Source organism: Solanum lycopersicum, chromosome 8 (genome assembly GCF_036512215.1).
Source record: "Solanum lycopersicum chromosome 8, SLM_r2.1".
NCBI lineage: Eukaryota > Viridiplantae > Streptophyta > Magnoliopsida > Solanales > Solanaceae > Solanum > Solanum lycopersicum.
This window is the reverse complement of record NC_090807.1, coordinates 47878609-47950697: the sequence shown is the minus strand read 5'-3', so window position 1 is coordinate 47950697 and position 72089 is coordinate 47878609. Positions and strand designations below refer to the sequence as shown.

The following is a 72089-nucleotide window of genomic DNA, read 5'->3' as shown; positions in this document are numbered from 1 at the left end:
TAAGTGATTTGTAGCAAATATGCATGCCTCAGAATAATGATAATCATGCACAGGATAATGCACATGTGCTTTGTCCTAAGACACACTTCTTCTCTTGCAAGTTCAGTGGCAACTTTATAATACCATATTGTGTTATTCCATTTTTATCGTAATTTAAATTTAATTGGTTAAAAGTTTATGTTCTCACTACAAAATATGTTATAATTCTATAATTAAATAATAATATATGACTAAAAAATTGAGTATCATTTCAAAATTCGATTCTCTTCATTTTTTATTTATTTATTTGATTTTGATTCACTTTAGTGCTTAAGAAAGTATAGAATACTTTTAAATCTTATGATTAGAAATTAAATATGTGTAGATTAATGTACCAAAATTTCTTTAGATCTTGAATCGTGCTAGGAATTGTCCAAAAACCTATTTCAGCAATATGAAATATTTCTTCAAGATTAAACAGGATCTATTGACCAGGTATACACGAACCAACAAAATATTAATAATACAAAATAAGCAAGTCAGAAGAGGGTATTAAACTTTTTCAAAGAATTCCTCATTCACTAAATTATATATCCTCGGGACTATCAACAACTTTATAGATGTAACAATCAAGACCGTCGTAAATGACACTCATACTGAACTACCCGGTAGAAGAACGATCTATTAATTCAACCTGAAAGATATAACATTTTCACAACCCAATCCTAGGTGAGGCAGATAAGTACCATATGAACACATGTTTTCCAAGTGACCTATGATGAGAAAATAAACTATTATGCAGATTTACTGATGAGAAGTTTCATATACAACACATGTTGACTAGATGAACTGATACATAAGACACGTAAGACTATGAATACAGATGATAGTTTTACAATGTCTATAAAGCCTCTTATGGAATTCATGACCGTACCACTAAGAAAAGACACATAGTAAAGACTCGGCAAATCCCTGAATCTACCTGGAGCTCACCAACAACCTGTAAGTATCATGTACTTCTATTGGGGAGATCTACTAGTTGAGTACTTGCACTATGAAATGAAGCGTTCCCAATAAGGGACGTCAGTACGAAAGAATGTACTGAATCTGTAAGTTACAATACAACCATATGTAAAATGAGAGTTCAAGTGAAACTAAATACCAATACATAAAGATTATAGACCACCTCTGCTTATACTTGTGGAATCCTGTAGGTTACATTCTTTTCTTTACTTTTTTGTACATTATAATATTTATAAGACATATGATACAAATGATCAGCTAATCAGTGGTAGAAGAGGATGACAAATGCTAGACATTTAACCCCTGGGATGTTGTCCTCATAATTCCACTAATTCGGATTAGCCCATGCTAAGCTTTAGCCCTTGAGTTAAAACCCTTCTATACTTATTGGGATCGACGCATGCAAGGATTTTACCCCTGAGCTACCACTCTTCCATAGCAATTGGGATCAGTTATACTAGGATTTTCCCCCTAAGTTGTCACCCTTATATATCAATTGGATCGACCCATAGTAGGTATTCCCCCTGGACTGACACCCATAATTATACAGATTACTCACTTAGATTCTTTAATCTTTAAAATTGTTGTTTTGATGTTCATAACTCTTCTGAAATTATTTTTGATGATCATAACTCTTTTGAGATTTTTCTTTTGATGATCATAACTCTTTTGAGTTTGTTCTTTTGGTAGTCATAATCATTGTTGAGATTTGAAACTAAAGACCATAATAGAAGACATATGAATATAGCATTACGATAATAGCAATGACATGAGAAGAAAATGTTACATGAACATGTATACTTAGGAGATTATATGACTCATTCTGTGTAACATCTCATAAATTGAATTAAATAAGAATAAGATTAAAAAAAATAAAAAATAATCATTTTTAGGGATGAGTAGAGAAATCGGGAAAAATTTTCAGCTTTCAAAAGTGAATTTTGGTCATTTTCAAATAGCCACAACTTCCAGCTCAGGAATAGTTTGTCTGAGTTGTTTATATGGTTGGAAATCCCTTTGGAATATCTTTCCAACTCCACCGAGTTTGCAAAAATCCGATGTCGTGTGAGGGAGATATGTCTTTCGAAAGTTGAGCTGTTGAGCTGAGGAAAATCCAATCCGGATTTTAGTAAGGGTAAAATTATCTTTTCACCCTAGTATTTCCTAATTCATTTTTAGGTTATATTAGGGTTAAAACCAAGTCCCAAATCAGTTTTGGAAAAACTAAGAACGCTTAGGGCTTGGGAGAAAAGAGAAAAGAAGAGGAAGATCAAGAATTGTTCAAGAATGTCAAGATCGTTACGTGGATTTCATCGGCTGTGATTCCTATTGAGGTATGTACGATCTTTTAGTGTTAGGTTCTTTCACCCACACAACAATTTGATTCAATTCAACAAGTTAGAGTAGATTGGATGATGAACATGAATATTTTGATGAACAATTATCAAATTATTGATTGAATGAGTTGTAGTATGTTATAGTTGATTGAATTCATGTTTCTGGGCTATTTTACGAGTCTAAATCATTGGGTATTGGGTATAATAGTGATTCTAAGTGTTTTGGGTAAGATCCATGGAAGTTTGGGAGGTTTAGAGTTGAAAATAGGAGAAGAAAAGTCAGAAAACCCGTCTAACAAGCCTTGGGGCGCCACACCTACCAGATCCTCTCAAGAAAGACTCTGTCTGTCAGGCTCTGGCGTGCCGTGCCAGCCAAAGTGCCAAAGGGCAATTTCTTTCCGTCAGGTTCTGGCGCTCCCGTCTCTCAGAGCGCCAAGACCCCCTGGAGACCTCATTCTTTCCCTATATTTTTGTACTAGTTCCTAAGTAATGTACCTATCGTTCCTTGTTAATTCCAACACTCTAAATTACATATAAACATCATGAGATCATTACAAACATGAGATAATGATCCTTGAATCTATAATCCAATTCAAGGAAAGTTAAGATCATAGTCAAAGAAGTTAAAAGTCAAGTTTAAAAGTAAGAAACAAGTCAAAAGTAAGTTCTTAAAGTTTTCAAATAAGTGTTAAACAATCATTTTAACTGTGGTTTAAAGCTCAAGTTAGAAGTTGATCAAAGAGTAAAGAATTGAGTTCATTTCTCAAAAGTTATAATGGGACTAAGTATTTCCTAAAGGTTTATAAATGTTTCACTTAAGTAAAAAGGGGAAACTAAGAGTTCCAAAAGAGTTTTGAACAAAAAGGGGAACATTGATTCCAAAAAAAGGAGTTTTTAAAGCTAAAGGGTTGAGTAAATTATCTCATACCAAAGGAAGGAAGTTTTATTAAAAGTATGAGCGCCGATGTGGGGATGAGAATTCATGTAACTCAAGTCTCCATGTAAACAATGAATCCAAATCATGGGAATTGACAAATCATACTTTTTAGATGATCACGTAAGTTAATCTAGTAGATTCACTAAGATAATTAAGGTCATATACCGATGGCAAGGTATAGGATGGTCCTCGGCAGTGTGAGGTAAAACATTGTATCATCACTTAGGATCAAGTGATGGTTGTCGGTTAGAGAATCTCCAACAAAATTTCTATTACTTTCATATATAAGTAAAGTTGAGTTTGTTATTTCATTTGTTTAACGAACTAGGTTGTTTTTATCATTTACAAGTTTTTTAAATATATCACATTTGTTTTAAATTTCTTTATATACATACTTTGAGTTATGCATATTCTTGAGGTGAGCAGAGCTAATGTAAGTTCATTTTAATCTCCTCAAGCTTAAGTCGTTGTATAGCATTCAAACTCGCACACTAGTACATTGAATGTACCGATGCCAGTTTGACAAGTAGCCAGGGTCCACACGCAACACTCTGATGATTCTGTTGAGCACTCCACAGTCAATTGGTGAGCCTCTTTGCATTCCAGAGGAAATCACTTTTGTTGTTTTTCTAGCTTAGTTCATTAGGATGTTGTGAGGTCTGTCCCAACATCCATCTTACTCAGTTTAGAGGCTTCGTAGACAGTTAGTAGTTCAGTTTTGGAGTTTAATTTACCTTATATTTCATGTGTTCAAGTATTGAGACTTAGTGTCATTTAGTCCAGATTGTTATATTAATATTTCTTTCAAACACGCTCTATTTCTTGATTTAGTTGAATCAAGTCTTCTGCTAAGTTAAGTAAGTCAGGCCAAGGGTTCTCTTGGGGGACAGCAATGGTCTTTGAGTGCTGGCCACGTCCAGGGTGTAGGCTCCGGGTGTGACATTCTAAATTGAAGCACATATAAAGTGAAGACATTTAACATTCAACCAGGAGATTTAAACTCTATATATGATAGACAAATACTCACTAACTAATATCAAATGTAAGATATACATAAACACGGAACCAAGAGAGAAAGTGGGCAGATTCAACTTAAGGACGGATGCATATACCAAGTAAGTACACATAAAATGTAGAATAGAGAAAGTAGGGATCTTGTGAGGTAACATTATAGTCTAACACAATAAGAGTAATAACCAATAAAGGAAACATTATGAACATGTGAAAAGATGATATATATGATGGAATAGACAATTGAAGCAAGTTGACAAGATATGGGAAGATCGTATATCCAACATATAAACATATGTACCATGTGTAGACACCCAATTTTGACCCTCCTGATAAGAATTAGATAGCAAACTTCTTAATTTAAACAGTTTGAAACAATTGATTTTTATTAAGTAGAAAAGATTTTAAAGTTATTCTAAATTAATCATATCGCTTTTGATATTTTTTAGATATTTTATGTTTTACATAATTATGTATATAACTAGTATATTTTATGATTATTCGAAAATCGTCTTAAAAGGATTTTAGTTTGTGTTTAATACTTTGCTAAATTAGTTTACACTTTTCAATTAATTATTTATTAAGTACGCCAATTATTTTATTTTGTTTAAATTAAGAAGCTTGCTAGTTAATTGTATTAATTTGTTTTATGGGGAAATTTTTACCAACTCAATTGATTGAAGTGTTGGGCCCTCTTCTTAATTTTTTTCCGCAGCCCTGTCTCTCCAATTCAAGTAATCAACTCCTCAACATTTCAGCCAATCATTTCCTAAACATACCCACCTCCTCTCCTAATTTAAGCCCAACCCAAATTCCTAAAAATGACCCGGTCCACCCTCTTTTCTCATCAGTAAGAAGGAGAAAGAAGCCTAGCAAGGTCGTTTTCTCCTTCTTCATGATGGCAGCAGCGTGCTCTGTCATTTCTCGTCGTTTTCCTCTCGCTTCTCCAGCAATTAGTACGACTAGCAGCATGCGGGTCGTCCTTCCTCATCTAGATGTTGCGATCTCAAGCTGTTTATGTCATTGCCTCGAAATTGAATGACTCTCATTAATGAGGCATTAAAATTTGTGAGTAGAGGGAGAGGTTTTCTTGGTACAACAATTGTCCTTCGTCCTGGAGGGGGGGGGATTTTGAATTTAAGATGGTTGGAGAATTGTCAATTCTACCCTTCCCCTTACATTCCGAAAACCCTAAATCTCCCCTATATAAAATCTTTCTTCTTCCTGTCAAGAAGGGATGGAATTTTCTGTGGATTTTGATTATTTAGGAAAAAAACAAAATATATGTATTTTTCCTTTTTGACCGGAGATTTGCAGAAATTCTCAAGGGAACTAAAAATAGAAAATATATAGTCATTACCTAGATACATAGAAATTTAAGAGGAAAATAATGAAGAAATATATTTTAAATACGCTTTGTGAACTGAGGGGTTGAAAATTTTCGTTGTTTGAGCCTATGTTTCTGTCTGGATTTCCATTCTCTTTGGTAAAGGCTTAAGCTTTGTGAGGTGGTGGAATGGCTCATTCGTTTAGCTTTTGTTCGTTACCCGGAAGAAGTTATGTGAATCTGTCCGAGTTCGTGATGGACTCATCCCTTGAATTTCTAGATAGTCGTAAAGGCTCAATTCCTTTTACTGGAGTCAGTCATTCCCTAAAGTCGATGGACAGATACAGAAGTGTAAAAAATTGAAAAAAAGTCGAAGAAGACTAATTAGAAAACCTATTTTTATTTTTTCATTTCGTATTGTATTTATAATTCGGGAATAAGCCCTTGCCGTCTTTTACTTTTTCTGTATTTACTTTGTATTATTATTTGCTTAGTCTAGGACAGGTACGAAAAAAAGCAAATGGGTCAAAAACCCAAAACAGATGGGCCCAAATATCGGTTCAGGCGGACAGAAAACCCGGATTTGGATCCAATTCAATCTCCCCCTATCTCTCTCTGTCCTTTTATTTTTCATCTATGTGGCTTGTTGATATCTGCTAGTTAGTTTTAAGTTAAGGAACATCTGATCCTCGCAAAACACCTTATCATTTTTATGACTTAAAATTGAATTAAGTTTAAGTAGCTTCAAAATTATAATTTTTGCAAGTTAGATATTTCACTTAGATAAAAAGCTAAACTTTCATTTCCCAAACAACTCTAAATGAATGTTTTAGTTAAGTTTTAGCCAATAGAGTTAGTTGTGGGTAACCGCACTAGTGGATATTTTAGGTGCCTAATACCTTCCTAAAATATAAATAGGAATCCCCGAACCCCATTTAGTTTTCAATCGATTTTTCTATTAAGTCTTTTGAAAACAGCATTTTTCTTGATCTTTCACAAAAATTAAGTGGCGACTCTAGAAAAGTAAAAAATTCTTGAAACAAAGTAATTTTTTTATTTAAGATAAAACAGAAATGGCGACTCTGCTAGGGAACGTAGGAGGGTTCTAACCTTAAAACTAACATTATTTGGCTATAATTTCTTAATTGTTTACTTGGGGAAAACGGAAGTTACGTGACTTTCCACGACTTTCTTCAAAAATACAGAAAAATTCATTTGGAAGTATCAAACAAATAGTTGGAATGTGGTCATCCGACGTTGTTTGGTAGCTTCACCCTGATGTTTGTCCGACTCAGGTAACCGTCAACTTGAAAATTTTTCTAGTAAGCCTAATTTAGAGCAAAACCAAAAACAAAATTAAGCATTAACCTAAGACGGCTTAATACTCAAGGTGTATTAAGTCAATTTAGTAGAAAACTGCCAAAATCGTGTCTAAGGTGCCCGACCTACGACACATCATATTATTTGACATATGAATGATGTACGTATTGAAAAACAATTTGGGGTAGGTAAACCTAATTAGCTTCTGTTTTGTAGATATGGACCGTTTCCCAAAGTTCGATATGGTTATAACGGCGCCACCCTAACTCAAAATATGGCATGACAATGTCGACGAGGATGACAAAAGATCCTCAACAAATATGTGGGTGCATTAACATAATTGATCAACATGAACGGTTGGCCAGAACTGGTTAAGTTCATTACGGGATATTGCGACATCCAAAGAATTGTATTTCAATTTGGAATTGCCAAAATTAGCCCGACTTTGTAGGAGATCAGAGACTATATAGACACAGTAGGTACTGGGATAGAAAGGAAAGCAATAAAACAAGAACACATCTTTATTCCAAATAAGCCTTCTGTAGAAAATATTGCTGACTGGTTCAGGTTGGGAAAAGACTTTGCCTAGTGGTGCCAAGAATCCCATCTGGCATTCAGAGATCTTTATATCCGATTTGGACATGCAAGCTTCTATGCCACTTACAACCGAGAGTTCAATATCTCCTACAGAGAATGGAATAAAATTCGTCCTCTAGATTGGAAACGATGGTATTTCCACATGGTCCAAGTCTGAGTAACAATACCTGAGTAATAACACTCGCGCATACTTTGTTCAAAGGGTATAAGAACCAACAAAGTACTACCTCATAGCTCCGGTCATCTTGTCCTATGTGTATCGAGCCCTGGGTAAATGCAAAGAGGGGAATCGATACTTACAAGGATGCAACTTGCTCCTTTAGTGGCGGATCCTCAGCCATTTAGTGAAAGGTGCTGGGACTAAGGAGCTGCATACTCTTGACAACAAAAACACCCTTAAAGATTTGAATGAAATGTTGTACTGGGCAAATATGGACAATCAGAGAATAAGGAAGAGATGGGCTCAGATTTTCTCTGAATTGCGAGAAGAAGATCTCCAATGGATGCTTGACCGTTTTATCTCCAAAGAAGTCGTTGTGGAGAGCCGCAGAAAGATTATGCTTTCTCTACCAGGTATTCAAGGAATTCGTCCTTATGCACCCTTTCGAGTCTTGCGACAGTTCGGGAGGAGACAAACTATACCCAAAGAGACGTATTATGGTGCTTATATATACGATATTGGAGATGATAGAGTGCACGACGCTTCTAAAATGTTCAGAGAATGGAAAAGTACTAAGTGCATGGATAAAGACACCATCGCCCCTGACTAATTCAATGCAGATATGACAAGGGTTACAAAGAATGGCTGAAGAAGGACATACAAAACATATCCTCCCAAACCCCCCGCAGCTTTCGCAACGTAACGGACAGAGAAGCCAAAGAAGTGGCCGAGCTACAAGAGGTAAAGAAAGATTCCCAAGAAGTGTATGCTAAGTTTGTCGATAACCAAGATACTCTTGAGAAGGCGACTAAAGAGGTAGAAAGATTAAGGCGTGGTTATGATGATTTCGATACCTGTGTCAAGGAGAAAAATGAGAGGATGCGATACAAAAGCTTGGAAGACAAAGGATTCCTGGATGAAGGATTCTTTTTGATACTAAGGTATATGTTTCAACAATACAAGACTTAGGGGGACGACGATGGAGCAGGACCTTCAGGCACAACATAGTGGACTTCTCCCCTGCAACCATTTTTGTATGTATTTACCTTTTTTTAGCCCCTGTGTGGTCCTACCTTTATTGCACCTTCAAATGGCCCCTGCGTGGGTTTGTCTTTAATATTTTATCTTTTATTTTCCCCTTTGTGAACATTATTATTCACTAGTGAATTTTTTTTTGGGGGGGGTAATTTTTTATTTGGTTCAAATTCACACATACATCATTCAAATGCGCTAGGCCTACCCTTGGCACAAAAGGTTCCCTCTATATGCATTAGGACGCGATATATGTGCTATTAATTTCTTGTGTGTTATGTTGCTATGAATGAGGATATCAGAAATCCACTCCTTTCCAGAAATTTCCAAATATACAGAAGTCACTCTTACAAAAATGTCCGACAAAAATTTCTAAGCCTTAAGTTTCTCACTCAAAAGACAACCTCCTATACCACAAATCCTAAAACACTATTCTACCGTCTCTAGGAAAGGCAAAAATCACTGTATGGACACGGGTAAGAACATCCAGATGGAATTCAATGAAGAAGAACTACAAAAAAAGATCGAACAGATCACTCGGGAAATTCAAGAGACGAAGGAAGAAGGGCTCAGAGTCTACATGGCCACCGAAATCTACAAAGTTGCAACTGTGACACTGGATGAGGATCTGGCATCACATGTGAAGAGAAAGAAATATTTTTATATAGAGATAGAGGACTTGCAAGAGAAGCTGGACATGCTTCGATTGAAAGTGCAAGAAAAAGAAGCGAGAGAGGCGAGGGTAGAATCAGAAACCGCCACTCTATTAGCCAAAAGCGTGTCACTTGATGAGGAGATAACCGTGGAAATTGAAAAATTCACATCCATGAAAGAAAGGATGGCCGCAATGAGGAAGAAGAACAAAAACTTCCATAGCAACATGATAGATAAACTTCAGGAAATGCGTGAAAAATACCCCGTCTATGAGCAAGGGGCTAATAGTGGTCTCTATAACGCTCACCCTGGAGCGACTGGGGAAGACGAAGATGAGGAAATCGTCTACAAACCTCCATTCCTGGTCCATCTGAAAGGAGGAGATTAATGCTGCAACAAGAAGGAAAATGGCTAACGTGTCGTCATCATTTTATCTTTAAAAAAAACTCTATTGTTTCCTTTCAATTCCCTTGTAATCACAATGAACGAATGAATGAAAATGTTTATCCTGTACTTGAACTATATTGGGCCTTAATTTTCCTTGTGATATACGTAGGCAGCCTTCCTAGGCTCGGCCTTTATCTTTAAAAATTTTCATTCTCCCCCTTCATGTTACGAGAAGATACGAAGTCCAGATCAACGGACATCAAAGAGCAGCTGCAAGAAGATCGTAGCTCAACATGATTTAGCCTTTCTGAGACAGTGTCAAAACTAAAATAAGTGAACTCTTGCTTGCTAAAAAATGTATTCCCGTCCTTACTCATGAGTTGAAGATATCCTCAAACAAAGCGACTTGTGTGTTTATCTGCTCTTTGTGTGATATTATGCATTTTGTATTCTGAATTTGCACTGACAAATCTGCCTTTGAGTTGTTTTCCCTCTCAGGTACTTTGAAACTGATCTGTGTCGATTGAAAGCTGGCAGATTATCACTATTTCACTAGATCGAAGGGTCCCGTAGATTCTTTTGCTAAATGAGCTTCAAACAAAAGAAAGACAGTCATGGGAGATAGTAATGAAGAAATGAGTCTTACCGATGTTGTGGTGGCTGAACCCACCGTAGCGGACCAGAATGAGTTGATTCTGCAACTGATGCAACAGATTGCAGAGATGAGGGTATAAATGCAAAAGATAAAGGATCTGCCTCCACCAAGTTTTGCTGCTAACGCTGCTGATGGGAGACCTCCAATCTACTTCCCTCCTTCAAATACAGATCCGTCCCAGAACCAGCCATCTACACCTGCTCAGAATCCGTCGATTATAGATCTAACTTCCCAAAATCCCCAATTTGTGTCCGCATCCTACCAAACTCCATCTCCTCCTCAAAACAACCACCCCCAAATGCCACCCTATCCTCAAAATACCCATCATCAAAGCACTCCACCACCGCAAAATCAAAACCAAAATATTTTCAATCCTCAAACACCCCACCACCACTTAAATTAGAATACCAATTCACAGACTTATCCACATAATTATCAAACCGCTTAAAATGCCAGAGTCCTTCTATATCTCCATCCTTACCCAAAAGAACCACTTTCCAAATCCCCGTCCTTGACGAGCACGATGTGTATGATTCTGAGCTGGACCATTATGAAGAACAGGAAAAGGAGCGGAGGGCTAAAAAGAGGTAAATGTCGACGTAAAAGAAGAGATCAAGAAGGACATGAAAGAGCTCCAATGCATCCCTGATACCGCTGGGCTTAGTTATGAAGACTTATGTATTCATCCAATGTTGGACCTTCCATAAGGGTTCAAGATCCCGAAGTTTAACACCTTCGGAGGAGTGGGCAACTCTATGACTTATCTGAGAAACTACTGTGACCAGTTGGTGGGAGTTGGAAGGGATGAAGCATTATTGATTCGGCTCTTCAGCTTAAGTTTTAGCGGCAGGCTTTGGAGTAGTTCACCTCGCATGAAACCAGGCAATGGCGCAGCTGGAATGCATTGTCCAAAGATTTTATCGATCGATTCGCTTACAACGTATAAATTGTTCCAGATCGATACTCTTTGGAAAAGATAAAGAAAAAATCAACCGAGAGCTATGGGGAGTTTGCCTATAGATGGAGAAAAGAAGCGGCGAGGGTGAGACTGCCCATGTTTGAAAAAACATTGTAGTAGTGTTCATATGGGTGCAAGAGCCCGAGTATTATGATTGAATCTGTTATTTATAGGAGCAAAGTTTGCCGAAATAGTCAAAGTTTGTGAGACTATCGAAGACGGGTTGAAAACAGGGAATATAGCTTGTGTTGTTGCATCGTCGAATCATCAAGAATGTTGAAGAAGAAAAGAGAAAAAATCACTACAGTTTCGTACGGGAGAAAGAAAAACCCCAGAAGCTCGTCATATTCCCAAGGTCGTTCTCGCCCTTCTCAAAATTCCCACAAAGCTTGCTACATGCAAGCTAGTCATCCCAATAATCCTCCAATTTATCACAATTCTACCTCCACTTAGCCAAACGTCCAAGCTCCACTATACCAAAATTTACCCCCGAATTACCAAAATACATCTCCCATTTACCCAAATCATCCTCCACCCTATCAAATTTCATCTCCCTACCAGGGTGTTGCTCCCAACTATGCTAATATGCAGCGAGATACCGAGCACCCCCTCCTGCGTATCAATTCCAAGCTCCACCATATAAAATTCCCTACCCAAACTACCAATCTCTAATGCCAAACTACCAAACAAACTCATATCCCAGGAATCAAACTCCCCGTCCGAACAATCGAGGTTATCAACAGATGCCTCCCCCACAAGGAGGTTATAATCCCCCTCGACCTTGGTTAGAGAAGAAACCTTCAAGGAATTTCACCGCGCTTGCAGAAAGACGAACAAAGATGTATGAGCGACTAGCTGCGACTGGATATATCCATCCAGTGGGACCCTAGCTCGGTTATATCAATTCAAAATTCTATAGGCCAGATCAGAGGTGTACTTATCATTCCAACAGTGTTGGGCATGATATTGAGGACTGTATCAACCTCAATCACAAGATTCAGGATTTAATCGACCAAGAGGTGGGTTCTCTCAAACTAGCTACACGTAATGGCAATACCAATCATTTGCCAAATCATGGAGGCGGCAACGTCAGTATGATAGAAACAGACGATGATTGGTGTGGGATGAAAGTGATAACTCCAATCATTCATGACGAGTTGGAAAAGGTTGTAACTTCCTTGAGCATCAAAGAGAAGAAATAGTTTGTTAACTTAACACCCGCAAAGGTTGTTGCCTTGGTGCGATCAAAAACTCTTACCAAGCTAAAATTTGTGATTGAGACTGCTGGTACACAAGGTATGACCCAATCCGGAAGATGTTATACTCTTGAGGAGCTTGCTCTCGGAGGTCAAAAGAAGGATCAAGATAAAAGGCCAATAAGCGAGGGTGAGGCAGAGGGATTCTGGAGAAGAATGCAGCCAAAAGATTATTCCATTGTCAACCATTTGGAGAAGACCCCACCTAGATTTCTGTATGGGCCCCGCTGATGAGTTCTCAATCGCACAGGCAAGCTTTGATGAAGTCTCTTGATGATACATATGTCCCCGTCGACACAAGCAATAATAATGTTGCCGCTATGGTTAACCAAGTCATCCGAGGGAACCGGATAAGTTTCAGTGACGATGAGTTACCTTTTGAAGGGAGGTAACACAACAAGGCGTTGTACATCACTATCGTATGCTGCGAGAAAGTCGTAAATCGTGTTTTTGTGGATGATGGATCTTGTCTGAATATTTGCCCGTTGTCAACACTGAGGCAGTTAAGTTTGACATTAGGAAGCTGCAACAAAACCAAGTCAATGTAAGAGCCTTTGATGGGGTTCAGAGAGATACATTGGGAGCAGTGAATATGATCATCCAAATGGATTTGGCAGAATTCAGTGTACAATTTCAAGTCTTGGACATCGTTACCAGCAATAAACTTCTTCTGGGAAGGCCTTTTATTCACATGGTTGGAGTTGTGCCTTCTACACTGCATCAGATGATGAAACTCGTTTGGAAGACGGAGAGCTATTCATTCATGGCGAAGTTAGTCATTCTGGAAGACAAGCACTGATTATAGATGTAGTGTCTCGAGGTACTGATATCTACACAGTGGATCTGGTAAATGCCACCGGTGAAGACTTGGCCCCACAGTCGTCTCATGCCTTCTGTGTATAAGATGATTTCTACTATGATGTTGCAAAGTTGATTTGAACCAGGTTTCGGATTGAGAAGGAATTCCTAAGGAATTGTTGAGCCCAGTCAAGTTCCCGTCAAAGGTGTGAGGTATGGCTTGGGGTACATACCCACAGATGAGGATGAGAAGAAAAAGAAGAAGAAGTATCAAGCATTGGCCAAGCCAATCCCTCATCTAGATCAATCATTTCCATTCTGTTAATATGCCAAGCAGGAGGACCTTGGGGAAGGAATCTGTGTCCTTTTTGAAGAGATTGATGTTATCATTAATCGAGCTGACAGAATTTTGTGATATTGCGCCATGAGAGATGCTGCAGAACTCGACCTCCACACCCATCCTGATCCCCCGAACTCCTTGGTAGAAGGGCATTATTTTATGCATATTTAAATCGGTGGTAGTCCGCAAGAGGACAGAGACCTATCATTTTGCATTTTCTTAACTGTATGAATTTTAATTTTCCATCGTGATGTTTAAAAAGGCAACGTGGCCCTAGGCCATGGCCAAAGTTTGCACCATTCTATCTAATTTGAAATGAAAGCCTCTTTTATTTTAAATTTTTTTAATTTACTCATCTTTTATACCTTGGTTACCTAACTTTGTTTGATAATGGTTTCATTAATGTAAGTTTTAAACCGGCCAATGTCATGTCATGTCACGATCTGAATGAACAAAATGAGTCTGGTGATGACGAGGTTGATGAATACAAAGAGGGAAGTGAGGCGTCGGAATATGTTACTGAAAGTTTCTGTAGTTTGAAAATCAGCATAAACCGATTTTAGAGGAAACTAAAACTGTAAATATAAGAGACCAAGACTGTGTCAAAGAGGTCAAAATCAGCATCTACTTGAATAAAGATCAAAGAAAGGCTAGGACTGAGTACCGATGTTGTATCTCACAAACTGCCGATTAATCCAGGGTTCAGTACGGTGAAGCAAAAGGCTCGAAAGTTCAAGCCTGAGTTGAGTATGAAGATCAAGGAACAAATTACCAAGCAGATTAAGTCTTTTCTGGTAGAAGTGACGCAATACCCGACATGGCTGGCCAATGTTGTTCCGGTTGCCAAAAAAGATGGGAAGATCAGAATTTGTTTCGACTATAGAGATCTCAACAAAGCTAGCCCAAAGGATAATTTTCCATTGTCAAACATTCATATTCTAATGGATAACTGTGCTAAGCATGAAATGTAGTCATTTGTGGATTGTTACGCAGGCTATCATCAGATTCTAATGGATGAAGAAGATGCAGAAAAGACAGTTTTTATTACACCTTAGGGTGTATATCAATACAGAGTGATGTCATTTTGCCTCAAAAATGTTGGTGCTACCTATATGAGGGATATGACGACCATATTTCATAACATGATTCATAAGGAGATTGAGGTGTATGTAGATGACATCATAATCAAGTCCCACTAGAGTTCGGACCATTTGACACATTTTAAAAAGTTCTTTGATCATATGCGTCGGTATAACTTGAAGTTGAATCTCGCTAAATGTGATTTTGGAGTACCAGCTGGCAATTTTTTGGGATTTATAGTTAGTAGAATAGGTATTGAGCTCGATCCTTCCAACATTAAGGCGATTCAAAAGTTACCTCCGTCGAAGATGAGAAAAGAGGTGATGAGTTTCTTAGGGAGGTTGAACTACATCAGTCGATTCATAGCTCAAACTATCGTGGTGTGTGAGCCTATCTTCAAGTTGCTGAAGAAAGACGCTCTGACAAAGTGGAGTTAAGAGTGTCAGACTGCTTTTGATGCTATCAAGGACTATTTGTCCAATCCACCGATATTGGTTCCTCCGCGATAAAGGAGTCCATTGTTGATGTATTTTTCTGTCTGAAATACAACATTCGGATGCGTACTTGGTCAACACGACGAGACACGAAAGAACAAAAGGAATATCTATTACATAAGCAAGAAGTTTACTCCATACGAGTCTTATTATACTCTGTTGGAGAGAACGTGTTGTGTTTTGACTTGGCTTGCCCAGAATTTGAGGCATTATTTATCTTCTTATACTACATACCTCATTTCCAGAATGGACCCATTGAAGTATATTTTCCCAGAGGAGATGTCGACCGAAAAGTTATCTAAATGGAAAATGTTGTTGAGCGAACTTGATATTGTGTATGTGACTCAGAAGGTGATAAAGGCACAAGCCTTGGCTGACCATCTTGCAAAAAATCCCGTTGACGAAGAATATGAGCCGCTCAAGACTTATTTTCACGATGAAGAAGTGTCATTTGTGGGTGAAGATATTTCTGAAGCATATCCAGGTTGAATACTATTCTTTGATGAAGTGGAAAATCATCAAGAGAAAGGTATTGGGGTGGTCTTAGTGTCAGAATCTGGTCAGCACTATCCTACGGCGGCTAAGCTCCAATTTAATTGCACGGACAACATGGCCGAATATGAAGCTTGTATCCTCGGTTTGAAAATGGCCATTGACATGAACGTTTATGAGTTATTGATTATCAGAGATTCAGATTTGTTGATTCATCATGTTAAAGGAGAATGGGCCGTGAAGAACTCGAAGATTATACCTTACGTGCAGTATGTACAGAATTTGTGCAAAAGATTTTGTAAGATCGAATTCATACATACTCCCAGAATACAGAATGAGTTGGCTGATGATATTGCCACCATTGCTTCAATTATCAAACATCCTTATACAGATTACATTGATCCTTTGGATATAGAACTGAAGAAACATCTTGTCCATTGTTAACATGTTCAAGCAGAACCGGATGGTTTGCCATGGTATTCTGATATAAAGAAGTATTTGGAGTCCCAGAATTATCCAGAATATGTTACATCCAACCAAAAGAGGTTGATACGCCTCATGGCGCTTAATTTCTTTCTAAATGGAGAAGTCCATTATAGGAGGACTCTAGATTTGGGTATTCTCATATGTGTTGATGCTTTTGAAGCTGCGAAACTTATTGAACGGATACATGCATGAGTTTGTGGCACACATATGAATAGGCTCACTTTGGCAAGAAAGATCCTTCGAGCCAGTTATTTCTGGATGACTATGGAGAATGATTGTTGCAAGTTTGTGCAGAAATGTCATAAATGTCAAGTGCATGGTGATTTGATCCGAGTGCCACCTCACGAACTTAATGCTATGAGTTCACCTTGGCCATTTGTAGCTTGGGTCATAGATGACATTAGTCCGGTAGAGCCATCCGCTTCAAATGGACACAGATTCATTTTGGTCGCCATTGATTACTTCACCAAGTGAGTGGAAGCAGCTTCTTACAAGTCGATAACTAAGAAAGTTGTAACTGATTTTGTTCGAAATAATCTGATATGCAGGTTTGGAGTACCGAAATCCATCATTACTAATAATGGTGCGAACATTAACAGTCACTTGATGATAGATATACGTGAGCAACTTAAGATTACTCACCGAAACTCAACTGCTTATCACCTCCAAATGAACGAAGCTGTAGAGACCGCCAATAAGAATATCAAGAAGATTCTGAGGAAAATGACAAAATGACTGACACTCACCGAGGTTGGCATGAGACGTTTCCATATGCTTTATTGGGTTATCGAACGATTGTTAGAATGTCGACTGGAGCTACTCCATACTTTCTAGTGTATGGAACAGAAGAAGTCATACCTGCTGAAGTTGAAACACCTTCATTGAGATTCATCCAAGAAGCTGAGTTGAGTAATGTTGAATGGGTGAGCAAGAGAATTGATCAGTTGATATTGATCGATGTGAAGAGAATGGTTGCTGTTTTTCATGGTCAGTTGTATCGACAGAGAATGATTCGTGCTTTTCACAAGAGAGTGAGAGCCAGAATTTTTGAAGTTGGTCAGTTGGTCCTTGAGCGCATTTTTCCTCATCAAGACGAGCATCAAATATAATTTGTGCCAAATTGGCAAGGTCCTTACATAGTTCGCAAAGTATTATCCGTAGGTGCTTTGTTCCTGTCGGATATGGATGACACTGAATGGCCAAAACCAATCAACTCAGATGTTGTCAAAAGATACTACGTGTGAAGTCAGTTTGTATTTCTGTCATTTATTTGCTTGTATTTGTTTTGCTTAAATTTTTATTCCTCTTTGTAATGAACTACTACTTACCTGAATTCTCAAGAATGAGATACGTAGGCGGCCTATGTCGGCCTCGGTCTGTTTCTTTGTAAGTTTCTTATTGTTGTTACCTTTGAGAGGGAACTACGTTTGACCTGATTCCTGCCTCAATAGGATATGTAGGCGCCACAACGATTTTGTTATATCTCCCGTGGGATTTCTATTCCATTTTACAATACAAACTGGGATAGAATTTTGAGAGGGACTAAAAATTCTCAAGAAAAATATTTTTCCTCAGCAAGTAAAGGCTGAAGATACTTCGAGATTTACAATTGGGACAGAATTTTTGAGAAGATCTCAAAAATTCAGCGATCTACTCAGTTACAATGGAAAGATAAGCAAGACAGTTAATTAGGATAGAAATTTTGAGGGTGGCCTCAAAATTTCAGCATGGATCTACAAGTCCGGAGTGACTCTGAAAAATCCTTAGCGAATAATCAGATATACCTCCAAGCATCAGGCTCAAAGAAGTTCGCTAAGCCTGACGTGACATGACATTTGGCGGTGACCTTTTTCAAAATATTACTTCTGAAAATTTATTTTCCTAAAAAGAAATTCCTTTTATGTTTCATTTGTTTTGACATAAAATATTTTATCTTCTCTATCAAGAGTCGGGAGATCGGGAAATCAACCGGAGATAGCGGGTCAAGGAGCAGACAAATGAAGAAATCAACACATATCAGTTCGTTTTTAAAAATACAATTTTTTTGTGGACGTAGGTTTATAGCTTTGCTCTGAAATCAGAAAACTCTTCCGATTGATGAATATGGAGAAGTCAAAGGAGGAAAAAACTATCCCAAAATCAATAGTTTTCCTAGAAGCAAGAATCATTTTATATCGCTTATGTCTGAGACTTGGGAATATGAATTGTTTATTTCAATCAATTTCCAACAACATGAAATTTATAAAGAACGTCCAGCTATATTCGAAGGTGAATCAAGCGAAAATCTCAAGGAAGAATTTACGGTTTCATTAAAGGACGTCATCTGCGTCATAATGTTGGATATGATACTATGAATTACCCGAAGGGGTCAGTTATTTTATTGTTGATCAAGACGATGCACTATCTAGAAGGCATTTTACGATTATCATCATTTGAGATGATATGATTATCCAGAAAGCACCCAGAAGATCACTATCTTTCTCGATTAAAGTACTATCTTCATTTAGTACCGAGGATGACATCGCGAGTCAATATTTATGCATCGCAGAAGATTATGCATCACGAGTCAATATCCATGTATCGCGGAAGATTATGCATCACGAGTCAATATCCATGCATCGCAGAAGATCATACATCGCGAGTCAATATCCATGCATCGCGAAAGATCATGCATCGCAAATCAATATATATGCATCACGGAAACATGCATCGCGAGTCAATATTCATGCATCGAGGAAGATCATGCATCACGAGTCAATATCCATGCATCACGAGTCAATATCCATGCATCACGAGTCAATATTTATGCATCGCGAGTTAATATCCAAGTATCGTGAGAAGATCTCATACCTTGCAGAAATTTATGCATCACGAGAAGATTCCATGCCTCGTTGTTATGCATCGCGAGAAGACTTCATACCTCGTAGAAATTTATGCATCGCGAGAAGATTTCATACGTCACAGAAATTTATGCATCACGACAAGATTCCATGCCTTGTTGAAATTTATGCATATTGAGAGGATTTCATGCGTCGCAGAAAAGTTATGCATCGTGAGAAGATTTCATACCTCGCAGAAATTTACGCTCGTGGAAAGATATTCATGCCCCTCCAGAAGCCATGCAATGCCAGATAGGAAATCGAACATCCCAAGAGAAATATTTATCCATCAGCATCAACTGCATTCTTTTATTTTGATAAAAGTAAACATCTAGAAGGGCATCGAAGACGACGTTAAGAGAAATACTAGCACACCGCATCAACTTTCCTTTATGTTGACATCAAATGAAGTAATACATTGAAGATTATATTGCAAACATAGGACATAAGCTTTATTTTCATTACGTCAAACCAATCGAGTTGACGTCAAATGTCGAGGAGAATAATTAAGTGTCGACATGGTAAAAGACACTGTCTCCCATCTTAATTGCATTTTTATGCTGACGAGTTTTATCTCAATCCTTTTAGGGAGCATCCGAAATAATGAATTCTCCAAAAACAAACCACAGGCGCGAACGACATCAAAAGGGATACAGTACAACGTGGAATTTTTTCTTAGCAGCGATCTGGGAAATAGTCAAAAGAGGAGTGTCAAACTCTTGGGACGCGAGCAGATACGCTCAAACTTACTTCTCAAATGAGAAGTAAAGCGGTCGTGTCAAGTAAATAACCCAACTAGTGAGGTTGGGATCGTTCCTACGAGGAAAATAGTCTAGACTTAACTTCAACCTGCTATTACTATTGTTCGGTTGATGACTTCCTTAGAAAGTAAAAGCATAAAAAGGGGGGTTTGTATTTCCTAATAAGTAAAAATAACTAACAAACTTGACAGAGACACTTAACAGCTTTTAATTTTGGGTTTTAATCAATTAATCAAAGTAACTAGGGTTTACGTGTTCCCCACAGGTTCATAACTTTATAAATCTAACTATAACAACTATTTCCTAGTATCTTGCATGCAAAGTGATAAGTTATGTATTTCTAAATCCTTGGTCCGGTATCTAGAAAATCTCACTCCGCACCTTGGTCCGGCTGCGTGTGTTGCTTTCCTAACCCTTATCTTTACCTCATATTAAGCATCGTATTCGATATTTGACTAAGTTATTACCTCGTACCAATCAATACTAGCCTATTAGATAGTATACACTAAATCTATGTTAATAATTCTTTTCCTATTATCTACCTCCTTGGTCCGGCAAGTAGCATTAAGGCGAGTTCTAACGTTGATCATCCGTTAAAAAGACTTCTAAGCGAAAGAATTATTAATACATGCAAGACACTATTCTAGAATTGTTATTTTAGCTAGGGTTTATCTCATTATTTGCCTATGTTTCCCACAACCCTAGTTATGGAGTTTAGTTCCTCAAAGCCATAAACACAATATTCAAATATGTTAAACAAGAATTCATGTACTTACTTCAATGAGAAAGAATAAAGTCCGAAAATTTGCTTGATTAATCACCAAAAATTACTTGTAAGAATCTCCAAAAATCAAACACTAAAACACAAAGTCTAATGATATGATGTTTAATCTCACAGAGTCTAACCTAAAAACGAGGTTTTTCGAACTATTTGTAAAAACTAAAAACCTAATTAAACAAGGATTCTAATTACTGGAAATCTGCCAAAATGTGGCTGGGTCGACGGACCACGCGATGGACCGTCGTGGTCATGACGGACCGTCGTGAAGTTCGTCGTCCCATACTTGGTGCAATTCTTCTGCTGCTTTCTTCATTCCCCTCGACGGCAAGTGTGACGGACCGTCATAGGCACAACGGTCTGTTGAGGGTCTCGTTTCAAAAACATCAACTCTTTGAATTTGGGTACTGGGATCACTTCTCTGATCTTCACGACGAACCTGCAGGACGGACCGTCATAGCCATGAAGGACTGTCACAAGCTTCGTAATCCCACACTTGGTCAGAATTCCCCATCTTCCTTCAGCAGCTTCTTTACGCTGCCACCTACGGACCGTCACATGCACGACGGACCGTCATAAGCTCCGTAGATGGTCTCTTCTGCATTTTTCGCTCAAAATCTCCGCATTCAGCTTTTTTTTTTCCAACGAGTTCTTGAGTCCATTTACTTTTGTTCTTTCTCTCTTTTGTTCTTTCAACCCCACTTTCCAGAGCATTCCTCAAAACAGCCACCCTCAACTCATGGCTTTGCCATGAGTCAAGGTACACAATACCCAAAGTCGGGTCAGGGCCATAACGAAGGTTGTTTATGCATTAGCCACCCTCAACTTATGCTTTTGGCACTCTCTCGAGGGGAAGGTGGGGGAAGTTCTGAAGTAGCAAACAGGGCCGCCAATACAGTGTCCTCAACAGGCTCGACAAGCTCCGGCACTCTTGCCTCTAGGATAGTGTCGATGTCTGCATGAAAACTGTCGACTGCAGCCTGGAGAGTCGACACATCTACCGGAAGGGCTGGACGGGCTAACACTCTCAACTCAAATGCATCGAGGCGCTGGTGAACCTCAGCAATCTTCCGCTGCATCTTCCTCTCCATACGCGCTTCAGACTCTGTAATAGAATTCTGCATCCACGGCTGGATATGATGCAGAAGGGTGGCCATTTGTGCCTCCAGTTTTTGGACCCTAGCAAGCGGGGCCGGTAACGGTAGAGGGGCTGTGCGAGAGGAGCTCGGGGCTGGGCTACTACCCGGGATAGACTAGACCGGGGTAGTGTAAGTGGACGCCTGTGTAGCGGTGCGGGCCTGGGCCACCGTATCCGCAAGATCATCAGTAAGTGGTAGCAGATCTTGACGGGGCCCTCGACGTGGGGCCAACTTATTGGCCTCGTCTCTGATGAGGCCGACGTCAACGGTGCCTTGCGGGGTCTTCAACTAATCTATGTGCCATATGGTCACACCTGTGGTCCTGCAAAGAGCAAAAATCATACACGGGAAGGGGTAAGTAGTAGTGACCTTGAATTCCCTCTCGTGCATGACTGCCTGGAGAAGCCATGCGAAGTCGACCTCAAATCCGGCAATCATCGCCGCTATCAATACTGCTCGATCCCCAGTGACGATGTTATCAGCAGCTGTGGGAGAAAGGCAGTGACGGACGAGCAGCCACAAGAACTTCGCTACGAACGTGAGGTTGGCCTTCTTGATGGCCCCCTTCGGCTCAGTGACCCAATCTGCACCCTCTCCGTCGACTGATAGGTGCAGGGCCATCAACCTCTTGGTGGTCTCTCTCAGTGCCTGCTCGCGCAAGAACTGGCCATCCTTCACTATCTGCAAACGGTAGTCAAACTCGGCAGTGTGGGGAGTCCGCGTAGCATCTGCACTCTCGCCGTATAGGAATCGGCGAATAGCTGGCAGGGAACCTACTCCAGTGGGGCCTGTTTAGCAGGAGCAGCCCGCCTATCAATCTGTGATCGGAGAGTCGCTACGTAGGATGCGTAGAACTCTCGGACCACTTCCTCACTGTATCGTCCCAACAGATGGGCTGTCCATTCTAAGCGATGCCTGGTGAATAGGTTGTGGATCTCCGGCATCGATGGGAGACTCCCTGTAAGTACCCGCCGCTCCAAGGTGAGTGTCCGAGTCATTACTCCTTTATCAGTCAGGAATTTGGCGTCGGAGTAAACTTGAAACTGGCCTTCGAAGCACCACCGGTTTGGCTGGTCAGAGGCTGGGGTGGAGACCTGGGCTGGTGCGCCGGATGTAGAGTCGGAACTGTCAGCCTCATCAGACAAGGCCGACGCTGCAGCAGTGGCGGGTGCGGGAACCTCAGCAGAGCCTGAAGCTTCCTCGGACCAGGATACTCCTAAGGAGCCAGACGCTCCTTCCTCATTTGTGGCTGACCCAGAGGGTGTGCCGGTCAGTGTGCGCTTCTCATCAGACTGGGAGGCAGTGAGTACACCGGACGCCACCGTCTTGGGTGTGGCTCTGGGGGCACGTGCAGCACGGGAAGGTGCGGAAGTGCCTGGGGGCACATATTCAGGGTCCCACTCATCATCAGACCCGATGATCAAGCGTGCAGACGGGGCAACAGACCTGGATCGCCCGCGTGCGTAGGCTCGGTCTTGCTTGGGTGCCATAGTAGATAGTACTTGCAAAGGATCACTATTAGTACAAGTAATGTCAAACAAGACAGGCAAGCCCATACAACATAAAACATTAAAATAGTGTGTTAGTGATAGTGAAACTGTATCACACGACGGGCTAGATGACAGTTCGTCGTGGATATGACGGACCGTCATGAGGTCCGTCGTGTTGTACTTGGTCTATGTATATGGAAAGAACCCTGAAAGAGGGGTCTCTGACCATCATGACGGTCAAGTAGGATGGACCGTCGTTGGTACGACGGTCCGTTGTAAGAGTCTGTCATAGGACACTTAGAAAATGTTGGGAGACCCTTATCAGAGGGGTCTCTGACCATCATGATGATCGTGCAGGCGGACCGTCGTTGGTATGACGATCCGTCGTAAGAGTCCGTTGTAGGACACTTAGAAAATGTTGGGAGACCCTTATCAGAGAGGTCTCTGACCATCATAACAATCGTGCAGGATGGACCATCATAGGTACAACGGTCCGTCGTAAGAGTCCGTCGTAGGACACTTAGAAAATGTTGGGAGACCCTTATCAGAGAAGTCTCTGACCATCATGACGATCATGCAGGACGAACCGTCATAGGTACGACGGTCCGTCGTAAGAGTCTGTCGTAGGACAGTTAGAAAATGTTGAGAGACCCTTAGAAACAGGGTCTCTGACAACCAGAATGGTTGTGCAGGACGGACCGTCGTGAAGACAACGGTCCGTCACAGGCGTCGTTGGGCAGGGGTGCTAGGGCTTGTGCAACGGACCCTACGACGGTCCGTCATGTGTGCGACGGGCCGTCATCGGGGTCTCGTTCTGAGTAGCAATGTTAGAACTGGGGGTACCCTACGCATCCCCGATGAACCCACATGGTCTTGTAGTGTTGTGAACCTATATGTGTCTATCCCAACGACCTAGGAAACTACCAAAGCAAAATCACCTATGCCCAGGGTTATCAACATGGCACATATGAACATTTTGAGCCTAGGTTTAGACATAATCATATAGAGGAAACAGTATACGACTAAGAACTAAGCTAATACTAACTACAAAACCAAAATGCAAGATAACTAAGTATAAATGTAGAGACACATACCTTGGAAATGGAGAAGAAAACAAACGGAGGATGATTCAGTTAGCAAGGTAGACACCTACAGCAGTAGCACCGACTAGTGGATGATGAGTATGAAGCTTGGGAGGATTTTGGGAGCAATGATCAGTGAGGGGAAGTGTGGAAGTTGAAAAGTGAGGGGAGATGAGGGGAATAAGGAATTAATGGGGTGAAATATGGAGGGGTGGGGAGTATAAACGGTTAGATTTTGAAAAGGGTCCAGCCAAGTCGGGTCGGGTAGATTTCATTAATCGCGCGATGGTTCCCCGACGACGGTCCGTCGCACTTGCGACGTCCCGTCGTAGGTTCCGTCGTGTGTGCCCTAATTTCAAAAATGACAGAAATACGTACCTGGTGTGACGGATGCATATGACGGTCCATTGCATTGGCAACGGTCCGTCGTTGTATCCGTCAGTGGCTACTGCGGAGTAGTTTTCTGCAGAATTTCCTGGTGATGTGCCTGCAAATTTAAAACCCATTAATAGAAAAAATGCTACCATTATTAAAAAGACGATAAGTATTGGGTTGCCTCCCAACAAGCTCCTGATTTAATGTCGCGGCACGACTGGGGCAACTTGATTACTCAGACTTCATCAAGATGGTATGCCTCGATCACTTCATTCGCCGATTCAGCATGCCCGAGATAGATTTTTATGCGCTGTCCATTCACCTTGAACCGCACACCCTCCTTAGTTTCCAACTCAACTGCTCCATGAGGGAATAGTTGGATAACCGTGTAAGGACCAGTCCATTTGGACTTGAGTTTGCCTGGAAACAAGCGCAATCTGGAATTGAATAGAAGCACTAAATCCCCGACCATAAACTCTCATTTTTCAATTTTGTTGTCATGATACTTCTTCATCTTTTCTTTATATAGGGCTGAGCTTTCATAGGCTTTCAAGCGAAATTCATCAAGTTCATTCAACCCATTTAACCGTTGCTCTGCAGCTTCGCTCCAATCCATTTTTAACTTCTTCATAGCCCACATGGCTTTTTGCTATAACTCAACCGGAAGATGACAAGCTTTCCCATATACAAGTTGGTATGGAGACATACCTATGGGAGTCTTATAAGCTGTCCGGTAGGCCCAAAGAGCATCATCAAGCCTTCTTGACCAATCCGTTCTACTAGCATTCACTGTTTTGGACAATATCTGTTTGATCTTCCGATTCGATACTTCAATTTGCCCACTAGTTTGAGGGTGGTAAGGAGTGGCCACATTATGGCGAACACCGTATTTCTCCAATAACCCCTTGAACAATCTGTTGCAGAAGTGGGATCCCCCATCACTAATAATGGCCCTTGGAGTGCCAAAACGGGAGAATATATTCTTTTTCAAGAATGTAGTGACCCTCTTCCCTTCATTGTTTGCGAGGGCTATGGATTCGACCCATTTAGATACATAATCAACTGCTACAAGAATGTACTTCATCCCATGAGAACTCACGAAAGGGCCCATAAAGTCAATACCCCACACATCAAATAACTCAATCACAAGAATGGGGTTTAGAGGGAGCTCTTGCTTTCTTGAAATACCACCATCTCGTTGACATTTGTCACATGCTTTAGCAAACCCATGAGCATCTTAATGAAGAGTTGGCCAATAGTAAGCACATTGCAATATCTTGTGAGCGGTTCGGATACCACTGTGATGTCCGCCAACAGGTGAAGAATGGCATGCCTCCAACACACTCAACATCTCATATTCTGGCACACAACGCCGAATAAGCCCGTCGGCACAAATCCTATACAAGTATGGTTCATCCCAAAAGAACTTCTTCACATCGTATATGAACTTTTTCCTTTATGAAAGGACAAGTCTGATGGAACAATATCACTAGCCAGATAGTTCGCAAAATCTGCGAACCATGGAATCAAGTCTTGTGAAGCAGCCAATACATGTTCATCAGTGAAAGTATCATCAATGTCAGTCTTATCCCCTAACTCTCTCATAGATTCATCCTCTAGACGAGACAAATGATCAGCAACTTGATTTTCAGTCCCTTTTCTATCCAACACTTCAAAGTCAAATTCTTGCAGCAGTAATACCCAACGAATCAGCCTTGGTTTCGCATCCTTTTTCGCCATCAAATATCTCAATGTTGAATGGTCAGTATGCACTATAACTCTAGTACCTAGCAAATAGGAGCGAAATTTCTCAAAAGCAAAGACTACTGCGAGGAGTTCTTGCTCAGTCACTGTGTAGTTCTTCTGGGCTTCATTTAGGGCTTTACGAGCATAGTAAATTGGGTGAAGGATTTTGTTTCTTCTTTGTCCCAATACTACACCAAGAGCCACCCCACTAGCATCGCACATTACCTCAAATGGACTATTCCAATCTGGAGAAATAATGATAGGCGCAGACACTAACTTTTCTTTTAGCTCACCGAATGCTTTAAGACATGATTCATCAAAGCAAAATTTACATTCTTTCTCCAGAAATTTGCACAATGGGTGTGCAATCTTTGAAAAGTCTTTGATGAATCTCCGATAAAAACCTGCATCCCCAAGAAAGCTTCTCACACCTTTCACAGAGATCGGCAGGGGAAGTCTCTCTATTACCTAAACTTTAGCTCGATCAACCTCTATGCCCTTTTCTGAAATGCGATGGCCCAACACAATACCCTCTTTCACCATGAAATGACACTTTTCCCAGTTTAGTACCAAATTGCAATTTTCATATCTCTTAAGAACCTCAGATAAATTGGTCAAGCACCGCTCGTATGAATCACCAACCACAGAAAAATCATCCATAAAAACCTCTATAGTATCCTCCACCATGTCAGATAATATTGACATCATACATCTCTGAAAGGTTGCAGGTGCATTGCACAACCCAAACGGCATTCTTCTGAACGCAAAAGTCCCATATGGACAAGTGAAAGTGGTTTTCTCTTGATCTTTTGGTGCAATAGAAATCTGATTATACCCCGAATACCCATCAAGAAAACAATACCACCCTTTTCCGGCAAGTCTATCCAACATCTGATCTATGAAGGGCATAGCAAAATGGTCTTTTTCAGTCCATTAGTTCAGTTTACGGTAATCCATACACACCCTCCATCTAGTAACCGGTCTCATTGGAACAAGTTCATTCTTTTCATTGGGGACCATAGTCATTCCCCCTTTCTTAGGTACACACTAAACTGGGCATACCCAACTATTATCGGCGATTGGATAGATTACTCCAGCATCCAACCACTTGATAATTTCCTTCTTCACAACCTCTTTCATAGGAGGATTCAAGCGTCTCTGGTGCTCAATACTCGGCTTATGATCAGGCATGAGTTGGATTTTATGAGAGCAAATACCATGAGGGATCCCAATAATGTCCGCAATGGTCCACTTAATAGCTCTTTTGAACCTTTTTAGTACCTCACCAAACTCTCAATTTGTTGTTCATCCAGGTCTGATACAATGATTACCGGCAAAGTGTCACCATTTCCTAAGAATTCATACCTAAGATGAGGTGGGAGAGCTTTTAATTCAACTTTTGGAGCTTCCTCTATAGATGGTTTAGCGGGTGGGGACTCGCGATTCTTCATATCAAGCTCAAATTTCTTCAGTTTAAACCGAACATCACCTCAGTCAAGAGCCGCGACTAATGACTCATACTCTTCAATGCAATCGCTATCAAAGTTCATTATCACTGCCGCTAATGCTTTAACACCTAGACGTTCTTCTATTTGTGTCTCAAATGTCTCACCCATGTTGTAGGATATAGCAGATGCCGATTGGAGCTCACCACTCTGCCTCATGGACCTACAAATATTAAAGGTCACTTCCTCACTGCTCAATCGAAATTTCATCTGCCCCTTTTCCATGTCTACGAAGGCTCTTCCCGTAGCTAGGAATGGCCTCCCAAGGATAATAGGCACTTCAAAATCAACCTCACAATCAAGAATAACAAAATCGGCCGGAAAGATGAATGACTCCACTTTTACTAGCACAACATGAAGTATCCCTATGGGCTGTTTTACTGTTCGATCAGCCATTAGTAGCCGCATCGCAGTGGGCTTTGGGTCACCCAAACCCAACTTCTTGTAAATCGAGAGGGGCATGAGATTTATGCTTGCCCCCAGATCACATAATGCTTTCGCAAAATGTAATAGCCCGATTGTACAAGGAATAGTGAATGCACCCGGATCTTCTTTCTTTTGGACCATAGATCTTGTAGCAGTAGCACTACAATGCTGCATTCTATCATCATCCTCAAAAGTAACCGATCTTTTCTTTGTGACCAAATCTTTCATAAACTTGGCGTAACCGGGCATTTGTTCTACCAAAGGGACACTGATAGAAAGTTGCTTCAACATTGTTATAAAACGCCGATATTTGCCATCCTCACTCTTTTTCACTAATGTTTGAGGAAATGGGGGTGGTGGCCTAGGCATGGGAGTTACCTTTTTAGGCACTTCAGCATCTTCTGCAATGTTATCCTCTAAATTAGCATCAACATTTACCACTTTATCAGTGTCTTTTGTCACCTCATTCTCATTAGATGGCAAAGGTGAGTCAATGGTTTGCTTGCCACCGCGAGTAGTAATTGCCATACAATGTCCATCATTTTTGGATTTTGGACGGTGTTGCTAGGAAGAAAGCCCGGTTGCCGTGTGTTCACGGTTGCAGATAATTGGGCCAATTGTAACTCAAGTTGCTCAATCGATATTGCATGTGTATTAACTTTTTTCCCAATACCCGCTAAATCATTCCTCAACTCTTTATTATTCTCATCACTAGCATCGAACCTCCTCATCATTTTATGCAACATATCCTCAACTCGCGACATACTACCTCCACCATCCCTAGGAGTAACTTCACGATTTTGAGGAGGAACATAGGGTCAATTCCTGTCGTTTCTATTACTATAGTTACCCCTGTTGAAGTTGTTGTCGCGATTGTAGTTTCCATCTCGGACATAATGACCCTCACGATTGTAGTTACCATAGTTCCGACCTTGGTTCCCTTGACCTTGGCGCCAATTCTCTGGATTAGAGCCTTGGGCACTTGGTCGGAAACCCCCCATCTGTTCATTTACTGCATAGGAATCCTCCTCATAATAACACTCATCGATTGGAGGTGGTGGTTTAGCCAAGTAGTTGACTGCATTAATCTTTTCTGCACCCCAAGTGACATGTTTTAGTACCAACCCAAGCTCAGTTCTCATCTGAGCCATTTCTTCACGAATATCATTTGTGGCTGGGTTGTGAGTGGACTGCACTGCGAAGGTGTTTCTCCCTGTATCAGACTTCCTAGTACTCCAAGCTTTGTTGTTACGGGAGATTTTCTCTAATTTCTCAGCGATCTCAGCATAAGGGCATTCTCCATAAGATCCACCTACTATAGTGTCCAACACCGCTTTATTGTTATCATCCTGTCCCCGATAGAAGTATTCATTTAGTGACTCATCATCAATACGGTGATTTGGAACACTTCTCAATAATGAGGTGAATCTATCCCAAGAACTACTAACTGACTCTCCTGGTAGTGCCACAAAGTTATTCACCCTGTCTTTGTGGTTTAATTTCTTAGAGACTGGATAGTAGAGTGCTAAGAAGACATCCCGTAGTTGTTTCCAAGTGAAGTTGGAATTGTATGGGAGCTCAGTAAACCACATAACAGCCTCTCCCGTCAGTGAGAGAGGAAACACTCTGAGACCTATTACATCTAGATCCAAATCAGGCCTCCCCACACAACTTTTACACACTGCCCTTACCTTAGCTATATGGGCATGTGGATCCTCAGAAGGTAGCCCTAAAAACAAACCTCTGGCAGTGAGTATTTGCATCAGACTACTAGTTACCTCAAAAGTGTGGCCTGTGGGTAGAGGAGGAAAAACCAGTGGCCCATCCGAATCTGCTATGTTATCAAAGTCTCTGTAGTATGCTTGGGGCCGTGGAGCGGGATTCTGTCCCCTCTGTTGATGTTCACCCGGAGCATCGGGTAACATCTGACCATGAACATCAACCGGAGCTGGGATGTTCTGGTTTGGATCCTCATCATTGATTCCCAAATTAGGATTCATGTTTCGCAGTGTACGCTCTAGCTCGTGATCATAGGGAAACAAGGGTTCTCTTCCTCTCCGTGTATTTGGCATACAAGGAGGATAATTCTGAAAGGAAATCAAAAACAATAAAACAAAGTAAAATCAAGAAAATATCAACTAAATTTTAGTAATAAGTTCAAGTTAATCTAAAAGCTAAATTCCTCGGCAACGGCGCCAAAATTTTATATGCTCAAACTTACTTCTCAAATGAGAAGTAAAGAGGTCGCGTCAAGTAAATAACCCAACTAGTGAGGTTGGGATCGTTCCCACGAGGAAAATAGTCTAGACTTAACTTCAACTTGTTATTACTATTGTTCGGTTGATGACTTCCTTAGAAAGTAAAAGAATAAAAAGGGGGGTTTGTATTTCCTAATAAGTAAAAATAACTAACGAACTTGACAGAGACACTTAACAGCTTTTAATTTTGGGTTTTAATCAATTAATCAAAGTAACTAGGGTTTACGTGTTCCCCACAGGTTCATAACTTGATAATTCTAACTATAACAATTATTTCCTAGTATCTTACATTCAAAGTGATAAGTTATGTATTTCTAAATCCTTGGTCCGGCATCTAGAAAATCTCACTCCGCACCTTGGTCCGGTTGCATGTGTTGCTTTCCTAACCCTTATCTTTACCTCATATTAAGCATCGTATTCGATATTTGACTAAGTTATTACCTCGTATCAATCAATACTAGCCTATTAGATAGTATACACTAAATCTATGTTAATAATTCTTTTCCTATTATCTACCTCCTTGGTCCGGCAAGTAGCATTAAGGCGAGTTCTAACGTTGATCATCCGTTAAAAAGACTTCTAAGCGAAAGAATTATTAATACATGCAAGACACTATTCTAGAATTGTTATTTTAGCTAGGGTTTATCTCATTATTTGCCTATGGTTCCCACAACCCTAGTTATGGAGTTTAGTTCCTCATAACCATAAACACAATATTCAAATATGTTAAACAATAATTCATGTACTTACTTCAATTAGAAAGAATAAAGTCCGAAAATTTGCTTGATTAATCACCAAAAATTACTTGTAAGAATCTCCAAAAATCAAACACTAAAACACAAAGTCTAATGATATGATGTTTAATCTCACAGAGTCTAACCTCAAAAACGAGGTTTTTCGAACTATTTGTAAAAAATAAAAACCTAATTAAACAAGGATTCTAATTACTGGAAATCTGCCAAAACGCGGTTGGGTCGACGGACCATGCGACGGACCGTCAAGGTCATGACGGACCATCGTGAAGTCCGTCGTCCCATACTTGGTGCAATTCTTCTGCTGCTTTTTTCATTCCCCTCGACGGCAAGTGTGACGGACCGTCATAGGCACAACGGTCCGTCGAGGGTCTCGTTTAAAAAACTTCAACTCTTGGAATTTTGGTACTGGATCACTTCTCTGATCTTCACGACGAACCTGCAGGACGGACCGTCATAGCCATGACGGACCGTCACAAGCTTCGTAATCCCACACTTGGTCAGACTTCCCCATCTTCCTTCAACAGCTTCTCTACGCTGCCACCTACGGACCGTCACATGCACGACGGACCGTCATAAGCTCTGTAGGTGGTCTCTTCTGCACTTTTCGCTCAAAATATCCGCATTCAGCTTTGGACAGATTTCCTGCAAAACAAAGAGAAACTTATATCAAAATTAGCACAAAAAGGGCTTTCGAACACACTAAACTTAAGGAAAAAGTATTAATTATACCGTGAAACCACGGTATATCAGAGTGTCAAACTCTTGGGACGCGAGAAGAGGAGTGACTTCCACCACAATCAAATCACAACCCTATCAAAGGCATGTGGGTTTTTCTTTAGCTTTGTTAGTTTCGGTTTCATATCTGAAAATTTTGTTATCTGCCTGAAGCAAGTTTCCTATCTAAGTGACATGCACAAAGAGCTTTGAAAATTATGTCCGTGTAAATTCTTATCCATGGATGTGAGGCGCGCCACATTCATGGCTAAGACGTTACAAGTCTACTTTTTATACTCGATTTTATTTGTCACTTATCAAAACCAAAGGTAATCTAGCATAATACATTTCCTTTTTAACCGATCGAGTCGAACTACAAGCAGCCTGATTCCTGAGGTTTAAGGATATGTAGGCGGGATAAATGTCAAAAACTCGGTTGTATTCCAACATTCGGTCTTAAATCTTATTCTCCAGCATCTTGGTACCTTCATAATCAGATGTCGAGATAACTTTTGAATTCTTTTGAAATCATGCATTAAATCTGGAGTATCGAACTACAAGTGGCCTGAATTCTCATATAGCCTGAGATATGTAGGAAACCCATTTTCGGGGTTCGGCCATAATTCCTAAAGACCGTACCGATATCCCTTTCCATAAAGATGAAGATGAGGTCAGTCAAAATTGACTTGGTCAATTTTATTTTCCTCAAATTTCTTGGAGCAAACTAAGTAAAATGAGAGACAGTTGTTGACACCCAATTTTCACCCTCCCGATAAGAATTAGATAACGAACTTCTTAATTTAAACAATTTGAAACAACTGATTTTTATTAAGTTGAAAATATTTTAAAGTTATTCTGAATTTGTCGTATCGCTTTTGATAAGTTTTTAGATAGTTTATGATTGACATAATTATGTATATAACTAGTACATTTAATGATTATTCAAAAATTGTCTCAAAAGGATTTTATTTTGTGTTTAATACTTTGCTAAATTAGTTTACACTTTTCAATTAATTATTTTATAATTACGCCGATTATTTTATTTTATTAAAATTAGGAAGCTTGCTAGTTAATTGTATTAATTTGTCTTATGAGGAAATTTTTACCAACTCAATTGATTGAAGTGTTGGGCCCTCTTCTTGATTTTTTTTCCGCAGCCCTATTTCTCCAATTCAAGTAACCAACTCCTCAGCATTTCATCCCATCATTTCCTAAACATACCCAGCTCATCTACTAATTGAAGCCCATCCCAAATTCCCAAAAATGACCCATTCCACCCTCTTTTATCATTAGTGAAAAAGAGAAAGGAGCCTAGCAAGGTCGTTTTCTCCTTTTTCACGATGGCAGCCGTGTTCTCAGCCATTTCTCATTGTTTTCCTCTCGCTTCTCCAACAATTCGTATGAATAGCAGCCTGCAGGGCGTCCTTCCTCATCCAGATGTTGCGTTCTCAAGCTTGTATGTCCTTGCCTCGAAATTGAACGGCTCTAGTTAATGAGACGTTAAAATTTGTGAGCAGAGGGAGAATTTTTCTTGGTACAACAGTTGTCCTTCATCCTTGAGGGAGGGGTGGAATTTTGAATTTAGGATGGTTGGGGGATTATCAATTCTACCCTTCCCCTCCCATTCCAAAAACCCTACATCTTCCCTATATAAAATCTTTCTTCTTCCTGTCAAGGGGGGATGGATTTTTCTTTGGATTTTGATTATTTAGGAAAAGAACAAAATATATGTATTTTTCCTTTTTGATCGAAGATTTGCAAAAATTCTCAAGGAAACTAAAAGGAGAATTTATATTGTCATTACCCAAATACATCGAAATTTAAGAGGAAAATAGTCAGGAAATAAATTTCAAATACTCTTTGCGAACATAGGGGTTGACGATTTTCGTTGTTTGAGCCTATGTTTCTATCTGGATTTCCATTCTCTTTGGTAAAGGCTTGAGCTTTGTGAGGTGGTAGAATCGCTCATCCGTTTAGCCCTTGTTCGCTACCCGGAAGAAGTTATGTGAATCTGTCTGAGTTCGTGATGGACTCATCCCTTGCATTTCGAGAAAGCCGTAAAGGCTCAATTCCTTTTACTCGAGTTGTCTATTTCCTGAAGTCGATGGACAGGTCCAGAAGTTTAAAGAATTGATGAAAGTCGGAGAAAATGAATTAGAAGATCCATTTTTATTTTTGCATTTCGTATTGTATTTATTTTCGGGCATAAGCCTTTGTCGTCTTTTACTTTTTATGTGTTTACTTTGTATTATTATTTGCTTAGTGTAGGACAGGTATGAAAGAAAGAAAATGGATCAAAAATCCAAAACAGGTGGGTCCAAATACCGGTCGAGGCGAGCAAAAAATCCGGATTTGGACCCAATTCACTCTCCCCCCCCCCCTCTCTATCTCCTTTTATTTTTCATCTATTTGGATTGTCGATATCTGTTAGTTTTAAGTTAAGAAACTTTCAATCCCCGCAAAACTTTATATCTTTTTAACGACTTAAAATTCAATTAAGTTTATGTAGCTTCAAAATAATAATTTTTGCAAGTTAGATATTTCACTTAGATAAAAAGCTAAACTTTCATTTCCCAAACAACTCCAAATAAATTTTTTAGTTAAGTTTTAGCCAATAGAGTTAGTTGTCGGATAACCGCATTAGCGGATATTTTAGGTGCTTAACACCTTCCTAAAATATAAATAGGAACCCCGAACCCCTTTAAGTTTTCAATGGATTTTTCTGTTAAGTCTTTTGAAAATAACGTTTTTCTTGATTTTTCTCAAAAATTAAGTGGCGACTCTAAAAAAGTCAAAAATTCTTGAAACAAAATATTTTTTTATTTTGGATAAAACACCATGTGTAATATAGGATCATTTTGATTTTTATAAGGGAAATACGTGCAAAGGGTACTTTGATTATGAAACAAGTTTAAACCCTGCATGTTAATACTTGGCAGAGTAAGCACGCACATTTAGTAATAAACTCATATTTGAGTACTTACTTTGATGCTCTAAGGAGCTGGAACTGCAACTATGGATCAAGTCACTACCAAGGGCACTTAAAAAGCTTATTTTTAAATACAAGTATTGGATTCATGCCAAAGAAATAGGAAATTGAATAGCCTTACATACCTGAATTCCCAATTTATATAGCCTATGAAGTGTCAACCTGTCCTTTAAAGTCATAGTCTTCATCTCCAATAATAATCATTAAGGCTAATATCAGTAACTTACCAACAAACTCGGAATATTTTAACTCATCAAAACAGTAGCCAGAAAATCAACGCATAACCCTTCGAAAATGATTATTTTCTATCACAAATTTTGTCCGTTATAATTATTTACACGAAACAATCATCCTATGGAACGGGCAGTGAGCTTACCAAAACTTTAAGATAATTGTGCATTACATAGCTTATAAATATGCCCCCTACAGCTTTCCGCAATCATTCTCTGAGTACATCCATGATCTCCAATAAACAAATAACACAATAGTAGTCTTCAACACTAATAAATAATCAAAAGACTTGAATTATGAGTTTTAATCACCATCCCTCGAGTTGCAGTAAACAAGTAAGTCTATGATTCTCAAATAAACTAATAATTAGAAGTTGTGGCATCACCCTTACCTTGACTATCTAAATTTGTTGTTCTCCTTCAATTACTATTTTTGTAATCTTCTCTTAATATTTGAAAGAGAGTGGCTTAATCTTGGCTGCCAACATATATAGCTATCTCTAGTTCACTCCCCTTAAAAAAATGTTCAATATAATTGAAACAATAGAGGAGAGAAGGTAATCTTGTGGCTGCTTTGGAAGAAACAATATAGAAAATAGTTAGAACCCTAGTTGGAGTATTGGGTGGTAATATCATCTTGAGAGCTTAAAATTTGGATAAGAGGAAAATGAGATATTTTTATAAGATTTTTTGCCTTATTATATATTTTTTTGCCACATTTCTTGTACTTCATTTGCAGTCAACATGTGTCTTTAATTTAGGCTACACATTTAAGTAGATGATGCGCCATCTTTTTTATTCAAATTATTTCTTGTGGGCTTGGAAAGATTGGTCCTTCGCTGTCCATTTTATCCTTATTCTTCTACTCAACTTGGGTCATATTAATGCAAGTAAATGTAGTATACTTGTCCCAATAACATGGTCAAAAGAGTCTTAGTAGGTGATGCACCTACTTGGTTCTATCACATGGTTAATAAGTCAAAGTAGGTGATGCACTTAATTGTCACCTACTACCTTACTTAAGTCAAGCAAGAACCTCAATATTTTTTCTAGACCTTAATACATTTTACTTAACTTAAAACTTATATACACTATGTCACTTTAAACTTTAGACTCAAATACCACATTATGATCTCAAGTTTAAATACTTTTATCGACGTCAACTTAATCGAGTCACATCAAAATCAAAAGACAGATCACTTTAAACTTATTATCTTGTCACTGGTTGCATAGAAAATAGAGTCCATAACTATACCACAACCAATTTATAAGAATCATGTAAATAGAACTAATACACATAGAATATTGGGTGTTACAAACAGTTTGAACTAATTAACAATTTATACCAAATAGCAGATTCAATATTCATAAACAAAATTTGTTATCAAAAACTATGCAAAAATTAACCCCCCCCCCCCCCCCGCCCTCTAAAATTTGAAAGTTGAAGTACCAAAACTACAAAATAATCAAGACTGGGGAATACAATTACCCCAAAAACCTAAGGTACTTATAATCTAGAAGTGTTTTATTAGTCCAAATAGAAGGACTAAAAGATAAAAAGGAACCCATAGTAGCCCAGAAGAAATAGTTCACTCTTAAATATAGATAACGTCAATCTCACAAAATATATACGAAACAATCGCCTGAATATACAATGTACTCAACAAAGAAAGTGTCATGATTCGAATCTACACCCTTGACGTGGTCGACACTCAATAATCATTGTTGGTCTCCAAGCGAACCCTCATTATGGTTGACTACAAGTGAAAGACTAACTTAAGCATGCAAAAGTTTAAAAACATAAATGATTTACTCTGAATATAAAGAGAATATTTAACTAGACAACAATATGTAACTCAAGTCTTTAAAAATATTCGATAAGATAAATGAAACAGATTTCTCAAACTCTACTTTCTAATTATGAACCCTCTAACTAACAAAGATGGAAGTCGGTAAAATGCCCACAACATCCTAACAATTGATACAACTGAAAATACAAGTAAAACCTTCCGAAATCAACGAGTCTCACCATAGTTAACTAGAACTACATGTGGTATTAACGAAGCATCTGTTGAAGAACCTGAATATCTGTATTCATGATGCAGGAAAAATGGCTCAAATCTTGAAATTTACGAGCATGTAAGGGAAATTCTAAATCATAACATAAGCTTGAACTTGATAAAAAAAACATATTTACCTCTTCTCAACTCACTCAACTGACTCAGATCAGGAATAAAATACTCAAATCAAAGATAAAATAGTTCAACTCAACTCAGAGAATATAAGTCTCAACTCAGTGAAATAAGACTCAAATCAATTATCAAATACTCGACTCTGGGTACTTAACTATGGAGTCAATATAAAGCAACAATAAGAGATGCAACATATTGAAAGCTTTTAAACAGTAAAATACAACTCAATGTATTTAAGAATACAATATGCTTAGTTTGTATGCAAGGATACAATATAAGCTCTGTTTGAATATCAAAATACAAGTAAATTTTGTTATATAAAAATACAAATATCTCTCGGAGAATTTCTCTAACTAACAACCATCATTTATGAGTTATGTGATGATATAATATTTTTCCTCACACTGTCAGGGTTATCCTATACTTTGTCACAGTATAGATCCTAAATATTAGGTGGATCCACTAGTATGTGCAAAAAACACTCCGGAATCATTTAAAAAGTATGACTCTTTTCTACCAAAATCATTTTAATACGCAAAATCAACTTATCTCAATAAATCTAGGGGTAGAATCCTAGATTTCTTTAGAGATTCCTAATTGGATGGAGGATTTTGAGTTTAAAAAAGGAAATTCTTGGGAAAGACTTATCTTGAAGAAGAATATCGAGAAAAAAATTAAAAGAATATTGATTGCAGTCTTCAACATTGATTTTCCTTAGGATTTTGCTCGAGAAGAGAATGATGGATCAAAAGATGAAAATCTGATTGTTTTGATCCTTTTATTAGTCAAGAAATTTGTTTAGAGTTTTCTTGGAGGTAAAAAAACTTTTAATGTTTTTTTGTTAGCTAATTCGTAACAACACCGTATTGGTTACTAAAATAGTAATAATGTGTTGCTCAGAAATTGGATTAATGCGAAATTGATGGAGTTGGAAAGTAGATTAAAATAACTTTCATTGGATAGGATGAAAATACCTTTAATTGGATAGGTTATAACTCACGTAACTCTTTATATTCTAAGAGATATGATCATTTAAAGTTGACCCAAGTAGATTCATATATCAAAACATAATAAATAAGAAAACTTCAAGAACACTTACCAAGAAATCATCAAGAAATTAAATTCTTAAATTTAATAAATGAAATTACGCTCAATAAATCATGATTAGCGTGTGAGGGAACGAACCGAACAGTATGAAATCTTATATACCTCTTAGAATTAAACCCTTGGCGAAATCCGAATTCAAATCCTCAAAAACTTGACAAGATCTGGCTTTTCTTCTCACTTCTCCTCTTTTATCTTCTTGAACTCTCGAATAATATCCGAAGTGTATATTTAGGATTATAAAGTTTAACCTAATAGGATTAGACCCTTAAAATCTTACTAAAAACGAATTAAATCTGATTTGGTAAGAAAAAGACAAAAATATCCCCCCAAACTATTTTAGATAACTTTTTTTTAACTGGACAGCCTTTAAACTTAGCAATCTCGTTAACGTTGGAAAGATAATTTAATTACCTTACATTTTAAATCTCATGGCGCACCTAACTCATCTTGTACTGAGATTTATGGTCCTTTGAAGTTGACTTAAACTCATAACTTAAGCATAACTTGCAAAATTTCAGATTTTGTTATTTCCAACTTAGTTCTTTTTGGAACTCAAGGTAATACATCTAGTGACCTTAACAGTTAAGAGATTTTTAATTCCTTGGTAAAATCTCACTTACTATGAAGAAAGGTTCAAATCTTAGTTTAAATTAATTTTCTAGGTTGTTACATAAAGAACAAATACAATATCATTATACAACTCATAATGTACTAGTAGAATCATGATTAGTAAGGTAAGGCCTAACCCCCCCCCCTCCCCTTGCTTGTACTTTTCTCACTGAGATCATTTTTATTTTATTAATAAAACTAGCCCTACGTAAACGATGTCTAAAAAAAACTCTTCTTAATCTCATATTTACTTACTTAAAAATTAGTGTAAAACGCAAAATCAACTTATCTCAATAATACTCAAACCTAGGGATAGAATTCTAGATTTCTCTTTTACTGATTTTAAAGTAGATATAGGGCGTTAGGACGAACTATTCCAACACTGTGATAGTGATACTTTAGTGGAAGAACACGGGTTTTGAAGAATTTTGAAGAAGAACTTTATTAAAAGCCTTAAAACCCTAGCTTGAAAGTAAACAATTAAAAAAATCTTTCTTGAAATTCTTGAATTAGTGTATTGAAATATCTATGGCCAAGAATTATGATTTCCTTTAGAGATTCATAATTGTATGGAGGATTTTGAAATTTAAGGAAAGGAAATTCTTGGGGAAAGACTTATCTTGAAGAAGATTCTCGAAAGAAGATTGAAAGAATCTTCATTGGAGTCTTCCACTTTGATTTTCCTTAGGGTTTTGCCCGAGAAGAAAATGATGGATTAAAAGGTGAAAATCTAATTGTTTTGAGCCTTTTATTCTTGGAGGTAAAAATACGGATAAAAAATTCCTTTTAGTGTTTTTTGTAGCTAATTCGTAACAACACAATATTAGTTACTAAAATAGTCATAATGTGTTACTCGGAAATTGAGTTGACGCGAAATTGGTGGAGTTGAAAAGTAGATTAAAATACCTTTAATTGGATAGGTTATGACTACGTAACTCCTTATATTCTAAAATATATGATCGTTTGAAGTTGACCCAAGTATATTCATACATCGAAGCTTAATCAATAAGAAAACTTCAAGAACACTTATCAAGAAATCATCGAAAAATTAAATTCCTAAATTTAAAAAATGAAATTACGCTCAATAAATTATGATTGGCGTGTGAGTGAACGACCCCAACACTATGGAAGCTTATATACCTCTTAGAGTTAAACCCTTGGCGAAATCCGAAATCAAATCCTCAAAAATTGGACGAAATCTTGGACTTTTCTTCTCTTTTCTACTCTCTTCTCTTCTTGAACTCTCAACTAAAATCCTAGGTGTATATTAGGATTATAAAGTTTGACCTAATAGGATTAGACCCTTAAACTTTTACTAAAAATGAATTAAATCTAATTTGGTAAGAAAAAGATCAAAATACCCTCCCCAAAACTATTTTAGATAACTTTTCTTAACTGGATAGCCTTGAAACTTAGCAATCTCATTAACGTTGGAAAGATAATTCAAATACCTTCCATTTTAAATCTCATGGCATGCCTAAGTTATCTTGTACTAAGAGTTATGATCTTTTGGAGTTGACTCAAACTCATAATTTAAGCATAACTTGCAAAATTTCATATTTTGCTATTTTCAATGTAGTTCTTTTTGACACTCAAGGTGATACATCTAGTGACCTTTACACTTGAGAAATTTTTAATTTCTTGATAAAATCTCACTCACTATGAAGAACGCTTCAAATCTTAGTTTGAATTAATTTTCTAGAATGTTACAGAATGAACAGATACAATGTCATTATACAACTCACAATGTACTAGTATAATCATGATCAGCTCCAAAAACAGGAATATAAACAAATATAGTACTAGATAAGACATGAACAAGTCATAAATTATGTCAGCAATTCAACCCAATATCTTGACTTAACCTTTGACATGAAAATGTCTGATATTATCACAATATGCATATTTGATTTTCTCATGAAATTCACATACACAAACTATTAGTGTATTGTCCTTATAATCGAGCCAATCAAATGATATTTTATAACAAGCATGATATTTGAACCAACCGCTAGTATTATGTATTGATGCAGTATCTGAGTCAATTAGTAATCACAAGCAACATGCATAATGCCACAAGTAGGTTAAACAGGTCCATGCAGATTATGAACATAATATCATGTCATATTCATCTCTCTTTTTTCACATGTTTTACCCAAGTAATACTATAATAACAATTAAAATGCACACATCACATAAATTGAAAAACAAATGATTATCACCTACCTCAAATCAAGCCTTGAAACTTTACAAAAAACTTTGAGTTTTCCCATTTTATTATGTCTTGGATCGTTCTTGATCTAGAATAATAACAAAAAAAAAGAAAAAATCAATGAACAATGACCTAATTATACTCAAATTCTAAAACCCTATGTCATTCTCATGATCATCTGATCCAAACCAGAGTTTTTTGATTATTAATTTAAGTCAAAATCCTCCCCTAAGAGATCTATCATAGTTCTGCGGCTTCAGAATTGAAATACAAGTTACAGTAATTGACTTACTTTTACCAAAGAAATTGGTGTAGAACTAAGGAAAGCCCTAACTTCATCTTTCTTTTCCCAAAAATAAAGTTCTAGAATAATGAGGGGTTTAAAACTTTTTTTTGCATCAATTCGTGACTGACCTGCTACAGAGACCACTAATACTCAATATAGGAGCCCCAGTCGCTTAGCGAGTTGCACAAATACAAAAATTTGGAAATCTTTTCCCTAGACCATTCGACATGCACCTTCGAACCTTAACATTTCAAACTAACCCTTTCACATCGAATTTGATATCGAGAGTTCTACTCACCCGAATTAACTCTTGAAAATTCATATAGACTCCTTAATGTAATAATTAATAGAGAAACTAGCTCAATCTTAGACATTTTACTAATCCTTTTCTTGATTGCTCTATAATTTAACATTTTTTCTGGAACCAATTTAGCCTAAAATTTTTAAGTTACAATTAAAAAAATATTCTTACTCGATTCTTTTACCATTAGTCTAATTATAACGATTAGAAAGAGTTGTTATAATAGATATCAATTTATCCCTCAATCATTTCCGAACGATCAAACAATAAAAGGTTGGACTAAGTCAAAAAGAAAATAGTGCAAGAATCCTCAAACAAGTGAGGGTACTTGTCCCACATGTCCCTCTCGATTTTTCAAGTAATTTTCTCAATTGAAAGATGCTTTTATTGAACCTTCACTGATTAGATCTCTTTGTCCTCAACTTTCGAACATCCTAATCGAAAATTGCAATAAGATCCTCTTCATTCTTTAACTCCAAACAAGTTAGGTTAAAATGCTATCATGTATGTCACTATCCCTACGCTGTCAAGAATCTCGAACAGGTCAATGAAACAAAGGCTAAGCTTGTCTTTCTTTCCATACATCAACACTACATCCAAATTGATGACTCTTTCAATAAAACTTGTTCATTAGCTTGAAATTTCACATCTCTTACCTTAAAAGGTCTATATACTCCTTTTGTCTGCTTTAAGTGGTCAACATCATATTTTTATGCTTCGTACCTTCTCTTTAGCTTTTCTCACAAGATTAACACCCAAAAGCTTCACATCTCCAATATCAAACCACCTTATGGACAATCTACATCACCTCCCATAAAGTGTTTCAAATGGTGTCATATTCATGTTTGAATAATAAATGCATTGTTATAATATTACTCATACAAAGGCAAAAAGTGATCCCAATGACTTCTAAAATCAATTACACATGCTCCCTAATATGTCTATTTCTAACGATGAAAGGTTGTGCTAAAAGTGAGTTGAGTGTCCATTGCTTTATGTAACTTACCCCAGAACATAAGTCAACTGAATGTTCCGGTCTGAAATGGTAGAAAAGGGCCCCCGTGAAACCTTACTATCTCCTTGACATAAATTTTAGCCAACTGGTGATAGTTATAATTCACTCTGAATGGAATAAAATTGGGAGAATTTGAGATCCAAAACTAAGCTCCATGTCTGGCTCATGTGTTACATCACTGAGTCTACACTTCAAATACTTAGTCTTGATCCTAGTCAATCTAAATTCATTGGACTCATGAGGTTATTCCACACCTCCAACCTATTGTTAACTTTCTCGCGAGCCTCTTCTATCGAAAACAATATTGTCTGTGCGAATAGCATACACAATGACACCTTATTATATAACATGAATTTATCCATCATCAAGGCGAATAGAAATGGATTAAGAACCATGGTTCAACCATCTCAAATGGAAGTATTTTGAATCTCCTCTCACTATCCTTGGTCGAATTATGGCTTCCTCATACATATACTTTATCGTCCTAATGTAAGTTATTGATATACTTTGGACTCCAAAGTCCAAACATTGTCAAAGGACTTTTCTCTGGACTCTATTGTAAGCCATTTCAGGATTAATAAACACCATATGCAAATTTCAAATTGATTCTAGAAAATGAAGACCCTCACTCTCATGTCCACCAGCATCTCTCAAACTTTCATGGTGTGCAAATAGTGTCATATGTAAATAAGTTTTCTTAGAGTTAGTGCTCCTTTAAAAAAAACAGTTAGTGTTTTCACACTAGTATTTCACTTGGACCTTTTCAAAATGCATAATTATCTATATCTTTATCTTCCCCAAATACTCATGTATATGTAGTTTTCTTTGAACCACTTTACTAATTGTCTAGTTGATATAAGCACATTTGAGACTAGGAGTGGCAAAGGAGCGAGTTGAGTCGAATATGAGTTGATCAAAAAATGAGTTAAATAAAAATGGGTAAGTTACCCGACTTGACTCATATTTTAAATGGGTAAAATGAGTTTACCCAATGAATAATATGGGTAACCATATTACCCATATTATATTAGAGATCTTGTTAAATGCTTTCAAAAGAAAAATATATCAATTAACTCCACTACCAGCCCCCCCCCCCCCAAACCAACCAACCACCTCCCAAGAAAATGTAAAAAAACAAATAATTACAAAAATTCCCCCCCACCCCACCCCACACCATCCGAAATAAATTAACAAATTAAAAAAAATCAATAATTTCTTTTAATCTTATTTAAAAAAATTACCACCTCACCCCATGACCCCTACCCTTACCCCCCCCCCCCACCTCCACCCCCACCCACTACCCCCTACCAGAGCCCCCAACCCACCCCACCCACACATCCAAAAAAAATCATTAAATCTTTTTTTAAATGATCTCATTAAATTTTTTTAAAAAATTACCACGCACACCTCTACCCCAGGTTCCCCCCCCCCCCCCCGACAATACCCCATCCCAAAAAAAATTAACAATCTTTTTAATTTTTTCATTAATATTTTTTTAAATTTTTTTTTGAAAAAAAGATAATCACCCCACCCCCTTAACCCCTACCAGCCCCCCCTCCCCCTCCTAGCCGTATCACCCCTATCCCAAATTAAATGTAAAAAAAAAAAGTTTCAAGTTTTTTTATAGATTTTTTTAAAAGAAAAAAGTTTTGTTACTATCCAATCCTTTATCACTTTTTTTTGTTATTTGTTTTACCCATTTTATCTGTTTAACTATTCATTTTAAATGGATAATATAGATATTACTCGTTTTTTGTCCATTTTCAAATGAATTGGATACCCAATTCATTTAATACGAATAATACGAATGGATATTCATATTAAATTACCCATTTTGCCATCCCTATTTGGGACAAACTTTTGAGAAATTAGAATTTAGAAGTGCTTGTTAATGACAGCATGCAGTCAATCGGATTAGATATGGATTTGATTACTTTTTTTTAATGCATTTTAAAATTAATTTTCTTAATTATGCAAGTAGATAACCGTGTACAATGAATATCGATCATCAAAGATTGTGCTTCACATTTAGTATGAATTTTTATTTCAACCACTTTCTGTTTTGAAGTGATAAACTCTAGCCAATATTATGAAAGGAAATCTCAAGCGTGGTCACTAACACTATGAAAGAGGATAATTAGATTCTCCACCATCCTAATTTCATAATACACATAACAACCTACATCAGATTTCCACCTAACTTTTGAACTTTAATGATATTAGTATATTTTATTGTAATATAAATGAATTTAATAAGTTTATTAACATGTTAAACTAAAGTGAATATATTGAGTCCATACATATTGGTTAAGGCCAAATTATACCCAAAAAAAAGTCAAAATTTTAACTTAGTGCCTCATTTGTGGCGCGGTAGTAGAATATGAAACAAAGAAAGTGACACATTTTGCTATAGTTAACACGTATTCTTTATAGAGTATCCCTAATTGTAAATGAGACGACATCACTAAAACGTCTTCTTATTGAGTCTCCTGTTGTACTCATCTAAAAGTTTTAAATTTTATAAGATAAGAGAAAAAAATATTGCAAAAACTGTTTGTTTTTTTTTATAAGAAAAAAAAAGCTCTAAAAGAGAGAGACCAAATGCTAACGTATTATATAGATAAAAAATCATCATATCTTGTTAAAGGAGTTTACTTATAATTAAATATTTTTGAAATAAAAAACAATATTCAGTGAATCAGTTTAAAATATGTGAAGGGAGTACGTAATAGACTTTTGTCAACTATAAATAGTCTGTCGTAATACCAAACTTAGAGACTTGCAATATACACGTTACAACCAAATAAATGAAGATGGGTCGATTTGCCATATGCTTTATCCTCCTAAGTTTATTTTGCATTAGCTTAGTCTTGGGAGATATTGGCACGGCTACTTCTTATAATTCCCCTTATACACGTAAGTGATTACACTTTTGTCTTCATTATCAGAAAATGACGTTATCGAAGCGTTTAATCATAATTTCTATCTTTAGTTTTTTTGGGAGTTTAACATATGAGATCATAACATTTCGAAATTAAATTTCAATTTTATTAATAATTAGAAAGCAACGGAAAGATATTTCTCATTTCATCTTTGTTAATGTTTCTAAGAAGAAAATTCGTAATTTTTTTATTTTCTGTTCTTGTTTATTACTCCTGAAAAATGTGAAAAACTAAAAAGAGTATATGTTTATTTTGGAGAAGTTACTATTTAAAATTTGTACTTCATCTTTTTCAATGGGAAAATAACTTTTAATCAGATGGGATCGGATTAAATTAGGTCGGATTGGTCAACATGAACGACCCACGATCAAAACTCTCGAGAAAACATATTTGATCATAACATGCATTTAAGAATTTGAAGAAAAAAAGAGAGAAGAAGAAGATGTTTCTCATTTCATCTTTGTTTTATATATATTTGACTGAATGGGATGCATGCAGCGACGAAATGTGGCGGGAACAGGTCAGATCAGTTCCCGTCGGGGAATCTATTTGTGGCAGTGAGCGAAGGGCTGTGGGATAACGGGGCAGCGTGTGGGCGGCGTTACAGGCTGAGATGTTTGAGTGGAAATAATAGGCCATGCAAGGAAGGAACAATTGACGTGAGAGTTGTTGACTATTGCACCAAAAGGCCATGTCCTTCAACTATTGCTTTGTCAACGGATGCTTTTGCTCAAATATCAAATGCTCATAATGCTAAAATCAACATCGAATATGTCCAGTAATCAACTTTCCTTTCTTCTTCCTTTCTATCGGTTTATACAAATTTACTTTTCTGCTCAACATAATCAATTTTTTTTAAAAAAAAAATGACATATTTTTATATTAAGTACATAATTTATCTATTAAATGCATATATATCCCTAATAAAAATGATTCATAACCACACAAACATGCATCACTTAATTAGATCACAAGTTCCAAAAAAAAAAATCTTTATTTCTTAAACTTAGTGACAGGTCCGACTAACTCATATAAAATAGAACAGAAGAAAGAAGTAAATTTATAGCATAATATTTCTATTTCATCTTCTTTTTTTCCTTATAGTATCTTGTATTTTTTCTTTTCAGGATTTGACAAGAAACTGAAGGAATATGAACTTGAGTCGACTTAAGTCTTTCTCTCCTCGTACAGTCTTGGCTCTAGTAAAGAGAAAGAATCTCTTCTTACCCTACTGCGGGAAAAAGCACTTTCTATCCCACCGTGCTACAAACGACATGATTCAAAGGAAATTCATCCCAATATCTCAACTTTGATGTAATTTATTTTTTGAGCAAACATATATGAAGAGTTACTAGTTTTACTTCAAATGCTTATTAAGTCTTTCATCTAGTTACAAAATAAAATATACTAGAATTAATATATTAGAGGCAGCAACGAATTAATGAAAATACATACGCACTATACCTAATGAACTTATGACTTTGAAAGTTGTGAAAAGGAAAATTACGCAACAGAGCATTGAAAATGAAAGCAGAGTATGGGTTTAGACAAATGACCTTTCTGTTTACGATAAAAACGATAGAGCACACGGTTTAATCAAACTCTTTAGATTTATTTATATGTACTTTGAGTATTGATTTATTCCCCAACAAGTTGGACAATGACCATAATTGTTAGGGAAAATGCATATGTACATCTTAATCTATGTCTGAAATTTCAGAGATTCATTTATACTATACTAAGATCCTATTATCCTCCTGAACTTATTTTATAAATAATTTTCTACCCCTTTTAGGCCTACGTGACACTAGTTTAAAGAAAAATGTCAACTGGATCCACAAGATAGTGTCACGTAGAACGAAAAGGGGTAGAGAATTATTTGTAAAATAAGTTCAGGGAGATAATAGGACCTTAGTATAGTATAAGTTTGTCTCAAAGATTTCGGGCATAGGTTAAGGGGTTACTCGTGCATTATTCCTAATTGTTATACATAAAATTACGCAGTTAAGCAAATTTATATTATTTAATTAATCACCATAGTTATAGTTTGCTACAATTATCACTGCGACTAACTACAAGTGTTAATTATTTGTGTTGTGTTTCAGTTTGTATAATTCGTCATGTTTGTATAATCTGCAACTAACCATTCTTCGTTAGATTTGTATTTAAATATGCTGGTAATTTGTATTTGTATAGTGATTTCCTTTGGTTTTCTTACTTTTATTACTAGATACATCCAATCTTTTTGCGTAACTTTTTAAAGTTTGTATAAATGTGTAGTTTTTGAATTTTGTATAATATAGTTCGTATAATTTTTTAAAGTTCAGATATTTGTGTTTGTATAAATTTGTTATTTCAAGTTCATATTTGTATAATTCCAAGATTTTTATAACTCAATTATACAAAAGTGCCTGCGGTTGTAAAAACGATATGCAAATTTACACGTTAGTGCCCTCTCTCGCTCGCCTCTCTCCTCCCTCTTCCAATCTCACTCGCCTCTCTCCTCTCTTCCATTCTCGCTCGCCTCTCCCCTTCCCTAACATGTAACTACAAATCGCAATGAGCAAACTATAATTATAAAGCCTAATTAAGTTATTTTGATTGGATGTATGCGAGAATAACCCTTATAATAATAGAGAATAATCCTACCAGAGAAGGCCCAAAAGCCCACAACAAATGTAGAGTCCAAAAGACTCCGGTAGAATAGCGCCCAAAGTCTTCTAAAAACAAAAGTAAAGCAAAGAAAATAGAAGAAATAAACATAAGAAAAACTATATAGTTAGACATATATATATATATATATATATATATATATATATAAAACTTATTTTTAGTTTCAAACAGTTACATATATTAGCAATTTTTAATATTTTAAATCATATATTTTACAAGATATAATAGATATGCACATTTTTTAAGACTAAAATTGATTAATTATCTCTTATTTAAGTACCACAATTAATAGCCCATTTAAGGTTAGTTCCTTTCTTGGAAAAACTAAGAAAATGTCAAACTATATATTATAGTAAAATAATACAACTATACTATAATTTATTTATATTTTATGTGTATATTTAATTAATAAATAGCAAAATGTAATTCACACACATAAAATATACTTTTTCCTACTTTTCACGCTTTCTTTTCCCTATTCCCATTTTTTCAACATTCTTTCATTATCTCTAATTCAAATTCTTTATCCCTATATCAATTCTTCGCTCATCAAATCCTTACAATCAACAAGTTTGCTTGATCTTCAGTGGTTCATTGTTGTTGAGTTTAGATTGGTATCTTCTAATTTCCATTTTTCTTTTTTTTTTTCTATGAATGTTTTATATATAGTTTTATGTTTTGGCATATTATTAAGCTTGAAGTTGGAAGTTGTATTCAATATTGCCATGTCGGAGTCAGATACTCCCAAGAGGGTCACAACAGATACAAATTATCTTGATAATTGTTTGTTAAAAATGCTCTCATTTGATTTGTGTATAGCGCAAAAGCAATCACAAATTTCAGACTCCATTATTGCAATGGATTCAGAAGAAATCAAAATCTTTGAATAACCCTATAACATTGAATCTATTGGAAGAATTAGAAAGAGGTGATTCTTATAAGAGGAAAAAAGGTTCTTCACTAACTGTGGATGAAAAAAATTGATACGTTGTCATTAAGTTTTTTTGTAGATGGCTATAATAAGGTGTAGCCATATGAATGTAGTGTAAGTTAAACAAGTAAGCTTATGTGGAGAATATATCTTCCAAATTGGTATATTGTGGCATAAATATAACCATTGAATACTTATAGTGTGGCATACTGTTACACTTTGAATACCTTCTATTTTATTTGAATAGCTTTACATTTTTGAATACTTTCTAGTGTATTTAGAGCTATGTTGTCATTTTGTTTTCTGAAGATGGTTATAGTAAGTGTTGTCATTCTCTTAATATACTTTAAAAATAGTATCCTATCTAATAAGTAATGTATATCCTCATTTATCAGGGATTGTGAGATATATTAGCTAGCATTTGCAGAGTAGCTAAGTGAGTATGAAAGTATTTCAGTTAAATACCTTGATTCTAAGTTACACCACATCAGATATGGTGCACTACTGTGAGAATATGCAGCGAAGAAGGAGGAAGAAAGGGTTGTTAGCGAGAATGAGGCACCACCCAGCATGATCAGGCAACCCGCAAGAATCGATAATAGTCAACTTGTTACGATCAATTAGTTTGTTGTCCCAGTTATCATTTTAAACTTCTATTTAATACTTATGGTTCAAACTAATATTTTTTTTTATTTAGCATTATCAATTTTCAATTTATATATGATCATGTTGTTTTACTGTTTTGGTAGCTACTTTGTTAAACTTTTGTTGTGATTATTGCATTCAATGTAATGGTGGGAAGAGATGGATTTATGTTTGTATAAATTTAGAGTTCATCTGAAACACATACACATGGATATCTACTTTTTGTAATCAATATGCTTAACTATATATATATTTTTTTACCAACATATTCAATATCTATGTTGGAGTCTTTTTCATATCAAAATATGCACAAGTATTACTATACTCATTTATTGTTAGTTATTACTTAAAGAAATTTGCATACTTACATTCTTAAAAGTAATAAATATATTGTAAATGCTGATAGTAATTACATTATTATATGTTTTTAAAGTGATTTTTATCATACACCAAAGTAATATGTAAGTGTATACAAAAAAAAATTGTGCCTTTTGTATTTTTATAGGTTGTGTTATATCAATCATATTTTTTTACTAGTATAATTGTATTATATATGTATTCACCAACATATTATCAAGTATAACTAACTATATTCACGTATTATCAGTAGTTTGGATGTGTCAATACATATTAATAGTATCAAATTAAGTAATGAGATAATATTCAAGTTAATTTATAAGCAAACGATTAAAATAAGCAAATATTTCAAAGGAAAATAATTTTTTTCATTCATTTATTCGACATAACGATAATTAGGTAAAAGAACGCTTCAATAGTGGGATGTATCAGGTCCTATGCATTCAGTATTGCAATTCGACATGAACCGCCGATTATGACCACGTTGTCCACATGTGTACTACAAGAATCGTACTCTTCCTTTTACTCAACTCGCTAAATGACTTCTCTTGCTTCTTTAGCCTCCTGAAAGTCACTTGTATTTTGGTGGCAATACAATTCAGTAATAGTGTAATCAAGTATATTCCATTCACTTTTGTCAACGAGAGGATACATAACCACGTCATATGTTTTCAATAATGTTTATGGCTAGTAAAGTGTGAAATGTATTCATCTAGAAGAATGTTTTCTTTGTTCAACACCCTCCACGCATATGTGCACGGTATTCCGTCAACTTGAAACCTGTAGCGACTGTGAAAGTCTTCTTTTCCAAGCATACGATATAAGTCTTCTCTTCATCACTTACTAAATAAGTGTAACTAGTTGACAGGACAACCTAGAATCAATACATAATTTCATTTAATACATTCTATAAGAAAGTATACATACATTAACTACATAAAAAAATGAATACATAATCAAATGAATACGAGAAATATTATTTTTCTCACAAAAAAATAAACCTTTAATTAATTTACATACCGTCATAAATCAGAATACGAAGTTTATTTCTTCAACATTATTCGTCAATGCTATATTCTACATAGCAATTCTTTTCGGCTCTATATACTGAAATGTCGGATCAAAACTGTGATGATAGCTATTGAATTATATTTTTCTTAGGAGTCAATCGTGTGAGTGTGTGTGTGTGTGTATATATATATATATAAATGAGGAACCTAAGTCCGCTGATGTGACATGCCTAATTGTCCAGAAAATGAATTTATTTATTTTTTAGATATTTTTATTTTCTTAGAATTTTTCTTCATTTTTATTGATAAGAATTTTTAAAAAAATTAAATATACAAGATAAATGATACTACCGTTTTAAAACATTTGCTAAAATGTGTCCATTCTAAAAGTCAAATTCTAATTAATTTCTTACATTTTAATTAGACATTTATTACTATTTCAATACAAGTCTATAAAATCACCACTGAAGTCTGAAAGCATCATTTTGTTATCCCTCTCCTTCTTTTAGTCACTTCCCTTATTTAAACATACATATCGTTTTTTCTTCTGTAACTCCTTTTACATGTTTTTTTAATAATTAATTCATCCTTCATTTGTTTGCATTTTTATTTGAAAAGGTTTTATAAAGTTATGCTAACATAAATATTATTCTTTTTCAGGTTTTATGGGTATAAATTTATGATCGGAAAAGGGTCTAAAATATCCTTAAAGTATTGAAAATGGTATAAAATTACCCTTCATCCACCTATTGGCTCCAAAATGTCCTTTTCATCCACCTATTGGCTCCAAAATACCCTTATCATCCACCTTTGGGTTCAAAATTGACCACTTATTTACTGATTTTAAATTAAAACTATTTAAATATTTTTAAAATACTTGATGTTCAACTATTGGTTATAATTTAATTTATTTGTATTATTTATAAATCAACCCACTACCCACCCATTACTAACTAAACCCCACCCAATTAATAATTCAACTATAATATCAAAATCATCATAAACACTACTAAAACACTATGAAATTATAGATTAATGAAAATGACATTCAAAATTATTCGAGTCCGAATCGAACCCTCAATTAAATTTATGTTGAGCCGCTTATTTAGGAGGACACTTTCAATTTGATTCTCTTTCAAGATTGAATTAGAAATTTATGATTAAAGGTAAAGAAGTAATACATCCCGAATTACTTGACGCACATTTTTAAAATATAATTTTATAAATATTTATGATTTATTTTAAAATCTTTAATATATTATTTTTAAAAAAAGTTACCTATGAAGTAACATCACATAATTGAGACGTAAGAATAACTAAGATGAACATAGTGAGAATTTTAAGTTTATCGGTAATTTTTATTTAAACACTTGAATGTATGACAATTTAATTCTATAGATATTTTCGTCTCAAATTTTTAAAAACACTCAATTGGCAGTAGTTTTTCTGTTGTTGCATTAATAATGTGCATTAATAATGTGAGTGTTATTAATTTGGAGGGTTTAATTAGTAATGGGTGGGTAGTGGATTGATTTATAATTTATACTAATAAGTTAAATTATAATAAATAGTTTAACGCCACGTATTTTAAAAAATACTTAAATAGTTTAAATATAAAACCGTTAAATAAGTGGTCAGTTTTGAACCAAAAGGTGGATGACAAGGGTATTTTAGACTCAATAAGTGGGTGAGAAGGGTATTTTGGAGCCAATATGTGGATGGATGGAAATTTTGTACCATTTCCAATACTTTGAGGATATTTTAGACCTTTTTCCGATTTATGATTTTAAATATAAATATTTAAAAAAGCAAATGACACTATAGGAAAAGGTAAGATAGAGATGTTCCATATTTAATTGCATAAATATATGTATTTAATTACGTAAAAAATATATTATCTAAATATGGATTCAAAATATTTTTGATGAAGTGAATTCATAATTCATTGTAAAGGTATGATTCTTTGTTTTTTCTTGTATAATAATTTGTCACATTTCTGTATATCATTATTTGTATTTATATTTTTTATTTTACTTAAATTTTATAATTATTTTATAAATTATGCTAACAAAATTTTTGTTCCTTTTTAGGTTTTATAGGTAAAAGTTTATGATTTTGAATCTGGATGTTTAAAAAAGAACAGTTGATACTATAGAAAAAGGTAAAATGAAGATGTTTCATATTTAAATTGCATAAATATATGTATTTAATCATGCAAAAAATATATTATCTAAATATGTATCCAAAATATTTTTCATGATGTGAATCCATAATTCATTGTAAAGATATGATTTCTTTGTCTTTTCTTATATAACTAGATAAGCAAGCCCGTGCTTTGCACGAGCCCAACACAATTGATTATGTACCCAAGTTATTTTAGTGGTACATGCAAACATTATCTTCATTACTCATACTTGGATCGTAATTACAAACATGTTTACAAAAACTAAAAAGCTAAAAACTGAATGCATGTCCGTCATGATATAAAACTATTTCTATCTGACACATGTAGCTCGAGATTTATCCAATTGAAGTAGTCCGTAAAATGTTATTGTCGCGTCTATTCCTACAACAGTTAGTCATAATTCTACGAATTCTTCTTGTTTACCATGGTGCACTTCTTGAACTTGGCACAACCATCTTTGCTCTAGATTACAAAGACACTTGCAGTGGAAGACGATGGTAAAACACTTAGGCCAGATGTATGTATATATTATATGCCTTCTGAAACTATAAAGAAGTACTAACAAGGTTACAAACTATCAATTGTGACAAATAACACAAAACATGGCCCAAGTGAGTCTCTATCTTCATTTCTTAAAAATAACCTGAGATCTATGGGTCTGATAAGGGCATATTAAGTGCACAAGAGCCTCATATCATTCAAAATTAAACGGCTTTGGTCCCCTCTAATTTATATTATATCGAATTTAATTCAATTTTTTACTCTTAGAAGGATTCACAACTATCGAACGTAATTCAAATTGTTACTCCTAGAAGAATTCACAACCACATATTATAGATTCCCGCAAGAAGAGTATAGATGTTAGCATCATCTACTTTACATCTCAATATAACTACACATAATTGTTATTTTGGGCAACCAATGCCAAGATCATTCACATCCCCGACATGAGCATCAATCTTCAAACATGATATATGTTATCTTACAAATAATTTTTGTTGATATTTAAGCATGTCATAACATTCTAACCCAAAATCTCAAATAACTTGATGTATTGAGCTTTCCAACAGACCATTTATTTTCCTGATAAGTGAATTTTGTAAAGCTGATCAAGATGACAAAGCTAAAGAAAATTCTATAATTGATAACACAAAATCAAGGGACCTAAACCATACAAATATTCATGAAATTTGTAGCGCTTCACCGTAAATTGTACTATTATACTAAAATATCAGTTTAGTTATAAATCAATCATTCAACCTCATCATACTCACAATATTAATTATTATATAGTATTAATGCTTAGTAAATTGTAGAATTAGTGCCCCAAATCTTAAAGTTCTTAGACTATGGCACTTCTGGAAAAGTGACTTTTGTTAATGTCTAATTTTCGAAATACAGAAAATACTGCTAATTATTATTACTAACATTGAATATAGGGATTTGAAAGTAAGTGATTTTTAGCCTAGGCTTGCACATGACAAATCAAACATACAAATAAATCTAAAATAACCAAGTCAAGAGTACAAGTATGTTTGTGTTCTTCTCTTTTTTTCTTTCCTAAAAGGTGCTCATAGTCGAGTATCATCTTCAACTTTAGATATGTGCATTATTATCAGCATATAAGTCAAGCTCACAGAAACTAAAATCGTTAGCCGATTTTGATGGTCTAATGGATACAACATCCTTGTTCTTTGTTCATGTGTGTGGCATTAAAATGATCTCCAAAACTACCTTTTTGATGTTCCTTCTCTTTTTATCGATGTTAACAAGTAGTTAACAAGTAGTTTCTGATTTTGCATCAGACTGAGGAAGACCGAACGGTCTTTCCCACCAGTGATAGTTCATCTATTATAATTCATTGCCTCATGTTTGAGGCAAAGAAGAGCAGAGGTAGATAAACTATTTTATCACAATTTTATTTTGCATAAACTATTTTATCACAATTTTATTTTGTATTTTGTCATAATTATTTGGGTGCATGTGTGATTGCAGAAGCTTTTACTTCTATTCACATTACTCCTTGCATATTCATATCCTTAGAAGTTCTCCAAGGGCAGGTGTGCCTACATCCCTTATCTAAATTAATTGTTTGAATAACTTTGACTTTCTACTCTTGTAAGGTCACATTTTCCTGAAAGCAAAATTTTCTGTTAGCTTGAGTGTGTCTGCATATCTCTCTCCACACTTACATAGCATTTACCAATTAACATGAAGCCAAGTATTTGCCAAGAACATCTTGGTATTTAAGAATGAGATCCTTTAATTTTCTTTTTTATTGTAAAATATGGGATACCAGAGACGGAGTGACAAGTTAAACAAATCGGAATAGGAAAAGATGATCCTCATCTCTATTCATACTACAAAATTATAAGCCCAATACCATCCCCTTTGTAATCAACAACAACCCAGAATAACTCCATAAGGTGGGGTCTAGTGAGTGTAGACTGTATTATGCCCTTACCTCACATTGTGAGGGTAGGGAGGCACTATCACCTTTGTAATCATTATGCCTAAAGCATTCACTGACAAGATGTTTATGAAATTATTTTATGGATAGAACTTAGAACTACTATAGATCAAGGCTAGATGCTGAACAAACTTGAAGCTAATGACTATGTTAAACTTGGAAAATTAAACAAATTGGAATAAAGTAATGGATCACATTTACATGTTGTTTACCTGTATTATTAAAGGATATTGCAATTCCAAAGATAATCTTTATGAAAGATTAAGAAACTACACTGGCAAAAGCTTCAAAAGCAACTTTCAGTGATATTAGGTTTTCTTGTTACTTAAGCATCTAGCTGACCATCCGAATTTGGAGACTTCTGTTTTTGTAGCCCTGCATCATCATCACTATAAAAGTTGATTATAAATTTTAGTGGCCGGTATGGATTTGATAACTTAAGGGAGAAGAGGAATGCAATAAAGTCATAGCAAGCAGAAGAATTTAGCTAAATTATAAAGGAAGCGATAATGTGAATGAGAATCTTTCGCTATTAATTAAAAGTTAGAATTTTTTCTAGTTAGCTTTAAGCGTTTGTTTGCTTTGTTGATACTTACATAGATTACCATTAAGAGCGATGAATAGCATGCTGCAAATTTGGATGCAATTATGTCTCAGACTGACTTGATGCTAAGTACAATGTGTCAGTTTAATGCTATCGCCCATTAGTTTGCTCTGACTACTTGAGTTTATGAAGCTTAGCGTTGTATGCTATCGATATAATCTTCTAAAAACAGAAAATCTAACCAATTTAAAACCAAGCTGTGCATTTGTTCTTAAAATGTTCAAAAGGGTTCCTTTTAGAAGTTCACAAAGTTCTTATTCAAATAAATAAAGCAACATTTTTCACAAAGTACAATCTTCAAGAAAAATGACTTTCTCAAATAAACAAAATAAAGTACGGCTAAATAAAAATCTTTAAACATAAACCTAAGATAAAAGGCATGTAATCTGAAGTTCCTATTAAATGGATTGTAGCTTATTGACTGCTGTGTGCATACTTTGAAGGGAAATGTACTAGAAAGCCTTGAAGATCTGAAAAATATGTTCATATCAGGGTCTTCGATTTCTAGAGACTTTTGGTGCACTTATAAGGAGTTAGTTATTATAGGTGTTTGAGAGTTTTTTTTTAGAGAATCTTGTATTTCTGGCTTATCTTTGGTTGTGTAGGAGTATACAATTTCTTTAATTTTTCTAAGACGATGTCAATCCTACCCAACTAATGTAATGTTACTAAAGTAAATAAAATTAATATAAATTGAAAATCAAGAAAGTCGGAATGTCTTCCAATCACCATAACCTTAAAGACCAAAGCGGATGGGTTTCTTCATAGTATATTGCAATTCTCCATCCATCACCATTGAAGAATAGATTGCATTCAATTGTTACTTAATTCTACAAATACCAATAAAAGTATTTCACTATGACCAACAAAAGGTATAAGATCATCAACTAATTTTTTATTCGACAATATGATGAAAAGTATATTACAAACGAAAAACTGTATTCAGTTCACTGATTGACAATATCCACACAACACTATTAAATACTGAAAGATACCCATATATTTTATGAGCAGTTAAGAGACTTTGATTAACAAATGATGGGTAGATGTAGAAGTTAAAGTACAGTGGCAACAACACCTGAAGCAACTTCAGTACAAGTAGCGTGGTTGTTATCGCTGATTGTCAGTACAAGAGTTTGATGGAGAATAAGTGGAAATCAACATAATGATCTCCATCAGTGGTTTATTGGTGAAGATTCTCAACTTTTTTCATTTGAGAGAAAGTTTTGGAATATTTCATGGACAATATCGAGTAACACAACTGCACCTTTTCATATGCTTTTAAGCTCTAATGGGGGTGTTGGATACGGAGAAAACATTTCAATTTTAATGTTTCATTCCAAAATTTAGATGGGTAATTGAATCCAGACTACCTTGTTTGATAACTCATCCATAACCTCTAGCATTTGATATGGGGTGCATGCTTATGGATAAACAAACACAATTCAATTTCATAAAATGTGAACTCTTTGGTAGATCAGTCGGAAATTAGTAATATATATTATTTTCTTCTAGATAAATCAACAATCACATCATCCATGTAGTTCAGTCGTAAATTTAGAAGAGAGAATACCTGGAATTATGAAGACTTGTGAATCGATTTACTGAAGTTGGAACAAAAGGGATGAAATGAAGGGTGCTTTTTGCCAAGTGTTTGTGCTTGGAAAATGAGTTGGAATTTTTTTTTTTGGAGTGTGAAAGACGAAAGACGGAAGATGGAATGCCGATGGGTCCAGAAATCTGCATTTGGAATTGAAATTTGTCCATTTGTTGGTGTGAAATTACCGTACTGCCCTTGGTCGTCCTCCTCTCCACTCTTCTATATAATAGAAATGTGTCACATTTCAGTATAACATTTACTTGTATTTATATTTTTCTTTATTTAAACTAATTATTTTATTGTAAAAATAAAATATAAAATTTATTACAAATCTATATATAATAATAAAGATATATATAAAAATGGTGATGTGACCCTCCCTAGGGTTTCAATCCATTTTATCTTTTTGGGGGCCTTTTTTCTAATTTTATAATACAAAAAAAATCACCTAAAATTATTATTTTCTTTCCTATAATATTTCTCAAATTGTCATCAATTATAACAAACAATTTCATTTGATTTAAAAAGAATTCCAACAAACTATTTATTATCTGTTATAAAGTATTTGTATTATAGTGAATGTCTATCATGTGGAGTTCTTTTTAGGATATGGTAAATTTCTCCTATAAATAGAGTGCTCCTCTTCATTGTAAATAAATTCATCAAGAGAAATAACAAGTGTTCTCTTCTTTTCTCTCTAGTTTCTTCTTTTTATTCTATAGTTTTATAACACGTTATCAGCACGAGACTCTAATTTCTCAAAAGTGAAGGTTAGATTTGAAGAATTAATAAAGCTATTATTTGTTATTTTATTTTTAATTTTAATGGTCAATCTTACAAAACTAGAGTTCACTGCCATTCAAAGTTTCGGCTGGAACTACCTCTCATGGGTGTTGGATGCTGAAACCCATCTTGATGCAATGGGTCTTGGAGACACCATAAAAGAAGAAAATAAGGCATCAAATCAAAACTGTCACGAGCAATGACATTCTTGCGTCATCATCTTGACGAGATTCTGAAAATCGAATATCTGACAGTTAAGGATCCACTTGTTTTGTGGAAAAACCTAAAAGAAAGATTTGACCACTTGAAGATGGTCATACATCCAAAGGTACGATATGATTGGATGCATCTAAGTCTACAAGACTTTAAGTCTATACATGAGTATAATTCTGTCATGTTCAGAATCACTTCTCAATTGAAATTATGTAAAGAAAAGTTTAGTGAGATTGATATGATGGAAAAGACGTTCTCCACTTTCCATGCCTCGGATGTGATCTTGCAGCAACAATATCGAGAGAATGGTTTCAAAAAGTATTCTGAACTAATTTCTCATTTTTTTGTGGCCAAGAAAAATAATAATTTATTATTAAAAAATCATGAGAATCGACCTACTGGATCTGAACCACTTCTTGAAGTGAATGAGGCGTACGCCCACCATGCTAGGTGTGGAGGTCATGGTCCTAATCGTGGTCGTGGACATGAACGTGATCGTGATCGTGATTATGATCAAGAACATAATTCTATTCCTGGTATTAATCATTCATCAAATAAAAAAGAAAAAAGAAAGGATGAGAAACGTGAAGCAACTAGGGAAGGTTGTTTTCGATGTGGTGGAAGAGGTCATTATGCACGTGATTGTCGTACTCCCAAATACTTGGTTGAGCTTTATCAAGAATCACTAAAGAAGAAAGAAAAGAATTTTGAGGCAAATTTTATCTCTGAAAATCAAGTTGACATTACGCACTTGGATGTAGCAGATTTCTTCGCACATCCTGAAGGAAAGATAGATCACTTAATTAGTGATGGTTCTGTGAACATGGAAGAGTGATTTTTTTGATAGTCTTTATTAATAAATTTCATGTAATGATAGTTGTTTTCATGAATATTAATATTTTAAATTAGTTTAATCATATTTTTATAGTTCATTAGTTTGTTCCTTAATTCTTAATTAAATAATATATATTTTTCATTGATTTATTTATATGATTCTAATATGACAGAGTTAGTCAAATACTAAACTTTATCGCGTGTTTGTAATATATTAGGTCTTTAATTTGATCTAATGTTAAAAACATGCAGTCTGTTATTAACTAGGATTAAATAATGTTTTTATTTTATTTTCCTAGCAACTCATTTTTGACTTAGAGGAAACAATAAATTAAGGCTTATTTCTAATATTTAATTATTAATTTATTCCTTTGAATATATTGTACCCTTTTAACAACACTAATATTTAATATATATTTACTTTGTGTATGTCATTTCATGTAAAGATATGGATAATTCTAAGAATATATTATCGAAATATGAAGATATTTGTTTGATTGATTCTGGTACAACACATATAATATTCAAAAATAAGAAATATTTTTCTCATTTAAGTATGGGTAAAATAAATATTAATGCAATTTTTGGTAGTACTAATATGATTGAGGGTTTTGGAAGATCCATTGTAATTTTGCCAAAGGAAACTAAATTCACCATTAATAATGCTATGTTTTCTCCAAAATCTAAGAGAAACTTGTTGAGTTTTAAAGATATTTTTGAAAATAGTTATCATATCCAATCAATGGATGAAATAAATCTTGAATATCTTGGTATCACCAAGAATGTCTTTGGGCAGACATGTGTTATAAAAAAGTTCCCTACTTTATCTTCTTGCTTGTATTGGACAAAAATTAGTGCAATTGAGGCACATTTTATAGTAAATAAGAAGTTTACTGATTCCAATACAATTGTACTTTGGCATGATCGTCTAGGACATCTTGGGTCGATAATGATGAGACGAATTATAGAAAAATTGAATGGACAGCCATCAAAAGACCTTAAAGTTCTTCTAAATGGTGAATTTTCTTGTATTGCTTGTTATCAAAGCAAGTTAATTGTGAGACCATCACCAACAAAAGTTAAAATTGAGTCCCCTGCGTTTTTGGAACGTATACATGGGGATATTTGTGGACTTATTCACCCACCTAGTAGGTCATTTAGATATTTTATGGTTCTAATAGATGCTTCTTCTAGATTGTCTCATGTGTGCCTATTGTCATCTCGTAACTTGACATTTGCAAAATTATTGGCACAAATAATAAGGTTAAGGGCACACTTTCCTGATAATCAGATTAAGTCCATTCGTCTTGATAATGCTGTAGAGTTTTCATCCCAATCATTTAATGATTATTGTTTAGCAATTGAGATAAGAGTTGAACACTCTGTTGCTCATGTTCATACTCAGAATGGTCTCGCTGAGTTATTAATTAAACATTTGCAATTAATAGCAAGACTATTGCTTATGACATCTAAGTTTCCCACTTCTGTATGAGGACATGCAATTTTGCATGCTGCAACACTTATTCGTCTTACACCGACAAGTTATCATAACATTTCTCCATTGCAATTGGTTATGGGTCAGGAACCTAATATATCCCATCTATGAATTTTTTGATGTGTTGTACATGTGCCTGTGGCACCATCAAACCGCACTGAGATGGGCCCTCAAAGTGGATAGGAATATATGTTGAGTTTGAGTCACGCTCCATTATTTGCTATCTTGAACCATTGACTTGAGACATATTTACTGCTAGATTCGCAGATTGTCGGTTTAATGAGAAAGTTTTTCCAAAATCAGAGAAAGAGAATAGTGAAATAAAATGAGAAATTTTGTGAAAAGATTTATCATTGTCTCATCTTGATCAATATTCTTCTACTTGCGAACAAGAAGTACAACAAATTATTCATCTGCAAAAAATTGCAAATCAAATGCCAGACACATTTACAGATTTGAAAAGGATTAACAAATCACATATTTCTGCTGAGAATGTCCCAATCGAATTGATGTCCCTGAAGGACCATCCACTAGTGTCACAGCTAATAAGTCAAAACACACCTAAAGCGTGGTAGACCATTGGGTTCTAACGATCAAAATCCTAGAAAAAGAAAGATTAAATGTCAAGATGACACTATGAAAGAATCTCATATAGAAGTTCAAAATTTGAATAAGTCTGATATTCATGAAAAAATCAATGAACTTGAAATTCAAGGAAATAATGAACTATCCATAAATTTAAGAGATGTTGGAACTAATATGAATCGATAAAAAATAGTGGTTGATTATGTCTTTGCATATAATGTTGCAACAAATATCATGCAAGATAATGAGGATCATGAACCTCAATCTGTTATAGAATGTCAACAACGAAATATTGGCCAAAATGGCAAGAAGTAATTCAATCAGAGTTGAATTCACTTGCCAAGCGTGAAGTTTTTAGACCAATAGTTCAAACACCTAATGGTATTAAACCTGTTGGTTACAAATGGATTTTGTGCAAAAAAAATGAGAAAAATAAAATACAAAGGTATAAAGCACGCCTTGTGGCACAAGAATTTTCTCAAAGGCCTGACGTCGATTATGAAGAGACATACTCACCCGTTATGGATGCAATAACATTGCGTTATCTCATTAGTTTTACATCACGAGCAACTTGAAATGCATTCGATGGATGTGGTTACAACCTACATTTATGGATCACTTGATAATGAGATATACATGAAAATTCCTGAAGGATTTGCGATGCCTAAATCATGTAATTCAAAATCTCGAGAAATGTATTCAATTAAATTGCAAAGATCATTATATAATTTGAAGCAATCTGGGTGCAAGTGGTATAACCGTCTTAGTGAGTATTTTATTAAGGAAGGTTATACAAATGACGCAATTTGTCCATGTGTCTTTATAAAGAAAACAATATCGAAATTTGTTGTACTTGTTGTTTATGTTGATGACATAAATCTTATTAGAACTCCAATAATGCTTCAAAACGCAATTGATTATTTGAAAAACGAATTGAGATGAAAGATCTGGGAAAGACAAAATTATGTCTTGATTTGCAAATTGAGCATTTGACAAATGGTATTTTTGTTCATCAATCTGCCTACACAGTAAAAGTGTTGAAAAGATTTTGTATGGATGAAGCCCATCCATTAAGTACTTCGATGGTTGTTCGTTCACTTGATATGAATAAAGATCCATTCCAATCTCAAGAATAGGATGAAGAAATTCTTGGTTCTGAAGTACCATGTCTTAGTGCAATTGGTGCACTAATGTATCTTGTTAATACTACAAAGCCTGATGTAGCTTTTGTTGTTAACTTGTTAGCAAGGTATAGTTCTGCTCCTACTAGGAGACATTGGAATAAGATCAAACACATTTTGCAATATCTTAATGGGACAACTGATATGAGCTTATTTTATTCTAATAATTGTAGCCCAAATCTTATTGGTTATGCTGATCTAGGATATTTATCTGATCCACACAAAGCTCGATCCCAAATAGGCTATGTGTTTATATGTGGGGGGGACTTCCGTATCTTAGAGATCTACAAAGCAGTCCATCGTAGTTACTTTATCTAATCATGCTGAAATAATAGCTATTCATGAAGCAAGTAGAGAATGTGTGTGGTTAAGGTCTATGATACATCTCATTCGAGAGAAATGTGGTTTGGAATGTGATAACGTACCCACCACTTTATATGAAGATAATGCAGCATGCATAGCAAAACTTAAGGGAGGATTCATAAAAGGAGATAGAACAAAGCACATTTCACCAAAGCTTTTCTATACACATGAATTTCTAAAGAGTGGTGATATAAATGTGCAACAGATTCGTTCAGGTGACAATGTGACTGATCTATTCACCAAGTCTCTACCAACTATGAAATGGACATTCAGGGGGGAGTGTTATAAAGTATTTGTATAATAGTGAATGTCTATCATGCAAAATCATTTTTAGGATATGGTTAAAGAGTCCTATTCGGGGACCAAGTTAGATTTCTCCTATAAATAGAGTGCTCCTCTTCATTGTAAATAAATTCATCAAGAGAAATAACAAGTCTTCTCTTCTTTTTTCTCTAGTTTCTTTTTCTTATTATAACATTATCATTAAATTTTATGATTTTTATTTATTTTATAGTTTTATAGTTTTTTCCGTTCTTTGCTGCTTTTTTTTTACTTCTCTTTTTTGTTTATTAAAAACAAAAATTTATATCTTTATATAATATAAAGTATTTCATCTATCTACTCTATTTGTGTTGTTTCATTTTATTTTAACTTTTATGTTTTACCTTCATAACGTAGATCTATGTAACGACCCTCTTAGTCGTTTTAGAGATTCCAACTATTATTTTTTATATTAACCTTTTTAGTAGATTTTATAAATAATTTATATGACTTGTAAGAATGAGTGACACGATTTTTTTAGATTTAATAAAAGATTTTTTTTTGTTGCTAATAATAATGAAACAAAAGAAAAGGAAATTAATTAATTAAATACATAATATAAAATAATAAGAAAAGGGGGGCAAGTGCCCTAAATTGTTATAAAGCCGCACGACTTATAAGAAAGAGAAAAAAAAGAACGATCAGAAAGAAAAAAACGCAGATAAGAAAAGAAAAGAAAGGGAGAAAAGAAAAGGAAAAAGGAGGAGAAACAATGATATTTTTATCTCGAGATATCAAGGTAATTATTCTTATCCTTTCTATTAAATTTTTGTGTAACTAGGAATAGATTTTTAGGTTAAAACGTGTATAATTTATACTAATATATGAACTTGTGAACTTGGGGTTATAAATGTGTATAAGTATTATGGTTCAATCATTGGACAATGATTAGTCCTAATCATTGGACAATGATTACTCCAACATTAGGATTATTAATAGTGGAACGATAAATATGAATTTGAACATTGAAAATAAGTGGTTTCAGCAAATAGTTTTGTAGTCCGCCATTGATGTGTTGGGCAGTTAGTTTCGGCTTTAATTATTTTCATTTGATTATCATATTAGGATTCAAGTTTTGATATATTGAGATATGTGTTAAATAGTGGGTTCATTATGATATATAAAATCATTATAATTATGTTATTCGGAGAATTAAGATTTAGCCCTAAACTTGAAATTCAGAAAATATGAGATTTGATCAATTGGTTGGAATAAAGATTTAGAAATTTTATTATAAATTTGGATGAGTTTTAGGTGTAAGCTAGAGATGTAGCAATATGAATTTTGTTAGTTTCGAAATCATATCGTGTTTATTTATTTGAATAGATTTAATTGGTTTGGAAGTCAACCAAAAGAGGAAGGCTCAAGTTTTGGAGTCATTGTTCGACTACTTGAGGCAAGTGGATTTCTAAACTCTTGTTAAGTGTATGAAATGCGTGTATGTCCTTGTGGTATATGTTGGGAGTAAAGGGATTGGTGATGGGTTGACTTGTTCACATTGATTAATTCTAATGATGAAAAGAATGGGGATAACAAAAAGGCAATGTGATTAATTGTTTATGTGTGTTGTGTTGAGAAAGGGTTGAAGGCTTGTTGAATCATTGTTGATGTAACTTCATGTTTGTCTGGTTGTTAACTGTGCGATGTTATGAAAATAGTCATCTCCTCATTATTTGTGTGAACTTGTCATCTGCATTATTCTGAGGCATTGGTTGTGACAAGTGTTATGTGCAGTGAGAAAGAATGGGTACTTAAGAGGATGTACCATTTTGAGGGACGTATCGCGCGCCCCGATGGATACTATATTTCGAGAGACGTATCGCGCGCCGCGATGGATACTATATTTCGAGGGACGTATCGCACGCCGCGATGGTTACTATTATCGAGGGTCGTGTCGTGCGCCGCGACAGATGCATGGACAGATATGTCCCCCATGGGTCCTGGACAGAGAGACAGCAGGTGTGTATCACTAGGTCAGACATGCATCATTATACTTGACATTGCATTCCATTGCATTGCACATACTTATCATTAGTGAACTTTATATCATATTTTGCTGATCTTCTGATTGCCTTTTTGCGGAACTTGTGATTGATCAATATTGAGCATGTTATTGCTGATATATAATTCGTTGAAGTGTTGTTGTTGAGGATATGTAAATTGTCTAAGTGTTGTTGTTGAGCTACGTGCTATGTAAACTGTGAGCTGTTAGGTTGGGTTGATTTTAATGCATGTTGTAGTTGTGGAGGTTTGGTTGGGGGTGGTAGGAGTATCCGTATTTTATCCCCTTAACTTGTGTTTACAGGTTTACTTGCTGAGTATCGTGTGGTTTGGTACTCACCCCTTGCTACTACAAATTTTTTGTAGGTTATGAGCCTGGATTTTTGTTGTACTTGTCATTCTCTTCTTTTTCGAGGCTTCTTGGAGATTTGTCAGGTAGTTGTTTCCATCACAGCAGACTTTCTTCTCCTTAAATGTGATCTTGTTCTATTCTAGAAACAAGTTCATTAGAGACTTGAGTTTTTCTTTTGAATCAATTGTAATACTTTAGAGGCTTGTACACGTGACAACCAGGTTTTGGGGTTTTATTCAGTTACTTATAAATTTTCCGCATTTTATTGTAAGTTTTAGGCTGACTTGTTTTTGTGGGATAAGACGAGTGCCATCACGTCCATTTTTGGGTCGTGACAATCTATAAAATTTTAATATTTTGATAATATCATTAGTTCCGTGTCTTTTAAGTTTTCATGTTCATAATTTAACTATTAAATTATAAAATTTAAGATACATTATAATATCTCTCTATTTTTAATGAAAAATAAATTCACAATTTTTTTTGTTTAATGAAATTTCAACTTAAGATTAGTCCTTATATTTCATTATTTTTTGTAGTATCATTATATTATCAAATTCATACTTTAACTTAACTCGCTGAAGAAAACTATTGAATATTGATTAGTTTGTCAAAAAAGTTGTTAGACAAGAGATCGAAAAAGTGGGCATTGATTTTGTATTTTTATTTTTTATCTATCTTCTTTTAGTTCCAAGGAAGATGAATGTGTTGTTTATATTTTTCATGTAACTTTTTTAGTTTAAATTTTTACAACTTTTAGTTATTGCAAATATGTATTTTTGTTTAGATGTAAATGAGTTATTGTGACTCTGTGTGTAATAATACTAACTACTTTTTTTTTATGACAGTAATAATACTAACTACTAACAAAGGGTTAAAAAAAAATATTGCACAAAGAACTATTTATATTTTTTCATTAAAGATTTCTCAATTTTAGTTTAGTTCATAATTTTTTTATTCAATGAAACTCCTACTAGAGATTATCTATCTTTTTGATTTCATATTTGAAATAGTGTTTTTCTTAATTTTTCTTAAAAGTGTTTCTTAGATAACTACTAAGGCATAAGTTGAAGAGTCAAAGAGGCACCTATACATTTCTTATTTCAAGGTAAATCATGGACATTAAAGAAGAGTATTAATTACTACTAAAACTACACTACACCATATTTTTACTTAAAGTTGCTAGATTTTCATTTCATGAAAAGTTTTAGTTTTTAAACATAAAGTATTTTAATTTTTTATTTTATTGTGTACTCTTCCGTTCTATGATAGTTACCTTCTCGTAGTATCTCAAATTTTTTTTTTAGTTTGAGGCAGGGCTATAAAGTAAAATACTTTTACTAAATTAACTTTAAAATATATCTTGAAAAAGGTATAGTTCTTTGACCTATTTTTTTAATTATATAAATTTCTTTTGATTAAATAAAGGTAAGATTAAAAAAAATCATTAAATTCTACATAATTATGTTAAATACAATTCGAAGAAAAGTAAAAAAAATAAAACTTTGTTTTGGAATGAAGGGAGTATGTAGTCTAATAAAGTGAAAGAAGTTCAAAAACGTTCTTTATTATCGGTGAAGTTATCAAAATTACTATAACATCTTGATTATCTAAATGTCCTCTTCATGTCTATAAAATATAATTAGCTAGAGAATTCAAATATACTTAGCAATTTAAATTTGAAATATTATTTACGAATGCTCATTTTTATGTTTTAGACATAACAATTTCTATATATTATCAGAATTATTTTTATACATTTTGTATAATCTATTTTAATTATCATATAATTACCTGTTGATATAGTCTTTTTTTATTATTATTATTATTTTTCCATATTATAAAGGCATGCTGATGTGGCGCTCTTTAAGGTTAAAAACCCTATATATCTATTTTCTCCTTTTTTAAAAATATTTTTTAATATATCATTGCTAGATAATTATTTTCTTCACCTAATTAAACACCTAATGATAATGGTAACTACATTAATTTTCCTCTCCCAATCAACAACCCTTGCCTTTTTCATTGTATCAGTCAATTATGATACTTCAATTGCCTTCTTTCAAATCAAACATTGCCTGTTAATTTGATAACCGTCTACCCTTTCATCTTTTATTAATAAATGATTATTTTACTCAATAGCAATATTCAGTTATCCATTTTTTTAATTAAGAGTAGTATTTAATTATTTATATACATTTTGAAAATCAGAAATTCGCAAAGGTCTCTATTTGAAATTGTTCATATCAATATTCTAAAAATTCCTAAAAGAAAAAAAAAAGCTAAAATTCATGTGCAGTCCAATCTCCAATAGTTTTTGTTTTTTTTTCTTCATTTTTTTAAAAAAACAATGTTCGTCTAAATAAGAGGTAAGTAGGGTGGATCAGACACCAATATTTTCTTAAAATTTTGATATTTCAGAGTATCTCATTGTTCTTGGATCTCTGGAAATTAAGGTCACGATGAATTGAAATTAGACATGTTCATGAGGCGCAAGAAACCTATTTTTCTATTTTCTCATAATGAATAGATAAAAGGAGAGTCAAAAGGTGACGTGAAACTTCTTGATAGATTACTAAAGGTATTTCGTATAAAAGTCACACACACGCACGTACGCACGTTATGAAGCACAAATAAAGTCATGATGTAACATTTATATATATGACATAGAAAATGATTTATCTTAAATCTCTTTTTTTAAAAAGATTTTTCCTCATTTTTTTATCATAGAATTTGTTAAATAATTAAACTTAATTCTATCGCATAATTTACATTTAGTTATATCTCATGAGTTCTAAAAACTCTCCAATTATTTGAGATTTTCTATTCAAATAACATATCATTTTCCCTTCTTTTGGGAAAATTATATGAAATGGCAAACATTCATAACTAATTATATATTAGGGGTATAGTTTAATTTATTTACATTATATAATTATAGTTTATTTTATTTTGCTATAATTAATGGGGGCCCACAACCTATTATGTAACCAATTGTATAAAAACCTTATTTTCTAATTTTGTATATAATTATACACAATCTAATTTTCTCTCTCCTATTCACAATTAATTTTCTCTCTCCTTTCCTCATTCTAACGTCTTCTCTTACATTTAATACTCCAATATCAGATTTGAATTTCAAATTTTTGTCCAAAATTTCAGTAATCCCTTCTGAAGTTGAAGTCTCCTCCCTAAGTTGAAGTCAATTTCGTAAGAGTTATCCTTAATTTTAGTTGTTTACCTTTTTTTCTAGCTTATCTAAAAATTGTATATGTGTTCTGTTTTTTTTCATATATTTTGATGAAATAAGCGTTTTTTTGTTCTTGATAGATCTATAATTCGTCAAACAATGAACGAATCGTCTACATTTTTGAGGATTACCAGAGGTAGTCCTTTGCATGTCAATGTTGTTGACATTTTACCATCCTTTTCAATGGGGTTAACTCAAGAATTTGGGGTTAATGTAGGGTCTTTGGGAAAATCAAAACAACTTATACAAGAAAAAACCATGGAAGAGCTGAGATCAAAGAAAAAAAATGACCCTATGGCAGTTCAACAAGTTATTAAAAATGCCAAAGCTAGAGGCATTAAAATTATACAAGGTACAAGAAAGAGGAAAGCTGTACTATTTGAATCAGAGGAAAATGATTGTGAAGTCGGATCTGAAGAACTTCATAATCATGAGGTAGTGTCTTAAACACAAACTTAGATACAATTTTTTTGTTAATTAGTTGTCAATATACAAAAACCATTAAATTAAGTATTGTATATAGTATATTCCATGTGAGTAATTGTATATAGTATATTGCATGTTTATGTTATTTTTGGTTTTTGTATATATATACAAAATAGTAATTGGACTTAGTTATACAGATGGAAAATTTGATATATGATTAGAATTTGTATATTCTATTAGTTATATAGAAATTTTTGAAGTTAGTATATATTAAGTTTACATACATATACAAAAATTGATATGTACATGTCTGTTTTAATAGCTGGTAGTAGGGATTGTATATAGATGGGAAAATATCATATGTGATTATAATTTTGTATATTGTAGTAGTTATATATAAATTATCGAATATAATGTATTGAATATGCATATACAATTAATAAAAACATTGAATAAGTGTTAGTATATACTATATACAATTAAAAACCTGAATAACATATATCTCTTGTTATACAAATTCGTAAAATGCATTTTTGTACATGTATATATTTATTCAATAAGATTGTATATGTATATTTATTGCAATCTAATTGGATGTGCATATACAATAAAAGACATTGAATACGTGCTGGTATATACTATATACAAAAAAGGTAAGTTCATATATATAAACAGAAAATAATCTGTGAATGACTTTATTTTTTATTTTTTTTGTATATATAGGTAGGTATGTATATACAGAAATTAATTTGTACATGACTTATTATAAACAATTTTTTTTTGAATTTGAACGTATGGCTTGAAAATAGGGACGTTTCCCTAAAATTGTGGCATTATCTTGTTTATTGTTACCATATTTAATGCTTCAGTTACAAACAACTTTTTAAAATAGAATTGTATAAATAATAATAAAAAAATTTATATACAAAATTAAAGACACCTTTAATAACTTAACTATACCCATATTATGTAATTAGGTAAACTATACCCATATAATGTTATTTAATCTAATAAGTTTGTCATATATGAAATTTTCCAACTTCTTTCTGATTTTTTAATGCATAACCTTCTAACTAAATGGTCTTTAAAAAGCCTCAAAATAAATGAACTAAAGTGTCGTACAGTCTTTCTTTACATATGCGTTTTTTATTTATATTTTATTTTTTATCTTTGATTTTGTAATAATAAATCGAAGATCCTTCTTTATTATTGTTCATTAGGTATAAAAGAATTTGAAAATGGTGTGGTGAGAAATTTATATACATTTCATTTTTATCTTTTTAGCTTTGTAACTAATGAATTTCTTAGCTATATATGATTTGTTTTTTGCCCTCCTTTTTTAGATTTAATATATTTTCATGTATGTTTAAATTAGTTTTAACATGTTCCCTTTGTTTATGTAAATTTTTGTGCTTGACTTAACTTTTTTATTAGTGTAAAATTGGAGAATTTGAAACTTACGATCTTTAATTATTTGACAATTGTTGTAAATTAATCGTTTAGTATAAGAATAAGGTAGAATATCTAGGATCAAATGTTGAAACTAATGATATAATTCATATAAGTACAAATTTAGGTTAGACTATAATTTCAAATAACTTTGTCTACAAACTAAACGATTCTTTATGGAATATGATGGGAGCAACCGAACATGATATATGGATTCAATCTCCTTCTTTAAAGGATCTTTCACAAT

At 34.8% G+C, this 72089-nt stretch overlaps 5 protein-coding genes across 5 annotated transcripts; all 5 read left to right on the top strand.

Moving 5' to 3' along the window:
• Positions 1–14199: 14199 nt before the first annotated feature.
• LOC104648878 (uncharacterized) lies at positions 14200–14742 on the top strand. The gene is made up of 2 exons (XM_010326913.1): positions 14200–14302; positions 14471–14742. Exons 1-2 carry the CDS (start codon positions 14200–14202, stop codon positions 14740–14742), a joined length of 375 nt encoding a protein of 124 aa, XP_010325215.1.
• Positions 14743–15954: 1212 nt separating this feature from the next.
• Positions 15955–16281, top strand: LOC138337991 (uncharacterized). The gene has a single exon (XM_069288439.1). It carries the CDS (start codon positions 15955–15957, stop codon positions 16279–16281), a length of 327 nt encoding a protein of 108 aa, XP_069144540.1.
• A 773-nt stretch (positions 16282–17054) lies between these two features.
• Positions 17055–17432, top strand: LOC138337990 (uncharacterized). Its single transcript, XM_069288438.1, has one exon. The coding sequence runs from the start codon at positions 17055–17057 to the stop codon at positions 17430–17432; it is 378 nt and encodes a 125-aa protein (XP_069144539.1).
• Positions 17433–45632: 28200 nt separating this feature from the next.
• Positions 45633–47481, top strand: LOC101257587 (EG45-like domain containing protein). The gene is made up of 3 exons (XM_004245276.5): positions 45633–46088; positions 46613–46892; positions 47242–47481. Exons 1-3 carry the CDS (start codon positions 45980–45982, stop codon positions 47246–47248), a joined length of 396 nt encoding a protein of 131 aa, XP_004245324.2. The 5' UTR covers positions 45633–45979; the 3' UTR covers positions 47249–47481.
• Positions 47482–59571: 12090 nt separating this feature from the next.
• LOC138337989 (uncharacterized) lies at positions 59572–60420 on the top strand. Its single transcript, XM_069288437.1, has one exon. It carries the CDS (start codon positions 59572–59574, stop codon positions 60418–60420), a length of 849 nt encoding a protein of 282 aa, XP_069144538.1.
• The last annotated feature ends 11669 nt before the right edge of the window (positions 60421–72089 follow it).

What these genes read in the sequence shown, in the direction of transcription:
- LOC101257587 (XM_004245276.5), top strand. Translation starts at nt 45,980, where the DNA reads ATGAAGATGGGTCGATTTGCCATATGCTTTATCCTCCTAAGTTTATTT. An exon ending in TTATAATTCCCCTTATACAC is followed by an intron (nt 46,089 to 46,612) that starts GTAAGTGATTAC and finishes GGATGCATGCAG; the next exon opens with CGACGAAATGTGGCGGGAAC.
- LOC138337991 (XM_069288439.1), top strand. Translation starts at nt 15,955, where the DNA reads ATGGCCGAATATGAAGCTTGTATCCTCGGTTTGAAAATGGCCATTGAC.
- LOC138337990 (XM_069288438.1), top strand. Translation starts at nt 17,055, where the DNA reads ATGACTGACACTCACCGAGGTTGGCATGAGACGTTTCCATATGCTTTA.
- LOC104648878 (XM_010326913.1), top strand. Translation starts at nt 14,200, where the DNA reads ATGTCATGTCACGATCTGAATGAACAAAATGAGTCTGGTGATGACGAG. An exon ending in ATATGTTACTGAAAGTTTCT is followed by an intron (nt 14,303 to 14,470) that starts GTAGTTTGAAAA and finishes CGATTAATCCAG; the next exon opens with GGTTCAGTACGGTGAAGCAA.
- LOC138337989 (XM_069288437.1), top strand. Translation starts at nt 59,572, where the DNA reads ATGACATTCTTGCGTCATCATCTTGACGAGATTCTGAAAATCGAATAT.